At 37.2% G+C, this 72,089-nt stretch overlaps 1 protein-coding gene across 2 annotated transcripts; it reads left to right on the top strand.

Moving 5' to 3' along the window:
* Positions 1-12,576: 12,576 nt before the first annotated feature.
* On the top strand, positions 12,577-67,201 carry COG6 (component of oligomeric golgi complex 6). Of its 2 annotated transcripts, XM_019971362.2 has the most exons (19): positions 12,577-12,811; positions 15,082-15,225; positions 17,441-17,512; positions 18,815-18,873; positions 22,386-22,497; positions 24,331-24,413; positions 24,777-24,847; positions 27,847-27,940; positions 33,011-33,139; positions 33,217-33,308; positions 34,769-34,833; positions 35,902-35,993; positions 37,424-37,541; positions 47,273-47,404; positions 47,734-47,901; positions 50,790-50,897; positions 51,977-52,030; positions 53,444-53,523; positions 65,773-67,201. In XM_019971362.2, the coding sequence occupies exons 1-19, from the start codon at positions 12,659-12,661 to the stop codon at positions 65,918-65,920; spliced, it is 1,974 nt and encodes a 657-aa protein (XP_019826921.2). In that variant the 5' UTR covers positions 12,577-12,658; the 3' UTR covers positions 65,921-67,201. The 2 variants fall into 2 exon arrangements, with proteins under 2 accessions (XP_019826921.2, XP_070656263.1); XM_070800162.1 differs by lacking the exon at positions 51,977-52,030.
* The last annotated feature ends 4,888 nt before the right edge of the window (positions 67,202-72,089 follow it).

The following is a 72,089-nucleotide window of genomic DNA, read 5'->3' as shown; positions in this document are numbered from 1 at the left end:
GCAGCAACTTTGCTTGCTGTATCACAAAGTATTAACCACAGTTTTTAAAAATATGAAAAGTGAAAGTCTTAGTAGCTCAGTCATGTCTGACTCTTTGCCACCCTATGGACTGTAGCCTGCCAGGCTCCTCTGTCCATAGAATTCTCTCAGCAAGAATATTGGAGTGGGTTGCTATTCCCTTCTCCAGGGGATCTTCCTAATCTAGGGACTGAACCCAAGTCTCTTGTATTGCAGGTGAATTCTTTACCATCTGAGCCACCAGAGAAGCTACCAAAATATGAAGTAAATATATGTATACATAAATATGAATACATATAGAACATTTCAATATAAAACAACTAAGCAGATAAAATACTTCTAAATTTTATGCCTTTGTAAGTCAACATGTATGATCTATGAATAATAAAAATGTAGGGATTTTAAAAGTTCTCTGAAAATTAATAAAAATTATTCAAAATACTTAATTTTCTCTTTATCTCAACCTTTTACCTTTTGTGCCTATTTAAGAATGAAGCATATGCCTGTTCATATCGCTAACATTATTACAGTCATAACTTAAATATATAACTATAAATATGTGTGTATCTGTACTCCACATATTCTCAAAATATTTTAGCTGTGAGGAAGTGATAATTTTGAAGTTTCACATTTTGGAATAAAGATGCATCAAAGGTTTGGGGCCAGGAAGTTGTATATCGATATTTCAAGATATATCAAGAGCTGTATTTAAGAAAAAAATCTGATGCCAAGGTACCTCAAGAGACTATTTTATGGACTATAAGAGACTATTTTATAATGAACTGTAAAAGGGAAAGAAGGGAAGGGAGGGCTAATAAATTGTTGAGATAATTCATGTCTTGAATAAGGGAAGAAGGGTTGGGACTAAGAAGGGGAAGATGGAAGCGGTAGACACGGGATTTCAGTGAAGGCAGGAACAACAGGACTTTAGGCAGAATAAGGGGAGTAGAGCACAAAAAGCAGCAGTAACCATGACTTTCTCTTCTGGGCAAAGAATGAACGGTGAAGATATTACTAATAACAGCATGCCGTGTTTTTAGTTTGGCTTGGAATAGAATATATTTTCTATAATTTGGGTCATTGTTAACTCAAATAAATCAGCCTATTCATTTACTCATAAAATTTTTCAATTTATTCAACAAATACAAATTCCAACTACATTTCAGAAACTGCATGATATATCAAGTAGTCAGAGCTGTATGAGATGGTCTCTAGACTCAGGAAGCTCACAGGTTGCTGCTGCTAAGTCACTTCAGTCATGTCCGACTCTGTGCGACCCCACAGATGGCAGCCCACCAGGCTCCCCCATCCCTGGGATTCTCCAGGCCAGAATACTAGAGTGGGTTGCCATTTCCTTCTCCAATGCATGAAAGTGAAAAGTCAAAGTGAAGTCGCTCAGTCATGTCCAACTCTTAGCGACCTCATGGACTGCAGCCTACCAGGATCCTCCATCCATGGGATTCTCCAGGCAAGAGTACTGGAGTGGGGTGCCATTGCCTTCTCTGAGCTCACAGGTTTGCGGGAATTATAAAAACATGTCGATGATGACTTGAGGTGTGAGAGGGGCCACAAGAGAACCACCTGGAGAGTGATTTGGTAGCACAGGGAAGGGACAGCTGGCCTGTCTCAGGACAGTTTTGGAAAAGACGTCTTCTGAGAGTCTAAAAAAAGTGCTTGAAGGGAAGAAGAAAGAAAATTGAGTCCCAGGAGGAGGGATATGATGGCCAAGGCAAAGCATAGTGTGGGGGAAACTGAAGCAGGAAAGAGTTCAACAGGCATCAGATTCCGCGTGACAGGAGGACTGCTTATCTGCTAAGAGGCCATGGTCTCAACTATTCTGAAAACAAAATCAATACCAATCAATGAAAAGCCAAAAGCTGCCAGATCTATGCAGAACAGTGACAACTGGAGGCCAAATAAAAAAGAAGCGGAAATAGATCCTTCATATGTTAAAGCTGCAGTATGGAAACTGAGCAATGAAAACATTAACTGTGGCTATTTAAATTAGAGACATTACTATCTGGTGAGTAAATGTGGCATGTGTTAAATAAGAGAGGCCAGCGGGCAACCTTGTAGACAGGGACCCCAAGAATGAAAAAGTAGACACAATTGGAAGTTTGTTTCAGGAGATTATATGCACCCACACAAGGAAAGAGGGAAGGGTCAGAGCTATGGAAAGTACAGAGATGTTTACACCTTGGTATTTAAACCACGTGGAGCTTCCTAGGTGGCTCAGTGGTAAAGCATATGCCTGCCAATGCAGGAGACACAGGTTCTATCCCTGGGTCAGGAAGATCCTCTGGAGGAGGCAATGGCAACCCACTCCAGTATTCTTGCCTGGAGAATCCCATGGACAGAAGAGCCTGGTGGGCTACAGTCCAAGGGGTCACAAAGAGTTGCTGTATGCGTACATGTGTGTGCTAGATGAAACTTGAAGCTGAAAGGGGATAGGAAATGTGTGAAAAGTATGTATACTTTATTTATCTGAGAATGTAGAACTGTTACATGAGACTTGGCAGGAATGGAGGATTACTGTATAGTTCCACTGATGGTGTGTGAAGTAGCCTGGGTAAATGTGACAAGTATGTATTATGGATTGATTACTTAGTACATCTTGCATCCACCTTATTTCATCTAGTCCTCATTATTCAATAACTCCACTAGTGTTACAGCATTTTGCAGATGAGGAGACCAAGAACTACAGGCAAAATGTGAGTTGTCCAAGGACTTATGGTGGTAGAGTTGAGATTTAAATCAGGCTTTCTGACTTCAAAACCAGGGCACCAACCACTTTACCAGTGGTTTCAACATATCAGTAGCTTTTTGGAGAATTATCATTTGATGACTGAGGGTTCTTTACAAATGTATAGACGGCTTTTATGTATAGAAAGGAGTTTTTCCATGCACATTCATTTTCACCAGTAGTGTATACATTACAATTTTGATTGTAAGATACAACTTAAATATTAAGTAAATCTACTATGCCAAAGTCTTTGACTGTGTGGATCACAATAAACTGTGGAAAATTCTGAAAGCGATGGGAATACCAGACCACCTGACATGCCTCTTGAGAAATCTGTATGCAGGTCAGGAAGCAACAGTTAGAACTGGACATGGAACAACAGACTGGTTCCAAATAGGAAAAGGAGTACGTCAAGGCTGTATATTGTCAGCCTGCTTATTTAACTTCTATGCAGAGTACATCATGAGAAACACTGGGCTGGAGGAAGCACAAGCTGGAACCAAGACTGTTGGGAGAAACATCAATAACCTCAGATATGCAGATGACACCACCCTTATGGCAGAAAGCTAAGAACTAAAGAGCCTCTTGATGAAAATGAAAGAGGAGAGTGAAAAAGTTGGCTTAAAACTCAACATTCAGAAAACTAAGATCATAGCATCCAGTCCCATCACTTCATGGCAAATAGATGGGGAAACAGTGGCAGACTTCATTTTTGGGGGCTCCAAAATCACTGCAGATGGTGACTGCAGCCATGAAATTAAAAGACACTTGCTCTTTGGAAGAAAAGTTATGACCAACCTAGACAGCGTATTAAAAAGCAGAGACATTACTTTGCCAACAAAGGTCCATCTAGTCAAAGCTATGGTTTTTCCAGTAGTCATGTATGGATGTCAGAGTTGGACTATAAAGAAAGCTGAGCGCCAAAGAATGGATACTTTTGAACTGTGGTGTTGGAGAAAACTCTTGAGCATCCCTTGGACTGCAAGGAGATCCAACCAGTCCAATCTTAAAGGAAATCAGTTCTGAATATTCATTGGAAGGACTGATGTTGAAGCTGAAACTCCAATACTTTTGCCACCTAATGTGAAGAATTGACTCATTTGAAAAGACCCTGATGCTGGGAAAGGTTGAAGGTGGGAGAAGGGGATGATAGAGGATGAGATGGTTGGATAGCATCACCAACCCAATGGACATGAGTTTGAGTAAGCTCTGGGAGTTGGTGATGGACAGGAAGGCCTGGCATGCTGCAGTTCATGGGGTCACAGAGAGTTGGACATGACTGAGCAACTAAACTGAACTGAACTTACAAATCTAGTGGTTGTTAATTAATAGTCAACTTTAAATTTAGGATATTTAATTTCCCCAAGCATTTAAGTACAACTCATAAGTTTTATTCATGTATTATTTCAAATATTTTGTATTAAAGTCATGCTAGTTATATTCTCCTAAATATTTAAATTTTTGTGATTGATTTAATTATCTAAAACTTTTCAACTTAAAATGGTTTATATATCTGTTTTTCTAGTGTACTTCAAATAGACAAGCAGGTAAAATTACAAATCTAAAACACAAAATATTCTTAAGTACTTAAATGATACTTAAAAGCCTAATATTAAAGATCTGATGATTTGGATTTATTTAAACTTGTAAATGCTGTTAAAACTTATTAAATACTATTATATCTTTTAAAATTAAAATCACACAGACACAATCTTCAGGTTGAAAGTACAAGTTTAAGATGTCAGGTTTAAACCCAAGATAGCCTGTATTTTTCAGATAATTATACACTGTTCAAATTTTCTATTTTCTTTTTCATTTATTCTCTGCAGTTGGGGTCACCTGGATTTGCCCTTAACATCCCAAATTGGTACAAAAATAATGATTCCAAGGATTTGATTTTATCATTATTTTCCCTATACTTATTTTTATATCTTCCTGCAGTTGCTAAGTCATTTATCATCTCTTGACTCAAAGAATTTCAGGCTGTGGTTAGAGATTCTAGACAGAGACCTTGAACCTAGTGGCAATTTCCAAAATAATTCTACCTAAGCTGCCTGTTAATATGTCAATCCTGTTCAGAAAGTTTCATCTGGCTACTTATTAGCCATTTTATTTTTACTATAATTTCTGACAGAACTTGTATTATAACCCCATCATAAATATAATTGTCTCATTTGAGTGTACAACATCTCATACCCACCTCACCAAGTCACAACTAATCTGTCTGCTCAAAGCGAATTAAAATTTGTATGACAGCCCCTTCTACCCCATGTGCTGGGGTTGAAATTAAACTTTTTACTATCTTGTTGAAATTTGTACCTTTTTAATACAGATTATTTCCTAATGTATCCCACAGACCACAAATTTACAGTTATTGTATTGACCAGAATTACCTCTCCAATACTGTGTGCTCCTGGGTTTGAAACCAAGCAAGATCCTGTTGGGTCCAGGAGACAGACACCCTCAAGTCCCCTGCCTCTTCTTTGTAAAAAGCTTTAGCCTCCTAGGCCTTCCCAGAGTTCCAAAGAGCAAATTTAATCAGAGAAGTGAAAAAAAAAAAAAAAAAGGCAAAAACCAAGGAAAACAGTTAAACAAGACAAAATCATAACAGTCTAGCCATAAACAAACTCAAGAACCTTCGGTTCTTTCTCAAGGGCTATAGATAATATCCTGAGCCATGACCTTGAGTTGTTTTACAGATATTAATACTAAAATACTAACACCCCCACCAGGTAGAAGATGTTAATCGCGTGCTGACCACCAGCACATAGACCCCAGACCAGTTGGAAGGTTGATGACTAAGATTCCTGAAACATCACTCTGTTACCTCACCATCAACCAATCAGAGAATTCTGTACAAGCTGAACACACGTCCTGGGACTCTCTCCCTTAGGCTTTAAAAACCTTTCCTTGAAAGCCATGGGGAGTTCGGGTCTTTTGAGCATGCACTGCATGTTTTCCATGCTTCACCCCACATTTGGCCCCTTGCAGTAATAAATGCAGCACTTTTGTTCACTGCGACCTGGGGTTGGTAAATTGGCTTTGCTGCTCTTTGGTCAAGCAGACCAAGTCTGGATCAGTAACACATCAGAATCATAAATCATGGTGTCCTGACCAATGGATGGGCATATGGTCAAGGTGGACTCACTTTAGGACTTTGAATGTTGAGCAAAGGCAGAAAAAAGGATTAGTGGCAGTGCCCTACAAACTGGCCAGTGTTTCCAACTACTGGGATCCCGAGTTGTTGCTGGTTCCCAGCTGGGTCTTCAGTCTTCCCGTCAGTTCTCTGAGCTGCCTGCTCAGCTGGTAAAGAATCCGCCTGCAGTGTGGGAGACCTGGGTTTGATTCCTGGGTTGGGAGGATCCCCTGGAGAAGGAACCGGCTACCCACTCCAGTATTCTGACCTAAAGAATTCCATGGACTGTATAGTCCAAGGGGTCGCAAAGAGTCGGACACCACTGAGCAACTTTCACTTTCCCTTTCCCACCCTTCCAGTAAATTACTGTTTCTTTGCAAACCCAAACTCCAACTGGTACAGGCAGCCAAGGGAGGCTACACATATGACAGACACACACACACAGAAGTGTACCTCGCAAAGAAACTAGAGAAGGAAATGGCAACCACTCCAGTATTCTTGCCTGGAAAATTCCATGGACAGAAGAGCTTGACAGGCTACGGTCCATGGGGTCACATAGAGTCGGATGCAACTTGAGTGAATTCACTTTCTTTCTTTCTTTATCAAAGAAAAGGCTTTAGGCCTTATCCAGGCTCCAGTCAGACCAGCCATACTGTTATTCGTTCTGCAGATTTCATTTGAAGAAAATATGAAATCGTTTTATCACTAAAAAGGTCTGAAATCATCACATTCATGACTGTGAAGGTTTCAGTCATGAAACCTTTAAATTGGATAATTTTAAGGACAAACTGAAGGATGAGGACTATGGCAGAAAATGTCTGAAATAAAAAAAAAAAGAAAATGAAAAATTGGAAACAGCTTCAAAATTCATAAGGTTTCAGAGGAAAGAGAGATAACAGGAATTATTTTCATGTGAAGACCCTCAATGCCTAAAAACTGAGTTCTAGGTAGTACAGCAAAGAACAGAACATCCAAAGAAAAGGCTCAGGGAGCTGTGATTATAGACAGGTAAGAAACGTGGGATCCATGCTTCAAAGTCCTTGAGAGAAATACACAGGAGAGACAGCACGTTACAAGGACTTTTGCAGAGAAACTGAAATAACTGAAAATGAAAGCTAAAATTCGTATTCCATTTCTCAGCTTTTCTAGAAACTAGAGCGTGGACATGTATTTTAGGTTCAATTAACTGGACATATAAATGTAGAAACACCATCTGTGGATACAAAGAAACTGGCACTTCAGGGAATCAAGAGAAAGTGACACAAAAAGCATACACAGGGAGAACTCTTCAGGAGGTGACAGCAGTTTAAACAAGTCTCCAGAGACAGAGCTGTGCTGTGGAGGCACCTGCAGTCGAGGGTCAGTTGGTCAAGTGACCCGTCAATCCAGGCTTCAGCAGTAATACCCATGTGGTCCCACTGCTAATGTCTGAGGGTTCCCTTTTTTCCACATCCTCTCCAGCATTTAATGACTGTAGAATTTTCAAAGATGGCCATTCTGACCTATGTGAGGTAATACCTCCTGGTAGTTTTGATTTACATTTTTAAAATAATTAGTGCTGATCACCTTTTCAAGTGCCTGTTGTCCATCTGTATGTCTTCTTTGGAGAAATGTCTCTTTAGGTCTTCTGCCCATTTTCTGCTTGGGGTGTTCATGTTTTCGTTTTTTATACTAGGCTGTATGAGTTGTTGGTATACTTTGGGTATTAAGCCCTTGTAGATTGCACCGTTTGCAAATATTTTCTCCCATTCTGTAGGTTGTCTTTTCATTTTGTTCATGGTTTCCTTTGCTGTGCCAGAGTTTATAAATTTGACTAAGCCTCATTTGTTTATTTTTGCTTTTATTTGTCTTGGGAGACTAATCTAAGAAAACATTGCTATGATTTATGTTAGAGCATTTTTGCCTATATTCTCTTCTATGAGTTTTACAGTTTCATGTCCTATATTTTCAGTCATTGTGAGTTTATTTTCGTATGATCCAACAATCCCACTCCTGGGCATATATCTAGATAAGACGAAAACTCTAATTTGAAAAGATGCATGTATCCCAACATTCACAGCAGCACTATTTGCAATAGACAAAACATAGAAGCAACCTAAATGTCCATCAACAGATGAATAGAGAAAGACGTGGTCTATTTATACAATGGAATATTCAGTTCAGTTCAGTCGCTCAGTCGTGTTTGACTCTTTGCGACCCCGTGGATCGCAGCACACCAGGCCTCCCTGTCCGTCACCAACTCTCGGGAGTTCACCCAAACTCATGTCCATCGAGTCGGTGATGCCATCCAGTCATCTCATCCTCTGTTGTCCCCTTCTCCTCCTGCCCCCAATCCCTCCCACCATCAGGGTCTTTTCCGGTGAGTCAACTCTTCGCATGAGGTGGCCAGAGTATTGGAGTTTCAGCTTCAGCATCAGTCCTTCCAATGAACACCCAGGACTGATCTCCTTTAGGATGGACTGGTTGGATCTCCTTGCAGTCCAAGGGACTCTCAAGAGTCTTCTCCAACACCACAGTTCAAAAGCATTACTCAGCCATAAAAAATATTGAAATAATGCCATTTGCAGCAACATGGATGGACCTAGAGAATATCATACTAAGCGAAGTAAGTCAGCCAGAGAAAGACAAATATCATATAATATCACTTATATATGGAAACTTAAAAAGGATACAAACTAACTTATTTATAAAACAGAAACAGACTTGCAGACGTAGAAAACATGATAAAATCCATGTTATCCAAGGGGGAAGGGGGAGGAATAAATTAGTATCTGGGATTAACAGGTACATACTGCTATATTCAAAATAGATAAACAACAAGGTCCTCCTGTATAGCACCCCTGGAGAAGGAAATGGCAGCCCACTTCAGTATTCTTGCTTGGTAAATCTCATGGTCAGAAGAGCCTAGTGGGCTACAGTTCATGGGGTTGCAAGAGTCGGATATGATTTAATGACTAAACCACCATTGTATAACACAAGGAACTATATTCAATATCTTGCAATAACCTATAATGGAACAGAATGTGAGAAAAATTTATATTATACACACACACACACACACACTCTGCTGTACAGCAGAAACTAACACAACACTGTAAATCAACCATGTGCATGCATGCTGTGTTCTTCAGTAGTGTCTGACTCTTTGCGACCCTGTGCACTGTAGCCCTCCAGGCTCCTCTGTCCATGGGATTCTCCAGGCAAGAATACTGAAGTAGCCACGTCCTCCTTCAGGGGATCTTCCCAATCCAGGGACTGAATGCTTGGTTCTATGTCTCCTGCTTTGGCAGGTGGGTTCTTTACCACCAGCACCACCTGGGATTTCACTAAAAAAAAAAAAAAAAAGAACTCTATCACTTATAAAACCATAAAACTTCAATACTTTTCACTCAATAAGCCTCTAATAAGCACATATACTGTGTAAGATACTATGCTGAAGATCTAGGAAGGCAAAGATTCCCATCATCCAAGTACTTAAGAGTCTAGTGGAGGAACAACAAACACTTAAATTTAAAAATAATCAAATGACAGAAGTTAGAGATGCCGTATATTATCTACTATGGAATTTGCATGACACATCAATTAACTCTGCCCAAGGACAGATGGGGAGCTATGTGAAGGTACAGAGAAGTGATATTTGAGTGAGTCGGAAGGACAAAGAGGATTTCACCAGTTTCACAGGAGCAGACATTTCTGGGAGAGTGACTTGTATGTGCCAAGGTATGGAGACTTAGAAATTTGCGATGTGTTTGTGGGTCAGAAAACACAGGTGTTTTGAGCATGGTAACCATAAGCAAGTGCCTAGAAATAAAATAAGAGGGATACTCTGAAATCTCATTATGAAGGTGCATGTACACCATCTTCTCTGGTGGCTCAGAAGTTAAAGCGTCTGCCTCCAATGTGGGAGACCCAGGTTCAATCCCTGGGTCGGGAAGATCCCCTGGAGAAGGAAATGGTAACCCACTCCAGTATTCTTGCCTGGAGAATCTGGGGTCACAAAGAGTCGGACACGACTGAGGGACTTCACTAACTTACTTACTTACTTATGTACACCATACTAAAAAGTTACTTTATTCAATAATTGCCACTATGGTTTTTAAAGCCACAAAGTGATAGGACCAAATTTACTCTAGAAAAATAATCCTGGTGTCAGTGCAAGAGTAGTAAGAACAGGCAACACAAACACAGAACACACTTAAAAGTTTAGCTGCTAAAGTTTTTGCCTATATTCCAAGTGAGAGGTGTACATAACTCAAAACAAAAACCGAGGAAGCAGAAATAGAATTTGAAAACTATTGCTAACTTGGTAAGTAAGTACGTGGTGTGAGGTTAGCCTTATATCCTTGGGAAGGATTCCATGGCCTTGGATTACTTACTCATTTACTCATCATAAAATACTAACGACATGATAACATGGTAATGATTCTGATGTTGCAGAATACGCACAAAGAACAGTGCATTAAAAGGATCTAGCACTGAGCCTGATTCTCAATACATTTGGATGCTAAATAATAGAAGCTGTGGTTTTTTTATGGACTTTCCAGGTGGCTCAGGGGTAAAGGACCCATCTGCCAATGCAGGAGCCGCAGCAGACATGGGTTTTAACCCGAGGTCAGGAAGATCCCCTGGAGAAGAAAATGGCAACCCCCTCTAGTATTCTTGGTTGGGAAATCCCATGGACAGAGGAACCTGGAGGGCTACAGTCCTTAGGGTTGCAGAGAGTTGGACACAGATGAAAACGCACTCGTTGCTTTTAACAGAAGGAAGAATGTAGAGGATTGAATATTCTATTTTATTCTATGATACACCAGATATGGCTTTAATAAATGCCATATTATATTTTGATAAAGTCACAGTGAACAATATGGTGTGACTTCCACCTATTTCAGAAACTAAAGAGCCAGAAAGCTTTAAAAAAAAACCAAAGTGGGAGACAGGGAAATTGATGAGGCTTTTCTTTCAACTGCTACTTGGAAGGTAAGAATGTCCACATTTTACACTTCAGCATGGTTCTTCTGTGGTTATGTAAAAATGCTTTACTCTTTTATATATAAGTCTTTGTTCTCTCACTAAATTAAAATATTTAGGTCAGAGCCTGTCTCTAATTCTTTCAGTGTCTATTATCATAAGGCGTTTAGTATACATAAATACCTTTACATTTTCACTAAAATAAAACCTTTATTTTATCTTCAATAAAATTTTATCTTTATCTTCAATAAAATTGTTACATATAAATATTATACATACACATATTAAAATAAATACATATATAAAACCTACATCTCTGATGAGGCTTACCTGAATATTCGTTTTTAACTGCTGGAAAATATTGAACTGTTTAAAAGTATTGATTTCTAGCCCTTAACTTAAAATTTATAGTTAGCCTTATAAAAGAATAATAGGTGAATATTAAAAAGCATATAAATTGCTTTAAACATCCTTAAATTTTACAGTAATTTTCCTGTCTTCATCCTACTATATTTCTAATTTCCAAATTAGTTATGACCAACCTAGGTAGCACATTGAAAAGCAGAGACATTACTTTGCCAACAAAGGTCCGTCTAGTCAAGGCTATGGTTTTTCCAGTGGTCATGTATGGATGTGAGAGTTGGACTGTGAAGAAAGCTGAGCGCCGAAGATGCTTTTGAACTGTGCTGTTGGAGAAGACTCTTGAGAGTCCCTTAGACCGCAAGGAAATCCAACCAGTCCATTCTGAAGGAGATTAGCCCTGGGATTTCTTTGGAAGGAATGATGCTGAAGCTGAAACTCCAGTACTTTGGGCACCTCATGCGAAGAGTTGACTCATTGGAAAAGACTCTGATGCTGGGAGGGATTGGGGGCAGGAGGAGAAGGGACGACAGAGGATGAGATGGCTGGATGGCATCACTGACTCTATGGACGTGAGTCTGAGTGAACTCCGGGAGTTGGTGATGGACAGGGAGGCCTGGCGTGCTGCGATTCATGGGTCGGACACGACTGAGCGACTGAACTGAACTGAACTTTTATTACAATGGCAAATTCAGAGAAGTACAAATAAACACAGAAAAGTGGGCCCCCTACCTTAATGTACTCAGTTAATATATTCAGTAACACATGAGGGAGATTAGAAAATGTCAGTCTGTTTGGAAAGGTACAAAATGAAACGTGCAAATCTGTCTGCCAAAGGAATGCCATCCTAAAAAAGAAAAAAAAAAAAAAGCCCAAATTTACACGTACGGGTATTTCACACACACGGTGATCACACTACACACACTGTAACGCATCTTGCTTTTTTCACATACTGTATTTAGGAATTCTTTGCGCATCCACATTTAAATCTCCTTCATAGCGGAAAAATGGCTGCACAGTATTAAGTGAACTTAACTAGAATTAGCTTTAACTGAACATATTTGCCCAGGCACAGGTCTCAGTATGTGTAAGTCTAGCTCAGACTTTCACAGATTGAGGATTACGAAATCTCTTTAATCCCATAAATCGTAATACCCCAGCTCTACACCTGATTTGAATTTCAGTCCACTTTGCAAACGCAGTCTCACGTGAGTCTCCTCCTCCCAGCCTGAAGTCTTGCTCCGCCTCCCTCGATTTCTCCACCCGCCCCGACCAGCTTCCTAGGAGCCAGGCTGAACAGGAGGGGACGGGGCACAGGCGTCCGAGGGCGCATGCGCGGCCTAGGCAGCGCATGCGTGCTACGCGGCTACTGGCGCGTCCCTTTCCTGGGCTGAGGTGGCCGGCGCCTGTCCAGGGGCGGGACGCCAGGCGCTATGGCCGAGGGCAGCGGGGAAGTAGTCGTAGTGCCCGCGACTGGGGCTGCCAACGGCCTCAATAATGGGGCCGGCGGGACCTCGGCGCAGACCAGCAACCCGCTGTCGCGGAAACTGCGTAAGATCCTGGACACCCGGCTGGACAACGACAAGGTGAGCGGGGCTGGAGGGGCCGAGGGTCGCGCATCCCTGGGAGCCGGAGTCGGGGGGTGGTCGTCTGTCCGGCGACCTCGCGCTTGTCCCTTGTCTTCGCCTCGAGGTGGGCACCCAAGGCCCGCGGGACCCCTCAGGCTGCGTTGCCGACGTGGGGCAGGTGAGAAGGGGGAAGCCGAGGAGACCCAGGAAAAACGAAGTTTCCAGGGTGTACCTCTATTTATTTAAAACGGTTCCTCGAAGATTCTGGGTCTGGACGGCAAACGGTGGAAGAGGGGTTCTCCCTGACCCCGACAGGTGTTGATCGTGCCTTAACGGCATAAAGAAAAAAAATGTAGAAGTGAGAGTTTTATCGGTAAATGTGTAGACACCTGACAGTAAGGTATCGATAAGAATTTGTGTGTAAAAGATAACATTATACTATGATGAGTTAGAAAGATGGTCCACATTATACTATGACTAAGAAAGGTGGTCTTTAGGACCACCACTTATTAGATATAACCAGCAAACTGGTGCATTCTGGTTTAAGTCCCTTAACTTCTCTAAGCTGATGTTAAATCTCTTAATTGGGAATACCGCAAGTTACTTTCTCAGGGTTGTTGCGAGGGTTCAATGAGAGAAACCAGGTGAAATGGTCAGCACAGCGCTGCAGGAGTTGTTTCTTGTTAATTCTCAATAAATGTTAATTTTATACAGTTTATTAAGGGTTTAAAGTGTCTGTTATTGACATGAATCTTCTCTTTTAATACAGCTGCTCTGGTAAATTAACATTATTTCTTTTTTACTCATGAGAAAAATAAGGTATGGAGAGAGGGTCTCTGGGTTAAGACATATATCTAGTAACTGGCGAGCTGTCCTTTGCCCCCTAGTCTGTGCTACTTTGTTCATTTAGCGTTTACTGACCACTCATTTAGCCTCGACTCCAGGACGTATCAAGACTGTGTTCCAAAAAAAGAAATAGCTTTATTTTATCTATTTTTTGCCATAAATATTTATAGCTATTTTTTCTGTCTCTTAAATATTAAACTGAATTTAAATAGCCTTACAGTTTTTTTCATTCCAGCCATTTTAAAAAATTGAAGTATAGTTGATTTGCAATATAGTGTTAGTTTTAGGTGAGCAACCAAATGTGTTCAGTGTTTTTATGATAACGTAATCAAAACATGGAAAGTCCAGCCTGTTTGAACATGTATTAGTTCAGGTGTAGGAATTTCTGTCTGTAGGATTTAGGGTGTTATTGGACACAATGGGCTTGGTCCTCTGCCCTCTCTACCCATGTTCTCTCTGTTAAAGACCTCTTTTAGTCTCATAGCTTTTTAAATAGTAAAAAGCATGATGATGCTCTAATTTCTAACCCTGTTCCTGACATCTCTACCAAGCTCCAGTTGTCTACGTGACACCTCCAGTTGGCTACCTGATCCATATCACACAGATAGCATGGCCAGAATTCTTGATTTTCCTCCAAACTGGTTCTCTTCCCCTGTTAGTAAAGAACATCACCATTTACCCTTCATGCAAGAAGCATATAAGTGTTTTTTTTATTCCTGTTGTTTTCTTTTCCCGCACATCTCACATCCAATTCATTACAAATCCTATAGGCTCAATCTTGAAAAATATATTCTAATTTTTTTTGGAGTATCTCTTTTTTTATCTGCTTAAACCATCTTGGACTAAGCCACTGGCCACTGTCAAATCTTGCTTGAATTATTTTGGTTCAGAAGTCATCTCAGAGAGGCCTTCCTCTCTTAAGTCTAAGTTCGGCTCCCAGTTATTCAGTTCCCAGCCTAGAAACTACCGTTAGTTCTTATTTTTTAGATAAGCCTTCCAGAGTTGGTTTATGCAGGTGCCAGTAAATATGCATGTACTGTACATAGTCCTTTTTTTTTTTAACACTTGTTTTCACTTACTTATATCTTGAAGCTCACGCTATGTAAGTACATACAGAATTTCCACTTCTTTTCAATGGCTGCATCACAGTCTCTTTAACCAAGCCTTTTTAGATGAACATTAAGGTTCTTTCTAATCTTTGCAATTTCAAACAATCCTGCAATGAATAACCTTGTATATATGTCACGATGCACAAGTACATATGTCCTTACTGTGTTTCAGAAATAAGTTTGCTGTTCAGTACTGTGAAGGTCTTCCGGTATTTTTTGGATTGTGTAATGGAAATAAATTCTTGGGAAATGATTTCAGTAAGTTTTTGCTTAAGATTAGAAAAACATTTGAAAATTGGTCCCAATAATATTCTTTTATTATCAATTATGTAGGACATGTTGGAAGCTCTTAAGGCACTGTCAACCTTTTTTGTTGAAAACAGTTTGCGGACTCGAAGAAATTTACGTGGAGATATCGAACGCAGAAGTTTAGCCATCAATGAAGAGTTTGTAAGCATTTTCAAGGAAGTGAAAGAAGTATGTAAACTCTTTTCATTTAGCATTTATTGAGCGCTTACTGTATGCTTGGCTTTGTGCTAAGTTTTTTTATGAATAGAGTTGATACGCTTGCTATTTGTGTACCATGTTCAAATAAAAAATTTAACTATTAACAATTCCTTCAGCAGCATCATTCTTTGGATTGGTGTGATTTCTAAATCCATAACCTCCACAAATGCTGCGTCTTAGAATGTTGAAATATTTGGGAAATTCTTTTACAAATTTTAGCATTTTAAACAGAAACAAAAAACCATTTCTCTGAGTGATTTTCCAGTAGAAATAGTCTCTTGTTGAATACATCTCCCTTGGATAACTATTTTTCCACTGGAGATTAATAGGGACCGAGTAACCTTATTGCATCTTAAATTATGAAATTTTCAGATTAATTGCAATCAGTTACTTCAGCTAATAAATAATTATTCATTATATTTGAGTGAGCAGTCTATTCACCATAGGGTGAAAATGAATTTTGTTTATTATGTTATAAATTACATTAAATTAGAGTAATATTACATAGTTAATATTTCTATGGGAGTTGTATGGAAGTGTCATACATGGTACCAGTGAGTGCTTAATAAACACAAGGCTATTTTTTTTTTAAGATTTATTGTTTATTTGTTTGTGGCTGCCCTGGGTCTTCGTGGCTGCGCTGGGTCTTCATGCTTCACGTGGGCTTTCTCTAGTTGCGATGAGTAGGAGCTACTCTGCATTGCAGTGTACAGGTTCTAGGTGCTCAGGCTTCAGTAGTTGTGGTGCATGAGATTAGTTGTTCTGCTGCATGTGGGATCTTCCCAGACCAGGGATTGAACCCCGTTTCCCCTGCACTGGCAGGCAGATTCTTAACCATAGACCACCAGGCAAGTCCAATGTAGACTGTTTTTAACTGTGCAGTAGGATTTCATTGGCTGAAGTCTAATAATCTGAAAGGTTAAAAGGGAAGTTTGGTAGTGTTCATAAAACTAGGGAGAGATAGTAGTGATGAGCACATCTAAAGTGTACTCTTTAAACACCATTTCCCACTGAAAAGAAGTACCAAAGCGAGGAAGCCATAAAAGACCACTGGGAAGTGTGAAAAGGACTATGGAGCTAAGTTAAGGGGTTTCCACTGGTCAAAGATAGGATGATTTGAGGATCAGTAAAAATGACTGCAGTGGACTGAAGCTCGTCAAGCATATTTATGTCCATGAGGGATACTACATTATTTACAAGTCAGATTCATTCAGTGTACTGGAGTGCATGCTTCGTCCCTCAGTCGTGTCCAACTCTTTGCAGCCCATGGACTGTAGCCCGCCAGGCTCCTCTGTCCATGGGATTTTCCAAGCAAGAATACTGGAATGGGTTGCCATTTGTTAAAGTAAATATTAGAAATAAGTTTTTCTTGACCTAGTTGGCTAATAATATAGTGCTAGTCTCATTAGATTATACAGTGAGATTTAAGGAAATAGATTAGTTTGCCTATTTGTACCTGTTTGCTGTTGCTGATATTAATTGCTATTTTGAAATCATTCTTTTATTCACTTCAAAGCTGTTTAGGATAAACAGTAAAGGTCAGAAATAGAACTGTTACTTATGATTCTATTACACAAAAATAACCTGTCAGTATTTTATTGTGTGGCCCTTCAGGACTTTCCTGTGTTCTTCTGCACACATATATGTGTATTTTTTCTGAAACAAACAAACAAACATGGGGAGGTGTTGTATGTGTTTTATGAGCCCTTTTTTAGCCTTATATAGACATTTTTCCATAATCACACACACACAGATACTGTCATTGTTAATGGATGCACAGATTTCCGTTGTGTGGTTGGAAATGGTTCACACTTGCCATTTGTTTTAGGCAACTCTGTGTTGATCATCTCTTACATATATTGTTGCACGTTTATTTGATTAATTTCTTAGGATAAATTCTTAGTATGAGAATGTGAATAAACACGTATTCATATTCTTAAAAATTTTCCATTTTCCTATTGTCAGACCCTTTCTAAAAAGAAATATGCTAGTTTTTTAAAATATCTTTTCATATTCTAGACGTTATTCTTTTTAACCATTTTCAGTCTTAAATACAGAATCTTTTGTCATGCTTTGGCAAAAGAATATCATGGAACAAAAATAAAGATTTGGCTAAGATAAGAGAAATTGCTTTAACTATACCTAATGCTTTAACTATATCTAATGTTACTTTTTTCCTTTTCAGGAACTTGAAAGCATACATGAAGATGTTCAAGCAATGAGCAGCTGTTGTCAAGATATGACAAGTCGCCTACAGGTCCGGTATAATGACTGCATTGTAGCCTAGTTCCTGATAAGACAGTAAACTTTCAGAAATTGCTAGTTAAGTCCACAGAATGTGTGGATATCTGATACATCATGCCCTGTAGTAAGTTTGAATGTAAATTTTTAAAAATTATAACTCTCTTCGTGTTTCTTCAGTGATGGTTTGCTAATATTGTGTAGTTAACTCCAGAAACCTTTGTATTTTGATCTTGCCAGTATAGAGATAACTGTGTGAAGTTTTGATAAACTTTTGAATTCCATAATATTCCACAAATGCAGCACAAATAAATTCCTTAGTAGAAAGCCTTAGGAATACTTTCAGACTAAAGCTATGCCCAGTGAAGACCCAGCTTAATTATGATTTATACTCACTCTAAAAAATATCTCAGGAAAATGTCTCTAAGTGTAGGGCCGTTTATTAAAGCAGTCTAAACCCCTAGTTTGGCTGCAGAGTTAGCATTGATCTACATACTTCTGATTCACTTTATGCCTTTATGTCTCTACCTGTCTCCAACCACTGACTTGTTTCTCCTCTCGTTACTGACTGCCTTATTTTATAGGATTGCCCAGTTCAGGCCACTGAGAGAGAATCTCATTGGCTACACTTGTTGTTTGTTTCAGTTCACCTTATAAATGTTTTCCTAGTCTTTGAAATACCTTTTCATCAAGTTTTCATTCCTGATCCTTTCAGCTCTGGTTCAGGGGAGAGAGGATTGCTTAGTATGACTTAGTATGACTTGGTCAGGAACAGCACTCTGTCTTGTAGATGGGGCTATCTCTAATCTTCACCAGAACCCTCTATGAGGGGTATTTTTTGTATATTGAGTTATCATTGACTTAGCTTACAACTTCATTCAGAGATTCCCTGGTAGCTCAGCACAGCCATAAGTGAAGCCATGTTTTCCATCCTTCACTGGCCCTGCCAGTGCCTCTGTTTCACTAAAAAGCATCAGGAACTGTTAAATTCCATCATGGTGACACCTTTTTCTTTCTTGTAAGCCTTATGTATGTAGTATTATGTGTGTATTGAGAATTCTGAGTTCTTCTTTTTTAACATTTATTTATTTTTCTTTAGAGGATAATTACAATATTGTGTTGTTTTCTGCCTGAGTCAGTTCTTAAATGTAGTATGTGAGCCTTAAAACATCTGTTTCAATTTTTTGGGCCTTTTTTATATCTTTGTGTTCTGGAGTGTAATCTCATTTGCTGTTGAACTCCAGTAATTGGCAATGTTAGTTTTCTGAAGTATAATAGAATTGAAATGTGCTAATATTAGATATGTTTATAATTTTAGGCAGCAAAGGAACAGACTCAGGATTTAATAGTAAAAACCACTAAGCTTCAAGCTGAAAGGTAAGCTTTTCTTTATATAATCAATTCTTCATTAATTTGGAGATAATTCAAAAACTATAAATAACTTCAAAGCAGAGATAAAATAATCAAAAAAGTGATTCAAAAATGATACAAAATATGAGGTTTTAAGCTATTATCCAAGAGTAAAACAAATACAAACAGTGTTTAGGAACATTGATAGCTGGGACTGAGATTATACCTTTTTGGAAGTGATGATGTGTTGTTCGTTTGCTGTATAATTCAAAACAAGCAGTAGATTTTTAAATTTTTTAGTAATTGTATTATGTTTTTTCACAATTGCCTTTCATTTTTAACTTAATGATTATGTACGCTGCTGCTGTCAAGGTACAGAACTGCTCTGCCACCACACGTCTCTTTCCCATTGGTGCATGGACCATGATGAGGAAAATTGCACACTATGCTGAAGAGATGGTTGGGTTCACAGAGCAGTCAACTCTAAGGAAAAGCAGGTGTTGAATTTCTGTATTCAGAACTAAGCATGTGCCTTGAGCATCAGATTAGAATGTTTTTAGTATCACAACACATCTTTTGAAAGTTTCCTTGCAGTTAGAGACCCACCTGTGAATTTTTCTCTTATGTTTTTGTTGGCTGACGTGAGAACAAGTGTGGATTCAATTGAAAATTATGTCTAAAACCAAGAGAGAAACATCACCAATCCTGTATACAAAGTTTATTCAAACCCTTTCTGCTGCTGCTGCTAAGTCGCTTCAGTCGTGTCCCACTCTGTGCAACCCCATACATGGCAGCCCACCAGGCTCCCCGTCCCTGGGATTCTCCAGGCAAGAACACTGGAGTGGGTTGCCATTTCCTTTTCCAATGCATGAAAGTGAAAAGTGAAAGTGAAGTCGCTCAGTCGCGTCCGACTCTTTGCGACCCCATGGACTGCAGCCCACCCGGCTCCTCCGTCCATGGGATTTTCCAGGCAAGAGTACTGAAGTGGGGTGCCATTGCCTTCTCCTGGCCTGAGTTAAATCTTTGTCTTGCCATCTTTAGTATGTAGTACAATCTCCTGTAACTAATTGTTGGTTTGATTGAGTCTCTTATCTACAAAGCTGAGCTCCTTGAGAAGTGACAGCCTCTTATTCTCTTTTTATGTCTCAGTGCAAAACACATTGTAGATTCAGTAAGTGATTTTGAGTGAATAAATATGAACTTTGTTTTTTAATATTGGTGAAATCACTATTTATTATGTATTTTTTTGGTCTCTTGGAAAGGCCCATCAGCCAGATTTCTCTCTGGTGAATGTTAATGTTTTTCTTTGAGGTGTAGTATGTTATAGTGGAAAGGATGTAGACCTTGAAGAGCTGAATTCTAATCTAAATCTTAGGTAAGAGCTCATTAGATTTTTAATCTTATATGAGTTCTTTGTTAACTCCCTCAGGCTCAGTTATCACATGTGAAAAAAAGGAATAATAAGCTACATTGCAGGGTTGTTGTGATGAATAAGTGATTTATATTGATTGCTGAACACACTGCCTGACTTACCTCAAGGAGTACTACCCTCCATATCCCTCTCCGCTTTTTAGACAGAGATGTGTAGTCCATCTTGTTTCTTCATTGGCTTTGGCAACTAGAAACAGAAGCTATTCTGTACTTAATTAGATAGTTTTCCTCAGCTGTGTTGTTTATGTTCTCATTCTTTCTTATTTTTTAATAGGTTTTATTTTGATTGTGTTATTTGCTATAAACCTATATCTTAGGTTTTGATATTATAGCTTACATAAAAATATAAAAGCAATTTATTTTGTCAGAACATATGTGATACATATTCTTTTATTGCCCTATAAAAGGTTAGGAGAAGGCAAGAAAAAATCACTTTTTTCTGCTTCTCCTTTCATTTACATGTGTGAAACTTGAAGAAAATTACAGTTAGATTAACTTGAACACCTAGATACAGCTATTGTTAACAATGTGGTGTATTTTCTCTCAGTTAGTATGTGTGCATACTAAATTAACAGCTGACCCTTGAACAACACAGGTTTGAACTGCACAGGTCCACTTATATATGTGTTTTTTTTTTTTTTGTAGTCCTACACAGTCCACAGTGGGTTGGAGCTTCTACTCCAGAGGGCTGGATGTAATATATGCAGATTTTCCTCTGTACAGGGTAGGGTAGGAGTCCCCAACCCACACATTATTCAAGGGTCAACTGTGCTAGATTCAGTTAAAACATAATGAAAAAGTAAACTAAAGAGATTAATTTTCCTTTGTGCCTGGTAAATTGACTGTGAAGATAGATCCAAAAGAAACTCCCAAAAGATTTTCATTGAAATGGTTAATTTGTATAGTCTCAAGGAATTTTATGAGGTGTTATCATTAATTTAAATCCAGTATGATAATGATTTGAGCTTCTAAAAGTATAAAACAAAACATGTTAAGGTAACTTGTAGATATCAGTACTTAATAAGATAATTAAGGACATAGGTTTTTTAAATCTGTATAGATTTAAGTAGGTGATTTACATTGTCATTTGAGAAAAATAGAGCATTACTGCCACCTGGAGGACTTTTTCTTTTTAGCTCTTGTCATTCAGCAGGAGCAGTTGACATTGTGAACTTAAACCTGGAAACCCAAGAGTCCAAACAAAACAAAGATGACATGCGTTGTTCTGTCTGTTCAGATACTGTTTGTTCAGTTTCATTTGAATATTTTGAAATTGGAGAATATTACTTCCCTGTGAACACTATTAACGAAACACTTTAATTTTATTTGTATATCTTCAAATCTAAAATCTAGAAGGCAGGAATGTTGAATTTCTGCTCATGTGGTTTGTATTCCTGACTTGCCTTTCGATTGTGACGCAGCTCAGTCCTGCAGGTCCCTGCAGGTTGAATTGCAGACTCAAGTGTGCTTTTTCCTAATGGTCAGCTAGTCTAAGTTGGCTGCATTCAGGTAATATAATTTGAAAAGATGTTTTTTGTTTGTTATGATAGTGTGCAGAAAAAGTGGCTAAGACAAAAGAGAGGAGTGATTTTTTTTTTTTTTTGGATTAATGAAGAATTACAAGATGAGTTCTTGGCTTCAATTTCTAACCTAAAGTAAATAATAGGCTTGATTTTTGATTTGTTGTGTACTTCATGGACCAGCTTCAAAGGCTTAAAACTTTTTAGTGACTGAGAAGAAATTAATTGGCTTATGTCTCTCTCACAACTTTGTTACCATAAGGTGAACTATTCACATACATATAAGTGGCTAAGGATTTGTATTGCCTGTACCATTCATGAACTTATTTCCCCTTTTGCATAAAGGTTAGTTCATCATTTTACTGTGGCCTCTTACTGTGCCCTCTGCAGAGGTAGGACAATATCAGCTAATTGATCACCTACGTGCTTGATGAGCTGCTAGTATTTGAGGCAGAAATGAGGCTTCTGAAGATACTGAGACAGTTTCACGTCTTTGTCTTAAAAGTTATGAGAGAAGCAACTTGTTTTAAAGCTATGTAAAATGCATAATGTGCTTGATTTTCTGTTCCCTTTTTAAAAATATTACAGTCAAAGGTTAGAAATAAGAGCACAAGTGGCAGATGCCTTCTTATCCAAGTTCCAGCTGACTTCTGACGAAATGAGTCTTCTCCGAGGTACAAGGGAAGGACCCATCACTGAGGTATTTTTGCTTTCTGTTGAAATCACTTAAAGCATAGCAGTTACAGATGTTAAAGAGAAATCACTCTTTTCTAAGGCTTTATTTTACCACCTAAATTTTTTTTTTATTTAAAAATGTTTTTAAGCTTAGCAATTTAAGGTACAGATTTTAAATTATCTTATTTTTTTTTAAACAGTACGTGTACTTCTTTTTTGTTTTTTAGGAGTCAGAGTACAATAGGGCTTATAAGGAAAGCCTACATCTCCTCATCACGTATTCCACTCCTTTCCATCTCTAAGTCCTTTGGCAACCATTTTCAATCTTGTTAATTGCTTCTTTTGTAGATTCTATATTCTGGACCTTTGGTGAAAAGGAGTATGCTTTGGATATCCATGTTAACTATTTGCTATGGATGAGCTACCATGGACTAAGTAATTAGCCTCTCTCTCCACGGCTCCTTTCCCTCCACACATACATGTTCTCTTTTCTTCTGCCTCACAGTGCAGTTATATGGCATGTTCTGTTTACACTGCAGTGATGTTGCAGTGATTACATGTTCTTTCTCTCACAACTTTTGGTCTTTCCTGAGATTAGAAACTTCTTACCTTGTCATCTGATTCTTTTCTGAACCCATGCCATTCTTTCTAAAACTTCAAAATGCTAAACAACAAGGAAAAGTATCATTTCTCTTTTTTCCCTCTTGAAAATACTCAGTTTTTCTTGAGAAGAATCCTTCAGTGTCCTAACTGGGAGGAACTGCAAACCTGTGCCTGGGGTCTGAGGGCAGGAAGAGTTCCTGAGGGGGCCCAGGGAGGGGGGCTTACTGAGTGACTCTTGATAGATGTCACCGTTATCTTACTGCCTGGGCTGGGATGGAACCCATCCCTTGAGTGTAGGGTGTTAAGTAGGTGAGAGAATTGTAGGTGCCTTACCTATTGGTATTTATTGCCCTTATAGTTTGAGGAACTTGGCGCATTTTAAATATGTGACATCGCACCTTCCCTCCCCCCGCCTCAGCAGAAATAATCAACAGTATTAGGGATTTTAAAACATTAAAAAAGTTTTTTATTCATCAAAGAAAAATAACTCATCAACTGCTTTTCATGGTTGGAACACTATTGGTGGCTATCTGGAAACTAAGGCTCCAGTACCTTTTTCGAGAGGGAAGAAAAGCTGGGAGTTCAGCGTCAGTCAGCTCGTGTATGTTTATACATTCAGCTTTGCATTCTGCTCCTGGATGAGGGGCAAGAAAGGGTTATATGGTAGACACATAAACCATCATCTCCTGTGGTGATGAAGCCATGCTGGGCTTTCTGTGTCTTAGATACGTAATACATAGCATGTTTTCCTTTGTTATAATCTTCAGGTTTACATTACTCTTTCACAAACCTGTATACGTCTTGAAGACAGAGATTTTGTCTTTATAAACTTTTAATCTCCACATCTTAGTACACTGTTTGGCACATACGTTTTAAAATGTGAATAATGGGCTTCCCTGGTGGCTTAGCTCATAAAGAATTCACCTGCAATGTGGGAGACCTGGGTTCGATCCCTGGGTTGAGAAGATCCCCTGGAGAAAGGAAAGGCTACCCACTCCAGTATTCTGGCCTGGAGAATTTCATGGACTCTGTAGTCCATGAGGTCGCAAAGATTCTGGGGGATGCGACTGAGCAACTTTCACTTCACTAAATATCTATCATACATTTTACAAAAATTTAGAGAAAGTTGAGATCAGTATAAGAAGGCTTCATTAGAGTAGGTAGAATAATTTCTTTGTTATGATATTTCAATTTAGAGCAATATAGTTTTACCTGAAAACATGGAAACTTTAAAGTTACATTCTTAATTTTAAAGGATTTTTTCAAGGCACTGGGAAGAGTAAAACAGATTCATAATGATGTTAAAGTTCTCTTGCGTACAAACCAACAAACAGCGGGGTGAGTAGCCTTTTCAATTCATGACTGTATTGCCACTTGTGTTTCCAAAATTTTAAAGATTTTCTAGATTCTTAAAGTGTATGGCATTATGTGAAATAGAAGTTTAATCTTTATGTGTCTTTGGATAAACAGGAAGTTATACCCTGGTGTTTAGCATAAAACAGCAGTTGAGTATCTAAGTGATGGTATTAAAACTTGGCAAAGTTTATTTAATTATTAAAAAATTACTAAAAAAATTATTCCACAAAATGATAAAAAGTTAATAAGCTATAACCAAATCATTCTGTAATTAAAATAATTAGATTCTTAGATTTAGCTATTGGCTAAAACTTTTAAATAAATTATAATCGTTAATTTTTTTAGTTTAGAAATTATGGAGCAAATGGCCTTGCTTCAAGAAACATCTTACGAAAGACTTTACCGGTGGGCTCAAAGTAAGTGGTCTCTTTGATGCAGTCTAGATTCATGAATGCTTGATTTTATTTCACTTAGTATTTATTTGATAGCATATTTTGATTTTAGTAATAAAAAAATTTGAACATACTGTCTTTGTGTTTGCCTCATAAGTATCTACTATAATTCAGTACTATATATAATTAAGGATGGAAATGAAAAAATAATAAGGTCAGTATCTGTGCCCCAGATTATCTTAAGGTTGATTAGACATCCCTTGTTGTTAATGTAATCGTTAGGGTGAATTAAATTTTCTGTTGCTGCTGTAACAAATTTATTTCAATCTTAATGGCTTAAAACAAAAGTTTATCATTTTATAGTTCTGTAGTCAGAAGTCACCATGCTAAAATGAGAAGATGTGCATTCATTTCTGGAGGCTCTAGGGAATAATCTGTTGCCTTGCTCATTCACTTTTTTGGCATGACTTAGTTCTTTGAGTCGGAGGACTGAGCTGTGAGTTTCCTTGGCTACTATCACAGGGTTTTCCTGCTTCTAGAGGCCGCCTGCATTGGCTTGTGGCCCCTTGCTCCATCTTTGAAGCCAGCAATGGGTAGATGGAGTCGCTTTCTCACTTTGAATCTCTCCTGCCTCTTCTTCCATCTCATATCTCTGACTTTTCTGCTAGCCTCTTCCACTTTTAAGACATAGATGATTACCTTGGACCCACTTAATGATCTGGGAAAATGTCCCTATTTAAGGTCATCTCACATGCTAGTAAAGTAATGCTTAAAATTCTCCAAGCCAGGCTTCAGCAATATGTGAACCGTGAACTTCCAGATGTTCAAGCTGGTTTTAGAAAAGGCCGAGGAACCAGAGATCAAATTGCCAACATCTGCTGGATCATCGAAAAAGTAAGAGAGTTCCAGAAAAACATCTATTTCTGCTTTATTGACTATGCCAAAGCCTTTGTCTATGTGGATCACAATAAACTGTGGAAAATTCTGAAAGAGATGGGCATACCAGACCACCTGACCTGCCTCTTGAGAAACCTGTATGCAGGTCAGGAAGCAACAGTTAGAGCTGGACATGGAACAACAAACTGGTTCCAAATAGGAAAAGGAGTACGTCAAGGCTGTATATTGTCAGCCTGCTTATTTAACTACTATGCAGAGTACATCATGAGAAACGCTGGGCTGGAGGAAGCACAAGCTGGAATCAAGATTGCTGGGAGAAATATCAATAACCTCAGATATGCAGATGACACCACCCTTATGGCAGAAAGTGAAGAAGAACTAAAGAGCCTCTTGATGAAAGTGAAAGAGGAGAGTGAAAAAGTAGGCTTAAAGCTCAACATTCAGAAAATGAAGATCATGGCATCCAGTCCCATCACTTCATGGGAAATAGATGGGGAAACAGTGGACACAGTGGCTGACTTTATTTTTCTGGGCTCCAGAATCACTACAGATGGTGATTGCAGCCATGAAATTAAGACACTTACTTCTTGGAAGGAAAGTTATGACCAACCTAGATTCCATATTGAAAACCAGAGACATTACTTTGCCAACAAAGGTCTGTCTAGTCAAGACTATGGTTTTTCCAGTGGTCATGTATGGATGTGAGAGTTGGACTATAAAGAAAGCTGAGCACCTAAGAATTGATGCTTTTGAACTGTCGTGTTAGAGAAGACTTGAGAGTCCCTTGGACTGCAAGGAAATCCAATCAGTCCATCCTAAAGGAGATCAGTCCTGGGTGTTCATTGGAGGGACTGATGTTGAAGCTGAAACTCCAATACTTTGCCCACCTGATGTGAAGAGCTGACTCATTTGAAAAGACCCCGATGCTGGGAAAGATTGAGGGCAGGATGAGAAGGGGATGACAGAGGATGAGATGGTTGGATGGCATCACCGACTCAATGGACATGGGTTTGGATGGACTCCGGGAGTTGGTGATGGACAGGGAGGCCTGGCGTGCTGCGGTTTATGGGGTCACAAAGAGACATGACTGAGCGACTGAACTGAACTGAAAGTCCATCCCCTTAATTCCATCTTCAAAGTCCCTTTTGCTTCATAAAATAGCATATTCACAGGTTTCAGTGATTAGGGCTCTTGGGAAGACTATTATTTCGCCTACCACAAGTGGTTTATGTATTTAGTTTTAAAATGTTTCAATAGTGTGTTAGTAGAATTACCTGTTAAAAACAAAGGAACATGAGGTCTTCACCTAGCAAAGGTTGGGAATTTCTGAACATGTCCTGTTTTTTGAACAGAGTAGACATTTAATCAGTATTTTGTAGACAGAATAATCAATATAATTTTACTAGTATGTATTAGTTACCCATATAAACATTCTAGCAAACTGCTTGAAGATTGCCGCTGGGGTAAAGAACTGGTGATGAATAGTTAGTATTCCCTTCCCTTCTTGACATTGCTGTGTGTATAGCAGTTATTCGGAGAAGGCAATGACACCCCACTCCAGTACTCTTGCCTGGAAAATCCCATGAATGGAGGAGCCTGGTGGGCTGCAGTCCATGGAGTCGCTAAGAGTAGGACATGACTGAGCGACTTCACTTTCACTTTTCACTTTCATGCATTGGAGAAGGCAATGGCAACCCACTCCAGTGTTCTTGCCTGGAGAATCCCAGGGACGGCAGAGCTTGGTGGCTGCCGTCTATGGGGGTCGCACAGAGTTGGACACGACTGAAGCGACTTAGCAGCAGCAGCAGCAGCAGCAGCAGCAGCAGCAACAGCAACATAGCTGTTATTTAGTGCATATTTGTTCATTGATTGGTTTCTTCAGAACTCTGGTTTCTTATAATAATAAAATATGTTGTATACCTCATAGCAGATGTGGTATATTGAAGTTAAATAGATATTTAAGCTTGAATGTTTAGTTTAGCAGCATTAACTAGTTTTTTATTGGTATGTTCTCTAGGCTTTTCCAAGCATTTTTTAAATGTGGTATTTAGACTCTGGTTGTACAATGGACATAATAAGGGCCTAATTGTATTTTAACCAGTGTTACAATGTTAACCCTTTTTCAGGTGAATGCAGAACACTGACACAAGAATCATGTGACATATCTCCAGTGCTAACTCAGGCAATGGAAGCCCTGCAGGACAGACCTGTCTTATATAAGTGAGTGACTTTTTCCTAATTAATAAAAAAGCAAATCTACTTTTTCTTTGGTAATTTATGTTGACTTTCAGTGTTAATCAAATTTATATACAATAGTTTGAGCAGTATAATAATGTACAGTGATATTTTTATCTCACCTGGGTACCACTGGAGCATCTGCCTAATTGCATATTCCATGCTATAGAATGCAACACAGATATGAAAACCAAGATGTCCCAATATCTAGACTGCCTCTTATTTATGCAGAGGTTAAGGTCTTTCCCGCATTCTGCCATCTCGTTAATTACCTTGGAATTGTATGTAACTAAAACTCCTGTATTAACACTGCCCTGAAAGGGTGGAGGTCAAATAGACTAATAAATAATAATTACCCAGAGATGAGAAAAGAAGATTTAAAATTAGAATTCCATTAGTAGGATTCCAGAAAAGAAAGAGTTCAGGTTTTTAATCCTGTAAGTTATGGCAGCCAGGTGCTATGTGATAATGCTTTGGATAAGAACTTCATGCATTATTTACTTATATTTTTTTTATTTTTCTGTGTTTTAGTTTTCTTTTACTTTTCAAGTCCTTTTTTTGTCTTCAGTCTTTAAACTTTTTAGTTTGTGTTGGGGTATAGCCAATTAACAATACTGTGTTAGTTTCAGGTGAACAGGAAAGGGACTCAGCCATACATACACATGTATCCATTCTCCCCTAGGCCTCCCTCTCATCCAGGTTTGCATGTAAAATTGAGTAGAGTTCCATGTGCTGTACAGTAGGTCCTTGTTGGTTATCCATTTTGAATATAGCAACGAGTATATGACCTTCTCAAACTCCCTAACTACCCCTTCCCCCTCATCAACCATAAGTTCATTTTCTAAGTCTGTGCCTCTTTCTGTTTTGTAAGTGAGTTCATCTGTTCTCATTTCTTTTTAGATTCCACATATAAAGGTTGTCACACGCTATTTCCCCTTCTCTGTCTGATTACGTCACTCATATGGCACTCTCTAGGTCCAGCCATGTTGCTGCAAATGGCGTGATTTCTTTCTTTTAATGGCTGAATAATAGTCCATTGTAGATATGTACCACATCTTTTTTATCCATTCCTTCAAATCCTTTTTCATTTTTAATGTCTGGAATAGTATGAAAATGGGAAGACCAAGTAGGGAGTTAAAATTTGGGAAACAGAAAGCCAGAGAACTCATGCATTCAGTCCTGCTCTGAGTCATGTCTTTTATCTGCTTCTATATTTTTAGAAGATTTCCTTCTTACTCTGTTTTCTGATTAGAACATTACTTGTCCTGTGATAAGATTTTAGAACACAAATGCTGGGACTTGACAGATACATAAAATAATCACACCCCAGTGTTACTTACTGAGTACTCACTATATGTTAAGCACAGTTCTAAGTGTGAAAGGCTTACCATCAATAAAACATCACCTTCAACTTGCTTTACTTTATGGAACCAGACGTAAACAAATCCACTTTAGCGTATACATTAAGTGCTTTTCTAAAAGTCAAGTCTCAAATGCTTTGTGGCTCAAGTAGTCTGTGGTGGGCAAAGGGGTGTACATTAGTGAAAGTTTCTTCCGGGAAGTAGGTATAAAATGAGTTCTGAAGGTTGATAAGCATTTTCCAAGATGAAAAGGGAGGAGAGAACATCCCAGATTTAGGGAACAGCAGGTGCTAGTGCATGGGTTGAGGAGGAACATGTACCTCTAGGGACTCGCAGAAGCTGGTTGCTGGGTTAGTAGCAGGAGCTGGATCACAATAGATCTGCATGTTATACGGTTTCCTGGGATAAGCTGATGCTCATTATTGACCATCGGCTCAGTGGATCTTAGCGTCTTTGAAATTTCTTTCCCAGTTTTTTCACTGTAAGGTATTGGTGTTTGGTTATGATTATAGTACCTGAAACATTTGGTGCTTGTTTAATAATGTGTAACAGTATCCACAGATTCATATTTGTTCACAAGGTTAATTGTTTTTTAAAAAGGCCTTCAGGTATTTTGGGCCTCTGAAAAGGTCAGCTGACTTCTACCATATAAATGTATTTTTTCTAAGTTTTGATTCTTGATCGACACTTGGAAAGGAGCAGTATTGCATAATAGTTTAAATGGTGGGCTCTGAGTTAGACTGGGTGTTTTTTTTTTTTTTAGATTTTTTGATGAACCCACATACCTTTATAGGCTTCGGTTTTCTTGAGCTGTGAAATGAGGATGAAAATAGTGCTTGTCGTGCTGGGTTGCTGTGAAGATTAAAATTGGAATGTTCCCATAAGGTGTTGAGCATCATGCTTCACTCATCACAAAGTACTGGCTATTATTTTTATTTTGAAAGCAGATAAAGTGGAAAATTTTCAGCTCAAGAGAAGTGTATTTAAGGCCTACCTGACAGCAAGGCAAAATGCTTGAGAGACAATAGAACTGAAATAGGCAAAGAAGATGTATCTTCACAGGAAACACAGGGGATGGGGGCCGTAGTGCAGTGTGGATGGTTAAACACTTGGATGTTGAGTGCAGAAGAAGGAAGCTTTTAGTGCCAGTTAAGTACCATAAGATGAACACTGAAAAAGAGAAATTTAGCCTTTCATCTTAAGTAATCACCTCTTTCAAAGTGGTGGTTTCTTAAAATTTAGGGAAAAACTTTATAATGTATTATGTTAACCACCAGATGGCACTATATGAACTTGATTTAAATAAAATAGAGAAGCTACCCAAACATTATTGGGTCTCAAATGTATAGGTATCACATTTAAGAAAATGTCAGTTATTGAAGTCTTTGGGGAAAATTGCCGTACTCAGATTTTGTTAGGTCTTATATAACTGGAATGCTAATGCATTATTAACTTTTAATACATCAATTACAGAAGTGTTTTCAAAAAGAAATTTATTCCAAGTAGAAATGGACAAATTGATGTTGTCTTCTTTACTGGTAAACCTTCAGCATGTCAGTTATTAAAGGATATAGTAATATATACAATGCTGATTTTTTTTTATTCTTTATTTGTTGTATTTCTTAGAAAGGCTTTTACGTTATTCTTCTATCTTTTAATTTTTTTGGACAAATTTTTTTCATTTTATTTGCTTTTTGACCAGAATTTTTCCTTTTCTACTATGGATAAACATAAAAACTGGGGATTTTGATTTTTTTTATTTTAACTAGAGGCATTTTAGAATATTTACATAATTTTGACATTCACTTTTATAAAGCTACATTTTCAGTTTTTGACCTTTGTTGGAAAAGAATCTCTTTTTGGTCAAGGAAATTTTCTTTTGTCTCTGGGAAAAGAGATTTCATGTCTTCGGATATCACTGAAGGTTCATTTTAGCTCATGCTCTTCTTGCTTCAAATTATATCTATTGCAGGAAAATTTAACATTAATGTTAATGTTTATTTATATTTTACAGTAAAAAGGTTAGATTCTGGTGTTTGTCAGACTTTTAAAATTGCCCCTCCCCGCATTTAAAATGCCAGTGGATTCAGTGGTTTCTGATATAACCTGTGGCCACAGTGAGTAGTCCTAGAAACAGAAGTTACATTGTTTCTGTTTATTATGCAGTCATTTGGGTCCCCAGGGGAAGATTAGGTTTACATATTTAAAAAGTTTGTGAATTTTGTGCTGTCATAAATCTGATCACAAGTCACTTCATAGAACTGATGGTCTTTAAAGGAAGGCATTCTGTACCCTAAGCATTTATATTTTTAAGAGCATGAGGGAAGAAATAGAAATAAGCACCTTGGTTCTAATTTGTTAAAAAAAAAACAGAGTGAATGTAAAGCAACTGTGCACTTTTGCAAAACTTAGCTTGATAACTGCATTTTCATCTTGACGTATTGCTGGTATGTCACTGCATGGAATTTCAAAACCATTTCCTTTTAACTAAAACCAAAAACCACACACAACCATGATCTGGTTACTGGTACATATGAATGCTCAGAGTCCTAACAATTTATTGCTATTGATTGCTTTACTACACTTTTATTTAAAAATATGCCCCCTTTCTAGCTTTCTTCTGTTAAAAAAAAAGTGGGTTTTTCATGAAATCAATAGCATATTAAAGAAAGCAGTGTAGCCTGAGAAATTCTTTTGAAAACTTTGGTGAAATTTTTGTAATTTTTCTTTATAGTAGGGTAATGAAATAATTCTCAACATTTAGTAGAGTACTGTTCAGAGATGTAGAAGTTCATGGATCTAGAATCTGCTGACATAGGACTACGAAAAAATAGTTTGTCTTCCTGTGTACCTTTAAAACAGAACTTTGAGTTGGGCGACAGTGGCGACAGAGAGAAACAAAGGCTGATTCTAGTCAAGGAAACAGGGACTCTTGGTACCTTTAAGCCATCCTATCATTTGACCCCAAATGGTCTGATCGTCCAGTTCAAAATCTTTTTTCCCTAAAAATTTCCTTAGCCTTGAAAGTCTTCTCTCCTGCCCCACCAACTGTAATTGATAACTTGTAAATATATGTAAAAGAAAGTATTTGCTCTTAAGGCATAGCTGGTCAGTAAATTCAAGTAGCATGTAATATGTTTAACATTGGAGTCAAAATAAGCTTTTAAATACGAATAGTATATTTTGGTGGTATTTGGTATAATTTGGACAAATTTTGTTGGTATTGTAGTAATATACATGAGAGTTTTTTTAGTGTAGCAGGAAAAGTCTTATATTTTGGATTACAGAGTTCTAACTGTAACCAGCCTCTGAGAACCATATACTAGGCCGCCTGTATGCAGTGGAGTGTCATGTTTTGGACGAGGGGTGGGACAGGACAACCTGTAGAGTTCAGGGTTTCCAGCTTGTCTCGAATTTTACTTTTACCAAATCCCCTGCTCTATCCTTTATTGCCACAACCTCTGTTACTGATTGTAAATCCCTGCATTCCTTCTTAGACATAAAAAGATGCACCTTAGGATTGGATTATCACTATGATAAATTTATTTATTAAATATTTTTTGTTTAAGCAGTATTGCTTGAGAGAATTGTGTAAAAAAAGGTGTTAGATAGCTTATCTGAGAAAGTGCATGAATAGTTTGATATAGCCATTAGGAAGAAAAACAATTGTTTGTTAATAACCTGTCTCTTCTAGGTATACCTTAGATGAGTTTGGAACAGCCAGAAGAAGTACAGTGGTTCGTGGATTCATTGATGCTCTTACAAGAGGGGGCCCAGGAGGTACCCCTAGACCCATTGAAATGCACTCCCATGACCCTTTGAGGTATAAGAGCAGACAGTATTGGGGTATTCAGTGTTTTTCTAAAGGAAATTTTCACCAACATTTAGTTTTTCCATTAGATACGTAGGAGATATGTTGGCTTGGCTCCATCAAGCTACTGCTTCTGAGAAAGAACACCTCGAAGCTCTTCTGAAGCATGTAACTGCACAAGGTGGGTCAGCCAGCGGCTCCTGCTCGTCTGAGAGGTAGCACATCACACAGGATGCCTCTGTTTCTGTTCTCGCTGCTGTTTTTTGTGGAGATAAACTCTTTACCCGAGGTGGTTCAGTAAGCGGCCTAATTAGTCTTCCTTTCTCTAGTTTCCCTTTTCCGGTGAATTCCTCTCCATCACTTTAACTGATAACATTTTTATACTGGACCTTTGGGGCCTTCCCTAGTGAGCCAGGACCCCTCTGCTCCGCTTTCAAGGTGCCTCTGGAGTGCCTGGTGTACGTTGTCTCAGATCTTGTACAGCACTATCCTCTAAAGGCAAAAGGGGATGTTGTCTCCGTGTTGTCTGCAAGCACACAGACTCAGTGACTATTCTTAAGGTCATGAAGCTCCTACTTCTTTCTTTTCTATTAATACTACTCAGCCCCTTTTTTCATTCTCATGCGACTGTTTCACAATTTTTTGAATAATTGCCTATGTACTGAATGTACTTAAAATTTTTGTCATAATTTCAAAGAAGAAAAATGATTATTTTTGAGTTGCTAACATCTGTTTGCAGAATTTCCAGTCTTTTTAGTTGTGACTATCTTGAGATGCCTGTGATAGACGGGGTTAGTGGATAATTAAGATGTTCTGGTTTTGATAAGAAGGGAAGGGACGTGTTGGGAGGGGTGTCACTTGCCTGTCTTGCATGGCGTGGCCCCACACCATGCTGGTTCATCAGGTCATCTTCCAGGAGAGGCCGGTGTGCAAAGGGGTGCAGGACTGAAGCTCCTCATTGATGCTGAGACTAGATTCAGCATCTGTGATAGACTGGCACACAGTCTGCACTGTTTAAAGTTGTTTTCTGTTATCCTCATAACCCAATTTAAAAGAATGTATTTCTTAAAAGCTGTTAGTAAAGTATACATGAGAGGCTGCCTTAAGAGGCAGGAGGAAAATAATTGGAGTTAGAAATAGGTTCTTCCGTGGGAATGGCATGAATTCTTCTAAACTTCAGTTTCTCCATCTGTGAAAATGAAGGTGGTTACAAGCTGTACATGTCCAAGTACACGGTACAGACCTTGGGAAGTGGTCAGTAGTTAGTAAATGTCAGTTTTTCCATTAAATTGTAAGGTGTGTTTTCCATCTTATACCTGCAGTTTGTGTGCTTAGTACATCTGCCTAGAATAAGGAGTTTGTGGAACAGATCCTAATACATCTACTCATCACCTCCTTCAGTTAATTAATTTCACAATCTTTTTTCATTAATCAGCAGTCAAATGAATTGATAAAGCTTTAGGTTCAGATATTAATATAGTTAGTAATATCCTAAAAGATATTGAACTTAATAAAATACCATTAATGATTATTTTAAATGTTTATCATTAATCACAGATATTAGTGTTTGTTGTTTTTTTTGTACTTCTGTGAAACAGTGCTATATGAAAAAAATTTCAGTTATGTTATAATTAACCGTAGGTGTTGAAGAAAATATTCAAGAAGTTGTTGGCCATATCACTGAGGGTGTGTGCAGACCTCTAAAGGTAAAATACTTTGATATATTATATAAAATATTTTATATATGTTATATGGTTAAATTATTGCCTTATTTGGAGTTTAAATAAATAGCCACTTGAGCTGTAATTTTGTCAAATTAACACATTAATGTCAGATAATAAAACATTTTAAAATAATCATTGCCAATTTTCTATGCAAGGTTTTTGTATACTATTACATGTATTTATAATGTAAAATATTTTAGCAGATCATGTTCATTGGTATTACGACATACTCCAAAATCTAAATGCTTTCAAAAGTGTTTATTGAACATCTCCTACATATGTATTATTCTTCTGAGTGCTGCAGAGATGTAAAGGGACTAGAAAATACAATATCTGTGTTTAGAATCTAATTAGAAAATAAGAAGATATAATGTTTTCTGCAGCTTAAGCATAGATGTAGTGTAATATGTAAGTAAGCACATTCAGTGTAGTTTAAATTGTATTTGTTAGTTAGGGAATGTGAAGTAAGGGAAAGATTAGTGAAGGATGGATTTTAATTAGAAAGATTCCCGGTAGTTAATCTTGAGCATTTCAAGTTAATTTTGAACTAGAGCTGAGATACTGCCCTGGTAGTAGTATAATTAGACAAATATGTTGGAGCCAACTCAAGATCCATCCGCTTTCCTGTTCTCTAATTAATATTAAAAGAAACTTGGTTTAGTTGTTTAAAGGTAAAACTTTTTTCATTTTTTTCCCCTTACTATTGGTTCATAGAGCAGTACCTTTTTACTGATAATTTTAGGCATGTAATTTTAGTTCAGTTTATTGCTGAACTAAATTCCATTATATGCTGGTTAGAAAAACCTCAAAATGATCTCATTGTATGGATTATTTCTGATAGCGTTGCCTTGAGCCAAATTCTGTAGGTAATGGATCATTTGTTCATAGAGTATACCTGTGTTAAATTTTTTGTGTTGTTACTTAAAGAAGTTTGTGATTTCTATAATCATGAAATTTAATCTCTTTAATGCTGTTCACACCACATGTGATTAATGAAGAAAAAGTTACACTTTTAAGAAATGTTTAATTTTTTGTCACATGTTTTAATAGGTTCGAATTGAACAAGTAATAGTTGCTGAACCTGGGGCAGTTTTATTATATAAAATTTCTAACCTCCTCAAATTTTACCACCACACAATCAGGTAAGTGGAATGGTTAAATGTGCTCATTAAATCCCATGTCGTACTTCATTTCCGTTGGAACACCGTGTAGTATTTGTGTGTGTGTGTGTGTTCTATTTGCTGACTAAGTGTAAACTAGTAGAACCTCCACACCATGTGAGTCAGTATTTGCATATTATACATGTTGTAGTTTGAGTCCGTTATTTCCTTTTTCCTTTCTTTTCCAGGTGTAACTGTACACACACACTCACAAACACACATTTGCACTCGCACAGCTTATGTAGCAGTATAAGTCTATAATAGAAGTATTTTTTGAGTCCTTCTGTATTCGAGATCCATGGCACTTAAAGCAACTCTATATTATACTCAGAACAGGGCATAATTAGTAAAATGTCCTATTCTGGATGTAAATAACATAAATTCTTCTTTAACATTTAGTTTTCCATTAGTGGTAAAACAGAATCATAGCTTTATCTTCTCTAAGTAATATTAATAGCTATCTTATCTTCTCTAAATTAAAGTGATTTTATCTGATTAGAAACCACTTACTTATCTAAAATACAATCTTTAACTCCAAAATTTGCATTCATTTCACGATGCATATATCTTTTGACAGCATATGTACACTTGAGCCCTATTGTAAATGTAAGACCATGTTATATGTGAGTTGTGGTAAAACAATGGTGTTCCAAGCTATATTTTTGATAGTCTATTAAAAAATCATTTTAGATGACTTTTTATAAGCATGCCAGTATCAGGAACAGAAGAATCACTTTCAGTACATGAATAGAATAAAATTGCAAATTGTTTTATATACATGGTTGTGTTACAGTCTGCAAAAAATGAGAAACCCCACTGGACAAGTCTAAGAAATATCCTTGTAGGAGAAAATTGAGAATTATAGGATGTATAGTAGTTATTTAAAAATGTTACCAAATTTTTCATGATTATTTTAAATATACTTTTTTGGCAGCTGTATAATCATAATACTTTATAATTTGAAGATGTGTTACTGATATGGCATAAGTTTTATTTAAAAAAGCTCAGTATTAATAATATTTTCTCTATAGAGCTACTGATAGAATGGCTTCCTTTAAATTAAAAGCAGATCTTCTTTTAATCTTCAGATAATCAAAACATGCATTTACTGTAATAGCGGAAAAATAGCCACATGGATTTTTGCATGCTATAAGGGTTTAGTCTAACCCACTGCTTTTCTAAGAGATCATGAGATATTGAAAACACTGTAGTTTGCTTTCATTTGTTCGTCACCTAACCTAAAAGAAAAAAAACTCATTTCTGTATGAAACTAGAGTAATTGTTTTAGTTCACAGGTTATATTCTATATAAAAACTTTTATTTAAATCTAGATCTTTTAAAAGAATTCTACCCAGTTATAGAGCTAAATTGTTTAGACCTGCTTTGCAACCAGAAATATTCTTTGCTTTTAGTGGCATTATTGGAAATAGCGCAACTACATTGTTGACTACCATTGAAGAAATGCATTTGCTGAGCAAAAAAATATTCTTCAACAGCTTAAGTCTTCATGCCAGTAAGTTAATGGACAAGGTATGTTTGAAAAATGCAATTCTTATACTGTGTGAGTCTTTCACATTTAAAAATGCTATTTTACTGTTTTTACATTGGGGACAGTTTTTTTTCCCATTTCATTTAGTGTTCTCTTGAGTTCTTCCTATGAACAAGAAAGTCCATTTCGGGATGGCTTACTGGATGTAGGCTTATAGTCTGTTTCTGGAACAGTATAACATCAAGTCATAGTTGGAAGTAGAATCTCAGAGCCCTAGTTTTACTACCATTTTCCAATAACCCACAATTTGTAATTAAAGCAGACTTTCTGTGTTTAATAGGTCAGAACTAAAATGACATACAGATTGAAAAACTGGGGCTTTTAATAAATACTTTTTCTAAACAGCTGGCATATATTTTTACACTGGTGGTCTAGCTTTTTCCTTATGGAATTTATGTTCCTTTGAGTTATATACTACAATTATGAAACAAGTAGGATAATAAAGAATTCCATAAAAGCAAAGAAAAAAAAAAGAAACAACAAACAAAAACCTGAAAGAGTTCTGTAAGAGCTAGTATTTTACACTGAGCATTGCGTTGTGCAAAAGTAAATTGGTGCGACCTTAGGGAATGGGTTTATAACAATCAAATCCTTCTTTGTTTTTGTTTCATTATTAACGACTCAGGTTTTGCAGGGATGTATCACAGTCACCATTTTTGTTTTAAATTATGCTGCTCTATCCAATTGCCTGGTTATATTAGACGCAGGTTTGTAGTATGGTGTTGAGCAGTCAGTAGCAATCCAGTTTAGAGGCCCTGGATTTTACATTCCTAAGCTGAGGGAAACTTTTAAGAGTCTACTGTCTGACCCTAACATAGGATTCAAATTTTCTGGAAAAGCAGCATGAATTTGTGGAGATGAAGTATTTCACTTATGTGTTTTCCTGTATCACCAGAAGTTTACTAACAGGTAGTCTGTTCTTGTTTTAGATACAGTTATATAAGTTATTATTTAGACACAATTTTTCTAAAATCATTCATCCATGATACAAAATGTTGCTTGCTAATGAGAGCACAAGGGCAAACAGTGAAGGTCTGTTGGTCTCAGATTGCTCTTCCATTCATGGAAAATAGTCTGATAAATCAGTGCTTACTGTAGAATCACGTGTTTTATGGAAGACATCCCCAATGTGTTATGTTGGCACGTGAGGGAAGGGTATTAGTTTAGCTCAGTCACTCAGTCATGTCCGACTCTTGGACTGTATGGACTGCAGCATGCCAGGCCTCCCTGTCCATCACCAACTCCCAGAACTTGCTCAAACTCACTTCCGTTGGGTCTTGATGCCATCCAACTATCTCATCCTCTGTCGTCCCCTTCTCCTCCTGCCTTCAATCTTTCCCAGCATCAGGGTCTTTTCCAATGAGTCAGTTCTTTGCATCAGGTGGCCAAAGTATTGGAGTTTCAGCTTCAGCATCAGTGCTTTCAATGAATATTCAGGACTGATTTCTTTCGAGATTGACTGGTTTGATCTCTTTGAGGTCCAAGGGACTCTGAAGAGTCTTTTGCAACAGCACAGTTTAAAAGCATCAGTTCTCCGGCACTCAGCTTTCTTTACACTCCAACTCTCACATCCATACATGACTACTGGAAAAACCAAAGCTTTGACTAGATGGACCTTTGTTGGCAAAGTAATGTCTCTGCTTTTTAATATACTGTCTAGGTTTATCATAGCTTTTCTATGATAGCTTTTAATTAAAAGGAGCAAGATCTTTTAATTTCATGACTGCATTCACCATCTGCAGTGATTTTGGAGCCTCCAAAAAATTAAAGTCTCTCGCTGTTTCCATTGTTTCCCCATCTATTTACTGTGAAGTGATGGGACTGGATGCCATGATCTTGGTTTTTTGAATGCTGAGTTTTAAGCCAACATTTTCACTCTCCTCTTTCACTTTTATCAAGAGACTCTTTAGTTCCTCTTTGCTTTCTGACATAAGAGTGGTGTCATCTGCGTACCTGAGTTTATTGATATTTCTCCCTGCAATTTTTATTCCAGCTTGTGCTTCATCCAGCCCAGCATTTCTCATGATGTACTCTGCATGTAAGTTAAATAAACAGGGTGACAATATACAGCCTTAATGTACTCTTTTCTGAATTTGGAACCAGTCTGTTGTTCCATGTCCAGTTCTAACTATTGCTTCTTGACCTGCATATAGATTTCTCAGGAGGCATTGTAAGGTGGTCTGGTATGCCCATCTCTTTCAGAATTTTTCAGTTTGTTGTGGTCCACACAGTCAAAGGCTTTGGCCTAGTCAGTAAAGCAGATGTAGATGTTTTTCTGAAATTCTCTTGCTTTTTTGATGATCAACGGATGTTGGCAATTTGATCTCTGATTCCTCTGCCATTTCTAAATCCGGCTTGAACATCTGGAATTTCACAGGTTATGTACTGTTGAAGCCTGGCTTGGAGAATTTTGAACGTCACTTTGCCAGCGTGTGAGATAAGTACAGTTGTACATTTGTTTGAACATTCTTTAGCTTCGTCTTTCTTTGAGATTGGAATGAAAACTGACTTTCTCCAGTCCTGTGGCCACTGCTGAGTTTCCCAAATTTATTGACATATTGAGTGCAGCACTTTCACAGCATCATCTTTTAGGATTTGAAAGAGCTCAACTGGAATTCCATCATTTCCACTATTTTTGTTCATAGTGGTGCTTGCTAAGGCCCATGTGACTTCGCATTCCAGATGTCTGGGTCTAGGTGAGTGATCACACCATCATGGTTATCTGGGTCATGAAGATCTTTTTTGTATGGTGGTTCTATGTATTCTTGCCATCTCTTTTTAATATCTTCTGCTTCTGTTATGTCCATACCACTTCTGTCCTTTATTGTGCGCATCTTTGCTTGAAATGTTCCCTTGGTATCTCTCATTTTCTTGAAGAGATCTCTAGTCTTTACCATTCTGTTGTTTTCCTCTATTTCTTTGCACTGATCGCTGAGGAAGGCTTTCTTACCTCTCCTTGCTAGTCTTTGGAACTCTGCATTCAAATGGGTATATCTTTCCTTTTCTCCTTTGCCTTTAGAGGAGGAGTATATGTGTCCATAATAATATACAAATACAGAGGGGTAGCTTTCCAGAGAGGGAGTTACAAGAATTGAACTTTGAAGAACATAGGGGATTAGATAGGTGAAAAGGTGGGTGAGTAGAGGTCATCCTAAGTAGAGGAAACAAAAAGAATATGTAACTCTTTGTTTAATGAGACAGGATGGAATGTAGACAGAGAGGTCAGGTTGCAGACAGGGTAGTGAAGGGATTATCATTGAAGTAGTTTTTATGAAAATACATACTCTAAGGGAAGAGCCATAAGGGGACAGATTCTTGAAGGGTAAAGGTAAGTCTTCAAAAGTTGGTGACTGATAGAATGTGGTTAAATCAGAGGAAAGAGTTCAAAAATAATTCCTAAGTTCCCAACCTGGGAATATTGATACTAATTGCAAGTATCTGGAATAAAGAGAAAGTGCAAAATCTAGGGGATAAGATGACGATATGGTCTAAATTAGACAAGACACACGTGGGATATCCTCCTATATAGTCAGTCTCATCCAGCAGGGAGCCGTGCATTTGGATTTACAGGGTTTTGTGTGTAAAGAATTGAATCCATGGGTTTGTATGAGGTCACTAGGAATCATGTTTAATGAGAGTAGGGCTTCTAGGACACAGTCTTGAGAAACAGTAGCATTTAAGAGAAGAAGGTAAGCCCAACAATGGTGGGATTCTGAAGAAGGTTGGAGAGGCAGGAGAGAAATGAGAAGAGGATTTTATCAGAAAAGCCAGGAGAATAGAGGGGAAAGCATGGTTGGTGGCACATACTGTAGGAAGAGTTCTGTTAAAAAAGAGGCAGCAGGTGTGTTATCTTTGTCAATATTAGGTGATCCATGACTTACTGAGGACAGTTTTATTCATGTGGTGGGGGCAAGAGCCAGATTGCAATATGGGAAAAGCACAGGAGAGTATTACCCAAAGCTTTACTAATTGGAAAACATAGGAACTAAAAAAAAAACTAAAAGCAAAATGTAGGAGGCATTCTTATCATGAAATCTGAAAAGAGAATAATAAAGCAGAATGGTAAAAGGCAAAATGGACGTACATTTCTACAGTCAATTAGAAAACAAAAACAAAATTGATTATTTGTTGAAAAGATCAACAAAATTGACAGCCTTCTAGCAATTCTTTAAGCAGTGACAAAATTTAAAATTATAATATCAGAATTGGAAATAATAACCAGAGAGGAGGACTAAAACTTATTAGATATTTAATCAAATTATTGAGGGAAAATATTAGTAAATGAGAAAGTAGAAGTACTTCCTTTACCATATAAAGATTAATAAAACTAACAGCCAATATCATGATTAACATAGAAGCACTATTACTATGTTTCTGTTTAAGTCAAGAAAGGACACAACAAGAATACTTGCCAAGAACTGTTTATTTAAATAACAGTCCAGATAAAGTAATGAGAGATACAAACATTTTAAAGGAAGAAATAGGGGATTATTTGTGATGCTCTGATTGTACTTCAAAAACTCAAGGAATACAATTGGTGACAAGATCAATATACAAGGATAAATAATTTTCGGGGAATTTGGCAATGTAGAAATCTGGCAACCAGGGAATTTGGGGAATTTGGCAACTAGGAATCTGTCTTTACACCTTAGACAACTGCATTAGCAGAATTTGTCCAATGTAACTATTTTGGGACTCTGGAGTCTACTGAAGAATTGCAAATTCTAGGGGAAGGCTTGAATTGTAAATTGCAGTCAGTTTTGGTCAACTTCAACTCTCAGCACACTTGCAACTACCCATCTCCCACCCGCAGGGCTGTGGGGCAGCTGTGCACTTGTTCTTGAGTGCCTTGCACACAGCTTGTAGAGCCAGGGTGGATAAAAAGGACCCTGTCTTCCGTACCTCTGGGATCTGCTCTCATCCCAGAGTTGTGAAGAGGAGGGTGGCCATTGTTTCTGCACCTCCGCGTTGTGACAGACTCCTCCTCCTAAATTGGTCAGTTGGCTAAATTGACTTCCTGGTGATTTCAAAGGTTAGTGCATTTTTTCTACCCGCTTAATGTTTTTTCTTTTTCCCATGATGGGAGTCAGACATTAAAAACATTCAAAAACAACTGTATATACAAGGAAAATTAAAAAGTAACCACATGTTCAGGGAAAGGAGCAGGCTCAGAAAGACCTGAGAACTTTAGTTTACACCTCAGCCTGATCGTTGGCACAGAGATAGCCTACTAGTTTAAAAAAAAAAAAAAAAAAAAGTAACAAGAAATGGCACCCCCTGGAGAAGGGAGAGAATTTATTTCCAGGGTTAACAAATAGTGTTTTCAGCAAAAAATCACAGGGCACACAAACAGGGAAATGTGGCCCATTCAAAGCAAATACCTTCCTGCAAAAGACTTGCTGGCACATCTACCAGCCAGAGTTGAGAACAGTTATGTTAAACACGAGTCAGGAGAACAGTGTGTGAACAAAATGGAAATACCTGCCAAGAGTTAGAGAATCTCAAAAAGAAATTCTGGAGTTGAAATTATAGCTAGCAAACCAAATGAAGTCCTCAGAAAAGATTATGCATCCTGACCAACTGGGATTTATTCCTGGATTGGAGGGATAGTTCAGCAAGTGAAAGTCAGTCAGTCATAATTACCACATGGATTGTTTTTTCAAGTCCTTTGCCATTTTCCTACTAAGTTGTATCTTATTCTTGTTATTTTCTGATATTGTTATACATTATGAATATTAAGTGTCATATATATTACAAATCTTTTCTCCATGTCATCATTTACCTTTTGATTTTGCCTGTAGTATATTCTGATACATCCCTTTTAATGTTTACACCATAAAAATCTAACATTTTTTTTTCTCTATTGTTTCTCCTTTGGGAACTTGCTATAAAACGTACTTCAAAAACTTTCCCACATCAATAAAATATATAGAGAATTTATTATATGCTAAAGCTAATATCTATTAGTGGGAAAGTGTTAGAGTATTTAATAAGCATGTTCTTAGGTTTTTCTGTAATTTCACTTTTATATTGAAATTTTTAATCTACATAAAGTTTATTTTTGTCCATGTGGGGAAAGAAGGATCACATTTATTTTTCTCAAATGGTTATCCATTTATTTTGTTCTATTTTCATTCAAAAAACCCACTAAGTTCTGTATTTCTCTTATAAAGTTAAAATGAAAGTTGCAGGAAAATACAATGGTTAATACAAATAAAATTTTAAGTGTGGTGTCTTCCAGCTAAATTCTAGAACAGAATAGGATAAAAACAGGGAAAGAAAGAATTGTAATTTGAACATCAGATCAGATCAGATCAGTCGCTCAGTCGTGTCCGACTCTTTGCGACCCCATGAATCACAGCACACCAGGCCTCCCTGTCCATCACCAACTCCCGGAGTTCACTCAGACTCACGTCCATCGAGTCAGTGATGCCATCCAGCCATCTCATCCTCTGTCGTCCCCTTCTCCTCCTGCCTCCAGTCCCTCCCAGCATCAGAGTCTTTTCCCATGACTCAACTCTTTGCATGAGGTGGCCAAAGTACTGGAGTTTCAGCTTTAGCATCATTCCTTCCAAAGAAATCCCAGGGCTGATCTCCTTCAGAATGGACTGGTTGGATCTCCTTGCAGTCCAAGGGACTCTCAAGAGTCTTCTCCAACACCACAGTTCAAAAGCATCAATTAAGTACCAATTAATACTGCAGCCTATGTGAGATTAGGTGAATGAAATTATTATTATTTATTGTTATCAATAATTATGCCCTGAAATGTTTTTCTTAGATATGAATTGGGTAATAGTTAGGCATATTTTAACATTACATTGAGATTGGAATATGATACTGTTTATAGCTCATGTGTTACTTATATGTACACAACCATTTCAGGTTTCTTTCAGAAAATCTTACTTTCTCCAAATTTTAATGTTCCATATTTTATGTTAAGTATACTATCATCTTATTCTGCCTCTTATAAACCATTCATCTCTTCCAAGAAGATATAGCCTTATGAGGAAAACATGTATTGCAGAATGGTCTTCACTACCAAAGCACCCAGTTTTTGTTAATAGAATTTTAGAGTGGATTATAAAATTGTTAGGAAGAATAGCTTTTATATAAAGATATAGCCAGAAACGAACTCTTTTATGATTCCTTCTTTGCTTTTAAAAAGACACATTTGGGAGCTAATTCTTTATCTGGTATGCTAAAGGAAAATTCAAGGACATTATTTAATTGAAAGATGTACCTTTTCCCTAACAAAGTGTTTGAAGCCCTTCAGTAGTCAAGTGTGTGTACTCCCTTGTTTATCAGGCTCTCCTGAAACATTCATAGCTGTGCATCTAGCAAAATCTAAAGGATCCCCTAAGAGATACAATGTCATATCAGTTTTAGCTAGAGAGGCATTTTCTGAAAAGTTCTTTTCACTATAGTAATTCAATACTAATTTAAAGGGTATATTTTATCATAAATGAAACCCATATCAAATTAATAGTAAGCAGGGTTGATTTGCCTAGCACTCTGAAAAGAAAATCTAAATGGTCCTTTAAATTTTGATTTAAATTCTTGGATATCACTCCTGTTTAGAATGTCTTATTACTGTTTAAATTGTAGTTCTTGGAGGAGTAGCTTGGGCATCATGTCGGAGTTTATTAGTTTAGCTGAGAAGAAGAACCTCAGGCACCTGAGATTAAGATTCAGACCTGCTGAATCAGAATGTGCATTTAACCAGATTCCCTGGTCATTCGTTTGCATCTTAAAGTTTGAAAAATGCTTTTTAAGAGGAATACTTCGAGATTTACATTATTCCTTACAGATTATTCTGCCAGGAAAAACAGACAAAAACAATGTTTTCAGCTAAAATGCTTTTGAAATTTTAAATAAAACTATGTGAAAAAGTTGTAATTTTTTTGACATTTCAAACATTAACTTGTACTCTTAAATTTCTTTTGAATAATTTTATTGACTTAAAATTGTAATTCCATAAATAAGTAAGGTAAGAGGAAGCTTTCAGAGGAAATGGTTGTGGTATAGAATGTGGTGATAGTTTCAGTGTGTGTTACCGAAAGGGGCCTCATGTGCCCACAGGGCTGGAAAGCCAAACTCTGACCGTGGGTGTTTGGACCGAAGTAAGGGTTTATGTCGTCTAGTCAAGGCTATGGTTTTTCCTGTGGTCATGTATGGATGTGAGAGTTGGACTGTGAAAAGGCTGAGTGCCGAAGACTTGATGCTTTTGAACTGTGGTGTTGGAGAAGACTCTTGAGAGTCCCTTGGACTGCAAGCAGATCCAACCAGTCCATTCTGAAGGAGATCAGCCCTGGGATTTCTTTGGAAGGAATGATGCTAAAGCTGAAACTCCAGTACTTTGGCCACCTCATGTGAAGAGTTGAGTCATTGGAAAAGACTCTGATGCTGGGAGGGACTGGAGGCAGGAGGAGAAGGGGACGACAGAGGATGAGATGGCTGGATGGCATCACTGACTCGATGGACGTGAGTCTGAGTGAACTCCGGGAGTTGGTGATGGACAGGGAGGCCTGGCGTGCTGTGATTCATGGGGTCGCAAAGAGTCGGACACGACTGAGCGACTGATCTGATTTGATCTGAAGGGTTTATTTGCAGAGTGCCAAGCAAGGAGAACAGGCAGCTAATGCTCAAAAGATGGGAATTCCTCGATGGCTTTCAGGCAGGGTTTTTAAAGACAGTGTTAGGGGAAAGGATCTTAGGATGCATGACCAGTTTGTGGACCTTCTGATTGGTTATTGGTTATTGATTACTTTATTGGTGATAAGGTAACAGGGTGATGTTCTGGGAATCTTAACCTGCTGGTTCCAGCAGGAGTCTGTGTGTTTGTGATCAGCATGTAGTCACCATTCTCTGCCCGGATGGGGGTCTTACTTTCTCCAGAACAACTTGGAGTATGCATTGGATTGTTATCTATATCTTTTCAGGAGGAACTAGGAGTCCTGTGAGTCTGTTGTAATCATTAACCATTTGCTTCTGCTCTTTGGAACTCAGGAAAGGCGTAGGAGACTAAAGCCTTTTGTTCCACAAACAGGAAATGGGGGACACGGAGGGGCTTTTGTACCTCGGAATGTCCTGTAGGGTCCTGCTTGGTTTCAGTCTCCCCTTTTCTTTGATACTCATCAGTCCTTAGGGGAACAAGGGCAGGACAAGAAAGGGAGTCTGGTTTTGGATAAGAGATTACTCATAAACTCAGTGAGGGAACTCAGTTGTAGGGGGACTTAGTTTCAAGTATATAGACCCTGAACCTTTACATATTGGGCCACAATATCTGAGACTGGGGCATGACAGGGAGTGGTGATTCTCAATTATAGTTGGGAAGTGCTGGTCTCTCTCTGAATTACTTTTTTCTTAAGACTAGGGCTGAACAGAATAGGCCATTTCAAATCCATATGAAAATATAATCCTAAATTCAAAGACTACTAAGTTTTTCCTCATAATTTTTTTTTTGTATTTTAAAAGTACAATTTCTACACTTCTGATATATTAATTCTGAGATAATCTAACAAAAACTTCTGTGTCACTTTCTGTGATTTTCATTAGTACAATAGAGAATAAACGATAGATGATAGATTTTGTAATGTGTCAGCCAGTGCTTTATGTCTTTCATATGAATGATTTTACTGTGAACTGGCATTTATTTAGACACTAAAATTTAGTAGAAAAATATAAGCAGTGTATAGGTCATCCTTTATTTTAGGTTGAACTCCCACCACCTGATCTTGGACCAAGTTCTGCCTTAAATCAGACGCTCGTGTTGCTGCGTGAAGTTCTAGCGTCTCATGATTCTTCAGTTGTGCCGTTAGATGCCCGTCAAGCTGATTTTGTGCAGGTGTGTTGTAAATTCACTCTTAATGACCATTGCTCCTCTAATGTAGATTCTGTTGGAATTCTGGCATTTCATAACCCATGTATCTTGACACCCCTTCTCAATGTTTTTTCCTTCAAATAGTAAACCATTTCCCATTAATTTAAAAAGTAATATATATTCAATGATGCTTAAGAGTTATAGTTTTTATGCCATTTAATCTCTTTCATATGTGCTTCTGTAAGTTGGTCCCTTCCTCTTTAGTTTGGCATTCACTGTGAAGTGCCGTTAACACAGACCTGTGTCACTGGTACGGAGATGAAGGGTCTGTTTAATTCTATTTCTCATTGTAGGTTTTATCGTGTGTCTTGGATCCTCTCCTCCAGATGTGTACTGTATCAGCCAGCCATTTGGGCACAGCTGATATGGCCACTTTCATGGTCAATTCACTATATATGATGAAGACGACATTAGCTCTGTTTGAATTCACTGACAGACGTCTGGAAATGCTGCAGTTCCAGGTTAATTTTGCCATAACATGACTGCTCACTGTGATAAAATCTTCTTTTTCCATACATGATCTCAGTTACTGGCTATAAGCTAACTTCAGTGACCTGATTTCTATGAATCCCTTGTTATAGTCTGATAATACCTCCCTTCCCCCCAGGCATATTCAGTATTTTAGTTTAGTTTGGGAGAAGCCAGGGTATGTAATGAGTAGGATATTTTATTCAAACCATAGTATGTGGTGGTAGACTGGAGCTTTTCTGACTAATTTGAACCATTACCCTGTATGCAGATTTCAGTTTCCGAACTGTGAATAACGTGCTATATTTTTCGAACTGCGGAACTTGTGCGGAAGGTGTTGCAAAGGACAGATACATTTTTATCTATGTGTAAATCAGTGTTAGGCACAACATTACAATTTGTTAAATCAACCATGCTGGTCCTTAAGCCAAATGGTCTCACTTAAGAGTCACAACAAAGCCATTTATAAAATTTACCAGACACTTGACTTCTGAGTTTGAAATAGTGATTTGGTAGATAAAATGTTTTAGAAAAACACAAAACTCTGAATCTTCTTTATTATCACAAGAATATAAACAGTTGGCAGTGGCTGCAGTAAAAATATATTGTTTTTGGTTTTTCCAAGGAATGAGTTTTGAGACCTCTAAATTCATGATATTTCCTGCTCTTTCTTTCTTTTCTTTTTTTTTTTTTTTTACAAAATATGAGGTATGATTAATTTTTCTTTCTTCCATAATTGTTTATGTATAATTAGTAAAAATCTTTTAAAAAAATTCATTGGTTTTTAATGTATTTATCACTAATTCAACCCCAAACTGCCATTTGTCTAAATCTGTTCCTGAAATGTGCAGATATATATCAGTTGTCCAACAATCTGTTTTATCATTAGTTATCCTTGTTTCTTAAATATCCCAAAGTTATTTTTTGCATCCCAAGAGGACACACCCTACCATGTGAGTGCTTATTAGGTCTGCATCATGCTTGCTGTTAGGCGGTGGCCAGTGCTGGTCTCATGGGCCAGACCAGAATCAGTGTGGAAGGACTGGGCAGTGGTGTGGCTGCTTGCTGGGAGGCATGCCCCTGCAGTAATGGTTTTCCCTGTTTAGTAAAAGAGTCTTGATTTTCAGATCTTTTCTATCAATAGCCTGGTAATTTTCTTCCATTCTTAAACACTTCTTCCAGTGTTCTGAGAAATCCAGGCTAGTCTGATTCTCTTTAGTTTTGCAATAAACCTGTTTTATTCATGTGGAAGCTTATAAGGATTTTCCTTTGAGTTCAAATATTTCCTCGGGATATTTTTTAGTATGTCTCTTTTTTTGTTACTTCCATTTTGGACTTTGCAGAGCCATTTCAGTCTGAAGATTCAACCTTTTTTTTTTTTTTTTTGCTCAAGGAAGTTTTCTGTTATCTTTAATTAATTATCACTTCTCCATCTGTTACTTTTTATATTCTGAATATAAAAAGCTTCTGTCCTTAGTTGGCTTTATCTCCTGAACTTGTCTTTTAATTTGTGTTTAAACCTCTTCACTTTAATATATTTCTTTGATATTTATTCTGTATTACTTATTATTCTTCATTTTTCTTTCAGACACTAATTTGATTCTTAGTGGTAACTCTTTCATTAAATATTTATATTTGCAATCTTATTTTTCTTGGATTTTCAAAGAGACTAGTAAGTAAAGGTTCTAATTGTACTTTCTTGGGCATTCACTTGAAAAAAATTAAAGTGCCCTGTGTCTTTCAATCTACATGTGTTAGTTGCTCAGTCATGTGACTTTGCAACTCCATGGGCTGTATCCCACCAGGCCCCTCTGTCCATGGAATTTTCCAGGCAAGAATACTGGAGTGGGTTGCCATGCCCTTCTCCAGATCTTCCCAACCCAAGGATCGAAGCTGGGTCTCCCACATTGCAGGCGGATTGTTTGCTGTCTTAGCTACCTGTGTTACCTCAAGAAAAGACACTTGTTTTCGTTACTCTGGTGGCTTTCCTCTTAGAACGTATCACCTTTTTTAAACCAGTTTTAAGTTTTTTAAAGGGAGGGCCTCAGCTTCTGTAGAGGCTTGGACAATGGCAAGCATTCAGGTGGGAACATCATCTGTTAATAGTGAACTGTGTCATTGGTAAACAGGTTGATAACAGTGAGGGAGGAACAGCAGGAAGAGCTCCAGGCTTTCAGGCCTGTACTGGTAAAGAGGAGGGAATTCCCTTCCTGGGAATTTGTCATCCCAGAAAGGCAGTCTCCGCCTGTGACTTCTGCCCCCATTAGCCGTAGGTAGCTTCCCCAAGAACAGCAAAAGCAGGTAAGCGCATACAACTCCCACCTGCCAGCATAGTCTCTGTAGGCAGCCCCTGACTCTGACGCCTCTGACTAGTCTTCTGCTGGGTCCTCAGCCATCCCCTGGTTGTCCCAGATCTGCTTTCTTCAGGAGAACTTACAGCTTCAGCCCCTGTGGGATTTCCTCCGGGGCTCTCCAGATGGCATATCTGATTGGCTGAGTCAGTCCAGTAAGTGGGGAGCATGAGGCCGTGTGGATGTGAGGAACAGCGAGTCCTCATCCTCCCAGAATTCTTCCTAAGTATTTTATTTTACATTGTTGTTGTTGATGAGTAGTTTTTGTTTGTTTGCTTCATACTAGCTTTTAAAAGAGCTAAGAAGCAACTCAGTTTTTTTTGACTAGTCCCGGAATCCTCAAAGAAGACTTTCTTTCCATTTGTGAGAGGACTTCCTCTTTGAGGAAGGAAAAATCTTTATATAAGAGCAGTCCCTGTGCCTCAGCAAGGAACACGATGAAGAGCTGAGAGTCCAGGCTAGTCTACTTCTACTCTCATCAGTCCTATTCTTCTTTTAAAATGTTTTCTTTTAATTGTATTTTATTTTAGATTGAAGCACATTTGGACACACTTATAAATGAGCAAGCTTCTTATGTTTTAACCAGAGCAGGCTTGAGTTATATTTATAACACGGTACAGCAACATAAAGTTGAACAGGTAAGTACGTGGCTGTTTCTAACTAGAGAGAAATACCGATTTAGACTGTGTCTTCTAGAGCTAGACTCATTAGAATCTTGGCTTTGCCACTTAAAAGCAGTTTTTCACTGGGAAAGTGACCTGTCTCTGTTTCCTCATTTGTAAATTGAGGGTACTAATATCTGTAACATAGGGTTATTCTGAAGATTAAGTGAGATAATGCCTGTGTAGTGCTCAGATGACTACCTGAAATATAGTAGAGTGTCCCCAAATGTTAACTGTCCTTTTTACCATAGATAGTTTGGGTTAAAAGTAATGAAAATATACAAAAATTAGTATAGAAAAATGTATAAATTAATACAGTGGTAAATTTTTCAGAGTCCTTCATCACCATCAACTAATTGAATGCTTAGATTACTATATATAAATATCAGTCATTCCCCACTTTAATTTAGCAGATCATGGTCTATTATTTGGAAAGGTAAATACTTCTGGGGCATATGATCTTGTTCAGTTACAGAACTCCAGTAGAATTAGAACACGGAGTGGGAGAGAAGCCTAGGAAACCATGTAAGCATTTTTCTTTAAAAAGCAAAAAACTCTTTTAAATAACATTAAGATGAAGAATATTTTATAGCCCAGGAACTCTTAAGTGACACTCTCAAAGATCACAGGTTTTGAATTTTTTCTTTTGATAAGGTAATACGTTTCCACCAGAAGGAGCTGATTCTGCTACCTTTTTTATACTATCTAAAATTGTCAAAATGAGACTCTTAGAGTCCCTGTTTCTCACTGCCGTTTCTCAGTACTTAACTGCCCTTTTTTCTTGCTTATGATTTAATCTGAAGTATCCTGCCGTTTCATTGTTCATAAACGTATGTGCTCCTCACTCCAACACCTATTATTGAGGACCTTCATGCTAGTTATACAAAAATTAACAGGTCATAGTCCCTCTTTTAATTGAGGTTGAAGATGGGACCTTCTTTGGAAATAAACTAAATTTTCAAATTTTGAAAGTCTGCTAATGGACTGTATTTCATAAGTGAACTGTAACATATAGCACCTGTTTTCATCTTGTTTTTGGCCTTTTGTTCCCTAAGGGCCCTTTAGCTAATTTGCCCAACCTAGATTCTGTGGCACTGAAGGCTGCAATGGTAAGTACACAGTAAAGCATGTCAGTATACGTTTCCTTACGGAATGTTATTCTTACTCCTTCTCATGTGATAATTTGCTGTATTCACAACTGGTTCTGGGCATAATGATTGCACATGTATTCCTTTAAAGAGGTCTGATCAAGACAGACATTAGTAGTAATATCTCACTGTGCCCCAATAGTCGTATTATTCCTGTTTAAGTTTTCTTCAGTTTCAGAATTTTACTCCTAACCTAATGAAGAAACAGGAATGACAACATGAAGAAGTTAGGCTATATATCATTAGAGAAAACCACCAATAAGAGCTGCATTTATCATGCAACTAAATAAATGTATAAAGAATACAGTTGTGAATTGTGATAATGCTGTGAATTAAATTATGCAGGTCCAAAATCTCAGAGTCAACCCCTTCATCCCATTTACTAGTAACCAAATCGTGATGATTTTGCTCTCTAATTTTCTCAGATCTCTTCTCTTCTTTCCACTCCTGTTGCCCTTGTCTGAGATGCTGCAGGAGCTACCCGTTTGTTGCCCTTGCATCTGCTATGTACGACCTCCCCTTTGATTCTTTTTGCTGTGGCCAGAGTTAGCATCTTAAATTCAAATCAGATGATTTCCCCCCTTTCATTATTTCCCTCCTTTAATGGTTTTCATGATGCTTTTACAGTAGAAATTAGAATCTGTTAGAAAATCTTTCAAGTCCTACATGGACTGAGCTCTAGTAGCCATTCTTTCTCACCTAAGCCTTCATCCACTGTCCCCACTACGCACACACTTAACCTAATGTCAGTTCATCTTCACGATTTCACTTAAAATGTCCTTTGCTCAGAGATGCTTTTGCCAAACACAAAGATTAGATCTGTGTCATCCTGATGGATGCTTTTGTAGTATTGGTACCTTGGTTTTTCCTTTATTTACATTTGTTTACTACCTCTCTCACTAGACCATGAGCTCTGTGAAGCTAGGGATTGTCTTTTTTTGCTCACCATTATATTTACATTACGTTATAAGGTACCTTACCAATAACAGGTACTCGATGAATATTAATAATGAATAGATGAGCGAATGATTAACAGATACTCTGGATTTTAAAAAGTAAGGCAGACTTGAAATCTGATGACTTAACATCTTATTAATATTATTACCCAGAAGTTTGGTGAGGGAGATCAAAATGAATGGCTTGGATTTAAAATTTTAAAAGTAGATATTGCTGATACTGAGTACCTTAAAGAGTTGACACTTGCAGTCAATTTAGTTGGAATATATAAGAAATAACTCATTTTGATCACAAAGACCTCGTTATTTGGAATATGGGGTTTTTCCAAGGATTTAATCCTTAAAAAGGAATGATTACTAGGGAGGTCTGTTAGCAGATATGTGCACTTTGTGTTTTGAATTTCTCTGTTTCATTTAGGTTCAGTTTGATCGCTATCTGTCAGCTCCTGACAACCTGTTAATGCCACAGCTGAACTTTCTTCTAAGTGCCACAGTGAAGTAAGTATTTATTGGTCCCAATTATTAATAGTTGGTAAAGATTCACATACATTTCTTAGAAAAAAATTGTTTTTTTAAAAAAGGAGATTTAATCATTGAGGATTTATAGTTCTCAACCTCTCAGCACCCCTAAGAGATCTGACCTTACCCTGTTCATACTTGTTCCTTACATGTTTGTAGTTTGAAAGTGTCTGTTTAGTGAATGCTTTTTTTAAAAATAATGGGACTTATATAATTGAAGCTACAATGTGATAATATGAAGTTCCATTGTATTAATATAATGTCAAAATTGCACTGAATATGTGATGAAAAATTAGTAATATGTTCATTATGCAACATAGATGTCCTGTTTAGATCATTTTGGACTCTGGAAGTTTCTATAAATATATTATAAAATTGTTCGATATCATGTATTAGAAATGTGTTCAAGATGAAGGACTATACATTAAAATATAAGGATATTACAATTAGAAGAAAGAGAAATTATACTGGGTGACTTTTCTTGATTTTAGCAAAAATATTGACAAAATTTTGTACAAGTAGGAAATCAGACATCTGTACTTTTTTTTCTTTCCATTCAGCTAGTGTATTAAGTGCCCTGTGTACTGGGCACTGCAGAGTAAGATTTAAAAGCCAGTTTCACTATCTTAATAGAGATTATAGTCTGACATGTCAATTACACACTTGAACAAATATTTACGTTCAGTTCAGTTCAGTCACTCAGTCGTGTCCGACTCTTTGCGACCCCATGAATCACAGCACGCCAGGCCTCCCTGTCCATCACCAACTCCCAGAGTTCACTCAGACTCACGTCCATCGAGTCAGTGATGCCATCCAGCCATCTCATCCTCTGTCGTCCCCTTCTCCTCCTGCCCCCAGTCCCTCCCAGCATCAGAGTCTTTTCCCATGACTCAACTCTTCGCATGAGGTGGCCAAAGTACTGGAGTTTCAGCTTTAGCATCATTCCTTCCAAAGAAATCCCAGGGCTGATCTCCTTCAGAATGGACTGGTTGGATCTCCTTGCAGTCCAAGGGACTCTCAAGAGTCTTCTCCAACACCACAGTTCAAAAGCATCAATTCTTTGGTGCTCAGCCTTCTTCACAGACCAACTCTCACATCCATACATGACCACTGGAAAAACCATAGCCTTGACTAGACAAAGTACAATAAAGAAAGAACTATGCAACTTGAAAAAAAATGCTTTAAATATCTGAAAGGATGTCATGGTACAGAGGTGGTCCACTTGCCTTCTGTTGTTCTGAGGAGCAATATGTAGAGCAAGGAGGCAGCTTTGGGCTCAGCATGACGAAGAATTTGGTGTCAATAAGAATTGGCTGGAAATGGATTCTCTCAGACATAGAGTTAGGGTTCTAACTATAACTAACCTAATGAAGAAATTGGAATGACAATGAAGAGGTTAGATTATGTATCATTAGAGACTTCCCATCTGTCAATCATCCTTGGCTTATAGTTCTTGACTTCTGAAATGGATTCCAGTCTTAATATATTACTTTTGAGTGTGACACTCACCAACCTCTACTCTGTTACCTTCTTAGGGAGTTCCCACATTAGTTGTGGTCAGTGTAATTGATTTTTTTTTTTTTTTTTTACTTTTATTTTTTTTTATCTTAAAAGATCTCATACTATCAACATAACCAAAATTCTAAAGAACTGGGAGACTATAAAACAAATTCCTTTATGCCATAATTCAGATTGTTTGTTTTCCTTAAGTTATTTACTTTGTTTAATCAAATACCTGTAACTTTTTTATATTTAACCACTTGTTTTAGTACTTAGTACTATATAGGCATGATATGCATTTGATCTTACTTATAAGGCATTTGAAATATTAGGAGGTAACTTTTATTCACTTAAATTTTGAACCTTTTCAAAATGGTAATCTGTTTTTAAATAATTTAAAATAATTTCTGTCTAAAATAATTTCATATCCATATCAATTTCTATTCATAGTCTATTTAAAATATCAGTTGTTTCTTTGAAATAGAGCTTTGCAGTGTAAAACTTTCTTTATTCCTGTCTTGTTCTGTTAATGTTCTGTTTTTTGCAGTGTAAAACTCTCTTTATTCCTGTCTTGTTTTGTTAATGTTCTGTTCTCTATAACTTTGCTTGTCTCTGTGGTTGTAGTACCTTGGGGACCCCTGTCACTCTTCTCTTCTTTTTTCTTGTCTTGTGTTGACTGCCTCTCAAAGTGGGTTTTGATTGAATACTTCAGCCTTGGAATAAACTATGGAATGAATTTAAGTATCCAGGAAATGAGCTTGTATTAAAAATTAAAAAGTAGAAAATTAAAGCATTTTTAAAGAATCCTTCCTTCCTTGTGATGAATTGGAAGGGCCTTGATCTTTTTTCAGTGCCAGACTCCAGCATTTATCTTTTAATAGCATAAAAATAGAGGTTGGACTATAGAAACCACAGTCATGCATATTTATAAAATATTCTGTGTCTTCTCTTATTGATTTAGAGTTCTTTGTATGAATAATTTAAGAAATAGAGACTATAGATGCTTCTTAAAGTGAGTGAGTAGAAAAGTGGATATGATTTGAGAATTCTTTGATTCAGGAATCTTCATCTGTTGCATATGGTATAAACAAAGCAAATTTCTTTAAAAGTAATGACTTTGGTTTTTTTGTTTGTTTGTTTTTTGAGGTAAATGGAATACTTTTCTTCTCTTTCACTGCCTCCTTTTAAGCATCCAGGGGATTCTCCAGGCAAGAATACCCGAGTGGGTTGCCATTCCCTTCCCCAGGGGATCTTTCCAACCCAGAGATCATACCTGGGTCTCCTGCATTATAGGCAGATTCTTTATACTAGTGCCCCTCAGGAAGCCCTCCTTTTTAAGCCACTATCTTTAACTATCAGGAATACCAGTATAAACACAAAATAAGGCAGATTTGGTAATAGGGGCAAGGGTGAGCCTACCAAAGAAATAGTGGCTACTGGAAATGTGCAAACTGATAAATGGCTGGGACTCAAACTGTGCTTAAGAGACCTGGGAAAGTCTAAGCCTTAAAAGTGAGGCTAATCTGTCCTACAGTATAGGCTACTTAAGACTCATAAAGAAAAGACAAACCTCTAAAAGATCATGTGGATCTTTACTGAATTAACTGCCTTCCAGAACAAAACTTAACACTCCTAAATATGGCAAAATACAATCAACAGTGTAACATTTATGGTGCTGGACATGCAATAAAAACTATTTGGGTATAGTACTAGGAAAGTATGAACCAAAACTAGAACCAAATCTGTCAACAGAAACAGACTCACCGACACAGGTTACAGAATTAGCAGGTAAGATCTTTAAAACAGCTATTTCAGATGTGTTCAGGGACTAAGAGGAAAACTCACTGGGTAGAAATAATCACCAGTTGGACATTCTAGAGGGAAGGATCAATCAGCTTGCAGAGAGAACAGTAGTAATTGCCCAGACTGAAGCTCAGGTAGGAAAAAATTAAAAGCTGTAGAAAGATGAAGAATCGTAGGTGGTGAATTGTGAGACGATAACAAGCATTGGAATATAAGTGAAGTGTCATAGTGAGATTAAGGCAAAAAAAATTGAAGGCATAAAAGAATTTTTTTCAAATGTGATGGAAAACATGAACCCACAGATTCAGGAAGCTAAATAAATCACAAGGAAAATTATACTAAGGTACACCATAATCAGATTATTGCAAACCAGTGATAGAGAAAAAAAATCTTAAAAAGCAAGATTTTAAGGGGAACAATGATATTATTTGTGGGAGCAATGATAAGGCTACTACTGACTTCTTGTTAGAACAGTTCAAACCAGAAGACAGTAAATCACATCTTTTAAAAAGCTGAATGATAAAACAGTTTCAACTTTGTGTATTCGTCAAAAGTATCTTTCAAACTGAAAGCAAAAAAATACATTTTGAGATAAGATAAACAAAAGTAGAGAGCATTTATCACCAGTATACTTCACTGCAAGAAATGATAAGGAAAGTTCTTCAGGCTGAAGAAAAATGATACTACAGGAAAACTCATGTCTACACCAGGAATGACAAGCGCAGGAAATGCTAAATATAAAAGATAGTGGACCTTTAAAATAAAAATACTGACAGTGAATGTGGGATTCTTAACACTGAGAAATAGAGTTTATGGCTACAAAAAGCATAAAGGATGAAGTGGGAAGGGAGTAGAAGTACACTGTGGAGATGCTGAAGGTTGCTCATGAAGTGCTTAATATTGTGTGAAGATAAATTGTAAACCCTACAGCGAGCACTAGAATCAATAATATGCCAGTGGATAAAACGGAATGTTAAAAGGACAATTAGATTAAAAGGAAAAGAGAAAAAAAGAACAGGTGGTGTAAATATAAAATGAATAATAGGATGATAAACCTAAACTCAGCCCCAAATGTAAATATATTAAATGTAAAAGGGCTACACACTCCAGTTAAAAGGCCGAAAGTATTAGATTGGGTGTAAAAACCTGGCCCAACTGTCTGCAGTCTATAAGAAATCCACTTTAGGGCACGTTTAAAAGATCATATTGTACCATGCAAATAAAAATTATAATAAAGCTGAAGTAACTATATTCTGATGTTAACATCAGAAAAATTAGGCTGATGGGAAAATGATGCTACCAAAGATAAAGAGGGATATTTCACAATAATAGGATCAATTCATGAAGAAGATATAATAGTAAATATGTACAACTAATAGAGCTTCAAAAAACATGACATATAAGCTTATAAACATGACATATAAGCTTATTCTTACATAAGAAGAATAGATAAATTGGCATTCATTTTGATATTTCAACCCTCCTCTCTCAATAATTAATAGAAAAAGTAGAAAACTACTTGTTTGGTGTAAAGGAACTGAACAGTGTCACTAATCAGCTCAACCTAATAGAAAATATCACACACAACTACAGAAAATAACATTCTTTTAAAGTGCATATGAAACATTCACTCAGCTAACATAAGAGCAAATAGATGTAAGAAAGCCACTAGTGAGTATTCCTGTCTATGAGCATAGTATACCTACCTGTTTATCCAGATCTTTTTTTAGAATTTTCAGTAAAGACTTAGTTTCTTCATATAGTTTTCCATGTATATTGTTGGGTTTATTCCTAGGAAACAGTTTTGTGACTCCTTTGATAAGGTCTTTTATTTTCCATTGCATATTCTCATTAGATGTTGCTGGTAAATAGGGAAAAATACTAAATTTTGTACATTAATTTTGAATCTGACCAGGTAATTAAACTCTTAGTTCTATTAGTTTATCAATTGTTTGCCTTGATTTGTTTTGTTTGTTTGTTTTTGGTACAGACATCTGAAGTTAATGAGTCATTAATTTTTTTCAGTATTTATGATTAAACTTACTATATTGACTAGGTGCTCCAAGTAAATAGATGTAATGGTGAGTGTACATATTTTATTTTGAACTTTACTGAGAATGCTTCTGATATTTCATCACTTAAGTGTGATGTTTGCTGTAGATTTCCAGTGTGCCAATGTGGGCACACGATATTCTTCTCTAACTAGGTATGTAATGTAGTAGTCTGTAAATTCTCAATGTAGTTCCAATCAAAATGCCATGGAACCAATTTATTAAATATTTACCTAGAAAGAAATGTATGAGAGCAGACTCCAGTCACTTTTGACTATCTCCACAGTTACCCCTCTGGTCCAAGGTAATATCATCTGTGCCTGGATTATCACATTAGCCTTGAAACTATTCTGCTTTGACCCTTGCCCTCTCTACCATTCCCACACCAGCCTCTACAATCTAAGTTTAGCATCTCAGCTAGAGTGATCCTTGAATGAATTGCTTTACTTAACCCTCTCGGTAAGTCTGTACATTAGTATCTCCATTTTACAGAAAAGGACATTTTTTTTGGAAAGGTTAAATAATTGAAACAAGGTCAAACAGTTAGCAAGAAGCAGAGTCAAGATTTTCAAATCCAGTATTCCAGAGCCTGTTCTCTTTAGCTTGTACTATATTTTTATTAACTCTTTCTCTGCTGAGATTATATTGTTTTACTGTTTTAAAAGGAAAGTTGAAAATGTTAGGCATATGTGATAGGCTGTATGAGACATATGTGAGATCTGTGCCTTGGTCTCACCTCAGATATGCTTTAATTTTTACTGTGAATGACAGAAAGCTGACCCGCTGTGGCATCTTTGGTATTTATATTGTGATAAAGAGAAATCAAAATGTTCTTTTTTTTTTTAATGTTCATTTTTAAACCAATCTATTATACATAAGTATATTTTTTCCCCTTAGTTTTTCAGGAATAGTTAAACTGTTAACACCTTTTCTCCTATGGCATGTTTGATTGCTTCTTAACTGTGGTGCTGTAATAAAGCTTAATTTTAGTGATCACAGAACCTGAATGTTGAAATAAGTTATTTTTAGAAGTGCTGGGTTTATGGTAATGTTGAAAGTTTTATCATGTTGTTATGGCAACCAAAATCTTAAAGTACTGATTAATGACAAGCTCACTGATTCTGGAAGTTAGCAGTTCATTTCTTATCATGGCTCAGTACTTCAAATAATTATTTAAATTGTACGTAAGGTAATTTCAGTGAACATGTTTTAAAACGAGAATGGTATCTCTATTTAGTTATATAATAATGTTTATTAGCATTTTCAGAATTTATAACTGTAGTTTTATGCTACTGTTGACATTTATAACTGGACAAAAATAATTTCTTAATGTCTGGTATTCTCACGGATAGATAACTAAAATTCTTTGCACTTCTGTAAAATTGTGTAACAAGCTCATCTCCTTTATTTTTTCTCATAGCACATTAGCTACATGATTATTATCTTTGATATTGATATACTAGAATAGCAAACTATATGGGGTGGGGGTGGGGGTGGGGAGGGGAGGGAAACAGCAACTATACTTTGCAAAAGTAAGAAGACTTTCCAGACCATGGAAATAAGGTGTGTAGGGTCTGGGAGACCAGCATGTCTTTTTCATGTCATATTGAAACATTGTTAACAGACCCATCAAAAATTATTTAGGGGAGTGTACCCTTGTTTGATTTTCTGTTTACTATTGATTAAAAGGTTCCAAGATGAAACTTCCCTGCTCTATGAGATGTTAGTTCATTTTATATGTAACCTGATTTATTCTAATCTTCCTTTTCAAATGCCTGTAAATGACCAATTCCTCAAAATGTTTTGTGAATCAACTTTACCATCTTAATAATTTCCTATATTAATGAATTACTTGTATGAGTCATGTTTTAAATTTTTTGAAATTACAGTGAGAATGTCATGTAAAGACATGTAAAGAGACCAAGAAAGTTAATGATCTAACTTTATAGATGAATCTTGGCTTACGTTCAAAAGCTTTTCCCTTTTAACTGGCCTTTTGCATATCTGCAAAAAGCATATCTGTGAAAAGCGGGATTTATCTTTGGAATTTTAACATAGAGAAACAGTTCTAAAAGTATTACATCCATCAGGTGTGTGATTGGCTGTGATTGATCAAAATACAGAAATTAAAATCTGAGGTGGGTACCCATACTAGAAAATAGCATACAGGACTGGAAAAAAAAAAAAGTACTGCTTTTCTTTACATGTACTTGAAAAGATCAGTAGATAAAGGATATTCCACGTTTTCAGAAGCAAATGACTAGACTGAGATGATTTGCTGGTCATTTTGTATTTATACAGTTCTTGAATTTTTCTACTTTGGACACTGATTTTATTTTTCACTATAATGATTCATCATTATTTGACCTTCATATTTCACACATAATATTAGTGAATAATTTGGACCAAGACACCAGGCAGGCAGAAGGCAGACAGATAAGATATATATGATAACTTTTTAACATAAGGGGTGAACTTACATAGTAATTAGCATTAAAAATAAAAAGGAGGAGATAGTAAAATGGCAAGAAAATTGCTTTATTACTTTAGAAACACTACCCATTTATGTAGAAGTCACTGATACGTTTCATTACTCAGGGAACCCAGTTCCACAAAGTGATGTATGTGGATGCATATATGTGTGTAAGTGTATGAATAAGCATATATAGGTTTTTTAACAGCAGTTCATTAAAAACTCTTAGCTTAATGAAATGATGCAGTTTTAAAGCTGAAAGTATCTAGTAAAGGTTGTCAAGGTCAGTATTTTGTTTTATGACATTGGAATTAGCCTTGGAAAGGTTAAATTACTTGTTCAAGGCAGCGGTAAGTAGCAGGACTTGAGCTAGAGTCAAGATCTTCTGACAGTAATGGCCTTCCCTGTACCGTTTTACCTCTGCCATGTATCACTCATTAGGAGAACATTAATGAGTATGAGCATATGGACCTGTACCTGGCTTGGGTAGTAATAAGTGAACTTCTAACGTTTGTCCAGAAATATGGAATCACTATCAGTTTCAGTTCTTGCTCTTTACAGTTTGGATTTGACTCGGATTCACTTGGAGAATCTCCATTTCCGTTGCATTTCTGTCCTATTGACTTTAGAGGACCACTTCTGTTCCCTTCCCTTTTTTCTTTCCACTCTGTGAAAGCCTTTTTTGTCCACAGGCTTTTGTATCTCTCATCTTGTTCAGTGCAGCCATGTTCATTTTTTGATCCCTACCTTGTCTTGGTGGCTTCTTAAACTGGGGAGTGGAATGAAGAAGCCCTATACCATCAAATACAAACATTTAAAGTGAATTACAAACTCTTACTTGGTCTTATTGGCTTGGTTTTATTTAATTATTTATCTTAGCAGTATTGCTTTATTCTGGTTTTCTGTGTTGCAGATTTATAATGATTTTCAGCTGTCTTGTGAGTTGTGGCTTATAAGTGGAAATGTGCCCTGAGTTACAACTAAGCTTTAGTAATGTTAAAAGTTTTCACTGCATGGATTTGAAATTAAAATTTTAAATTGATTATTTCAGAATTTTCAGTAATTTATTCTGCATTTACCAGTTATTAACTCTGGATTTTTAAAAAATGTGTTTAATATTCATTTTTGTACCTTATTCTGATTTTAAACTTATTGTAAGAAGGAATAGCCTTGTTTGTATGTTTCACATGTAGCTTAAGTACACACTGTGTTCAGACTGAGTACAGATTTTAGAGTATGAGGTGTGAGTAATGTTTTATAAACCTCCAAATATCTTACTGCTTTCAGTAGGGGAGGGAGAGGGATGCATTGGGAATTCGGAGTTAATTGATGCAAGCTGTTTCATTTAGAATGGATAAACAAGGTCCTACTGTATAGCACAGGGAACTCTCTCCAGTCCCCTGGGATAGACCATGATGGAAAAGAATATTAAAAAAGAATGTATGTATGTGTAAAACTGAGTCACTCTGCTGTACAGCAGAGATTTGTACAACATTGTAAATCAACTGTACTCCAATAAAGTATTAAAACAATTCAAATAAAAAATTTTACTGATTTTAGTACAGAACTAGAAGTGCTATATCTAAAATTCATTACTTGTTGCAAATGAGTATCAAATATTAAAATTAACAGATTTTTTAAATGCTAATTATAATATTTTTCAGCTATGTCACTTATCAAAAATGATTGTTGTATCATTTTGATGCATCTATTGTTATGCTCAGTTAATTATAGGAGTGATCACTAATCAGCAGATGAAAAAAAAAGTCTCCAAGCCTCATCTGGTAAAGTAGATTACCAAATCAGTTTCTACCATCCTCCCTTCCAACAAAAAGGTAGTACAGCCAATAGCCTTACTCCACTCTGCTCAGAAAAGTTGCTCAACGTATCTGCCTTCTACCCAATCTCATTCTGGAAGCTTTAGGGAAATGTCCGGTTGTTTTAACAAATCACGGTTGCTCAAATCGAGAGTTTGGAGACCCCATCGGAACAGTGTGCGATGACCCAAGACCATAAGTGGACTCCCTTCCTCATTCCATTCAACCAGTTTTATTCTTCTTTAGACCACTGATCCCCATATTTCCACAGATAATCTTACAGAGGTATAATTTTGGTCATGGATGTTCTAAGAACTGGTTATTTCTAGCACTGAAGGACAGGGAAGTCTTCGTGGATGAGGGAGTCCATTTTTCCTGAGAATTAAGAGCATTGAAAGGTGGATGAGAGACATTGCAGGCTAATGAAGGTATGTGAGGGAGCAAAGGGCCTGAGGTCAGGAAGAGCAGGGCAGATAGGCCAGTCAGGGGTTGAGCTGGACTACAGAATTAGAGTAATGATGCAGATGGTATTATAGAAGATTTTGAGTGAAAGGGTAAGAAGTTCTGACTTCTCTGCAATTGGAAGAAGACATTGAATCGCCTTGAAGGGTCCTGGGTAAGGGGGAGACATGATAAAAGTTACACCTTAGAAAGATTAATCTAACAGTGCTTCAGTTGCTCAGTCATGTCTGACTCTTTGCGACCCCATGAATCGCAGCATACCAGGCCTCCTTGTCCATCACCAACTCCTGGAGTTCACCCAAACTCATGTCCATAGAGTCGGTGATGCCATCCAGCCATCTCATCCACTGTCATCCCCTTCTCCTGCCCCCAATCCCTCCCAGCATCAGGGTCTTTTCCAGTGAGTCAATTCTTTGGGTGAGGTGGCCAAAGTACTGGAGTTTCAGCTTTAGCATCAGTCCTTCCAATGAACACCCAGGACTGGTCTCCTTTAGGATGGACTGGTTGGATCTCCTTGCAGTCCGAGGGACTCTCAAGAGTCTTCTCCAACACCACAGTTCAAAAGCATCAATTCTTCGGCACTCAGCTTTCTTCACAGTCCAACCCTCACATCCATACATGACCACAGTAAAAACCATAGCCTTGACTAGACATACCTTTGTTGGCAAAGTAATATCTCTGCTTTTTAATATGCTATCTAGGTTGTTCATAACTTTCCTTCCAAGAAGTAAGCGTCTTTTAATGCAGTCACCATCTGCAGTGATTTTGGAGCCCAAAAAATAAAGTCTGACACTGTTTCCCCATCTATTTCCCATGAAGTGATGGGACCAGATGCCATGATCTTCGTTTTCTGAATGTTGAGCTTTAAGCCAACTTTTTCACTCTCCTTTTTCACTTTCATCAAGAGGCTTTTTAGTTTCTCTTCACTCTCTGCCATAAGGGTGGTGTCATCTGCTTAAGCTACACTAAATGTGGAGGAGACTGGCTGGAGAAAGACCAATGGGATTTCGCTTTCTCCTCCCAGCAGGAGTTAGTTACGGTCTGAACTGAAGTGATGGCACATAAATATGACACTGACAGAGACAGGAAACAGAAGTAGGTTTGGGAGTAAAACTTTAAAGACACGTTTTTAATTTAGTTACTGTGAACATCAGAAAAGTGTTTTCATCAGTGCTTGTGTGCTCAGTTGTGTCTGACTCTTTTTTTTGCCTCATGGACTGTAGCCTGCCTGGCTCCTCTGTCCATGGAATTCTCTAGGCAAGAATACTGGAGTGGGTTGCCATTTCCTCCTCCAGGGAACCTGCCCATCCCAGGGATCTGGGATGTCCTGTGTCTCCCACATCTCTGGCCTTGGCAGGTGGTTTATTTACCACTGAGCCCCCTGGGAAGCCTGTGTTCATCAATAGGTATAGTGATATAGGAGTAGAAATAGTTGGAGTTGATGAACTAAATGTCATGAAAACTATTCAACAATTAATGCAGATTTGAAGAACCCAATGCTGTTTTTTTCTAAAGACATTTACTTCAGTTTATTTAAAATTATTTATCTTCTTTTATGTGCTTATATAGGAATGTGTGTTTGTAAAAATGCTGTGATTTGTTGCAGACAAGTGTCACCTTTGTGGGAGAGATGAAAAATTGAGGAGATGTGATTATTAGTATAGGAGCTGTAGGTGAAAGGACTGTATATTGTAAGTTATTCTGAGATTTGAAGGACTGATACATTTGAATGGTTATAAGCCTCTTTACAGTTAATGTGTTGTCAGTTGCATTTGCAAAATCAGTGCATTGATAGTGGGTTGCAGTTTCTATTTCTTGTTTAGTAATTCACAATGGTATTAGGCAATGTTCCATCCTAAACATCACAGTTCTACAGAGTGAGCAAAACACTGCCCCTGCCCTTCTGCAGCCTACATACTAATGGAGAAGATTTCATAAAGAAATAATAAATATAAAAAAACTTTTTATCCCCAAACTAAGATAACTTGTGTAGTTGTACAATGATTTTTAATAAGATGTGATAATTATGAAATACTTTGGTTCAAGTATGGAGCTTTCTTGGAATGCTTAGTCTTTCGTTTTCAGATTATATGTTAACACAAATCTGTTTGTCTGTCAATAGAGAGCAGATCATAAAACAGTCTACAGAATTAGTCTGCAGAGCCTATGGGGAAGTGTATGCAGCTGTGATGAATCCGGTCAATGAGTACAAAGATCCTGGGAGCATTCTACACCGATCGCCACAGCAAGTGCAGACACTTCTCTCCTGATCATCGTCTTTGAGTGTGGTAGCAGAATACTGCGTTCCTAAAACCCTGAAGGTTTTCTTGGTTTTTAGTCTGTTCATCTTTACTTTGAAATCTGATGGTTGCAATTTTCTTTGTATCATAAGAATTTGAATCCCAGTAATTGCTCTGGTCACAGTAATGTGTAAGTAGCATGTTGACCTGGGTTATTAGCAGTTGCTCTGTATCTGCTCTCCACACAGGACGCTCTTCTTTGCTAACCCTGTCTCTAGCTCTGCCATTTTGCCTCAATTCTGGAATACACATATGTGGAAAAAGTAGAATGAGAGGTTTCAGGGATTTTTGTTTTTAAACAAGATTAGTTCTAAATTTAACTGTACATTAAAAATTATCTAAACTTAAGAGTTAGTTTGAAGATATGACCTAATATTAATAAACATCTCTTTACTTAAAGATTCATTTGCTTCCTTATTAGATATTGTGAGTAGGTATGCTTAAACGGAGGAGCAGAAATATACATTCAGCAAAAACAGAGAGCAGTCATTTAAAGGTGGCTTTCACTCTGTGTCTGCCCTGGACTGAATTCAAGGTGAAATTCAGCGTCAGCTAGGATGTAGGTGTGAGGTGTGTAGACATCCTGTGCTGCATGTCAGTCTGGTGCTTAAAGGAATGTGTTTGTTGTACCATGTGGACTCTAAATTCAACTGTCTGTTCATTTTGTCTGGTGTTTAAATCAACGAAAAACTGATGTATTCTATCACTGGAGGGAAAATGCCAAAGTAGCAAACTTCTAATTGATGACATATCTCTTCATATGATGCCCCTTGCAAAGAATTGTTTGGGCTCTGACTTTGAAACTTGACCAGAAATGAGATTCAAAATCAGTTGTTTTTTTTTTTTAAACAAATCTAAATGTATTTGATGTGACTTGACTTTGTTGGTAAGATGTTGAGGACAGTTCTTATTAGCAAAATCTTAATTTCTGGTAGATCTATAAAAAGAGCTATGTCCCCAAATTACAAATGAGAGAATGAGATATAAGGAAAACCTTGGTTAGGTTAAAATGTTTTGAAAAGTAGTAAGATAATATTTATTTGGCAAATACAGAATATATAACAAATTAGTATTATCAGAATGGGGCTGTTCTATCTGAAATTTACAATTGTATTAATATGATTTTTTTGGATCAAGAATAATTGGTTACATATCATCTCTTTTGGTGTTTGATATGTATTTTAATCTTTTTCCTTCAATAAATGTGATATATTAAAGAAAATAAAGTATGATGTAAGGCAAGAGCTTAAATTTTATATAATTTATATCTATTGTGAGAAAAGATTGCTTGCTTATCATTAGTGAATTCCTTTGTTTTCTAGGGGAAATAAAAATATATTTATCTTTTTACCTAAGTTTTTCAAATAAAATACTAAAGTGTTTTTAGAACAGCGATCATCGCAGTATTTTTGTACATCTTATCAGTGTGTTTTTAGAAAACAGGCTAATGGGAAGGAAAGTACAATACAGGGCCAAATTGATAAAACCAATGGAAGGTGGGCGAGCACAATGTGGTGTCAGTGTGATCTTGAGAACTTAGTTAAAATAAAAGACTGCAAGCGTTAGTTGAGTAGCTTAACACTGTATTTGCTGTTTACTTCATAGTTTACATCTTGAGCTGTTAAGTATAACCTTAGGTGATGCGGGTAAGCCTTCCCTTTAGAGAGAGACGTTACTTGCCTTACCAAAGCCTTCTCTGGTGGAATGTTTCCAATTCTTTTTCTGTGCTTGTACTCAGACCAGTGAATGTTACCTGAGAAAAACCACGCCCAGTAGACTGACTGACTTTTTAAATTCATGAGCACAGTTTCAAATGATACTCGGTGTTGCTTGGTGTTGCTTTTCTGTCTCAGGTGAACTCAGCTCCCTACTTTTCAGGACGACCTTCACCCTCACTTGGTTAATGACCTTCATGATTCATCGAGATGGAAGCTGTCAGATTTATCTCCCTCGTTTTTCTTCTACCGTCCTAGTTTATTCATCGTCTTCGTCTTTCCTCCTTTTGTGTTGGAGACGGCGTCCTCCTCCTGTGACAGGCAGTTCCCTTCCTCTGGACTCCAGGTTCCATTCTCTCCCCTTCTCAGAGACACTTGTCTCGAGTTAACCCTTTATTTTGCTTCAGCAACTTGTGACTTCTCTGTAGGATTATTCTTGACAGCATACACAGTGCTCTAATGTTGATAACATTTTTTAAAACTTGCCACCTCCCGGATCCTAATACCTCCATTTCTCTGCTGCGTTTTATGGTTGTTTATGCATGTAGTCTTAACATTTCTGCTGCCATTGTGTCCTAAATTACCCCTGTATGGCTGGCTTCAGCATCCCCACACCACTGCAACACAGCCAGTCGTGATGAGATCCCCATAGCATTGTGTGTTGTCAGATCCAGTGGATTCTTCTCATTCCTTCCTTTATTAAACTTTCAATAGCATTCCACACATTTCTATCTGAAATACTGTACTTTCCAGGCTTTCACAGCACAACTTTCTGCTAGTTTTCCATTTACTTCACTCACCAAACCTTCCCTGATTCTCTTCTTTGTGACCTTTAAGAGTTGGCATACTCTAGGGCTTGATCTTCAGTTTTTCCCCCCCTCAGGAGTATTTTTTATTATCTCAGCACAGCTCAACTTTCTCTGACTACTATTAGCTCACATTCTTAGATCCATCCATTCAGTGGAATACTCTACAGTAGTGAAAAATGAAACAATTTCCAAATACATAATGTTGAGCAGAACAATCACAGAATAGTATGAGTCCATTTATAGAATTTTTAAATAAAAGATAAGGCAAATTTGCACATCATTCATGGATATGTATGTGGTAAAGCTGTAAGGAAATACGGGAAAGGGTTAATGCAGACTTCAAGATTACCTCATAGGATCCTTAGAAGTTACTAATGTTCTGTTCTTATGCTTGATTGTTAGTATATGTGTGTTCATTTTTTTATTTTCTAAAATATGAACTCTTTATATATTTCACAATTTTTTAAAAAAAGGTTAAAAGAAATTGTTTAGCACAGGGCCTAGAGTAAAGTTAGAATTCAGTAGAATTTATATCTTACCAAATAGAGAATATCCAGAAAGAGGAAGAAATTTCCAAAAGGAGGTTTATAATTATAAAAATGATAAAGTTATAATTTGATAAAAATTATTTAAAAATTCTGGAGTTGAAAAGTATAATAACTGAAATTAAAATTTCACTATAAGAGTTCATCAAATTTGACCAGATAGAAGATAGGTCAACTGAAATTATTTAGTCTGAGGAACAGACAGAAAAGAATGAAATGAAAGAAACTCAGAGATTTTGAATATTGTCAACAATATTCAGACAATGGGAATCTCAGAAAAAAAGGCAGGGGGAGGCCGAAAGAATATTTGAATAAATATTGGCAGGAGACTTCACACATTTGATGAAAAGTTTAATATACACACTCAAGAAATTCACCAGATTCTATGTAGGATAAATTCAAAGAAATACACACAAAAGTACATCATGCAATCAAATTATCAAAAAAAAAAAAAAAAGCCTAGGACCAAGAGGGAATCTAATACATGAGTGCGTGTATAGATGTGTTTGAGCACATATGTAAAAGGGACGTTTCAAAAGTTATTTCTTAACACAGTGTGTTGAAACTATATCTGAGACTGGCTGACTTGTGTAATGCATGCAGACAGGTGTTTAAAGACATGTAAGAAGAGGTTTCCAAGAGTGCTCCCTGCTCATTATGTTAAGAAGAAGAATGTTATTTCAGTTATTGGGTGTACTGACCATTCAGCATCATGTGTAGAGAGGTGTTTATGTATGTAAAACTACAAAATGCAAGTGCGAAAAGTTGGTTCTTTGAAAAGACAAAAAAATTGACTACCCTTTAGCTGGATCAAGGAGAAAAAAAAGATACAGGTTACTAAAACCAGGTACAAAAAAAGGGACATTACTGCTTTACAGAAATAAAAATGATAAACTACAAATAAATATGTCAACAGATAATATAGATGAAGTGGAAAAATATCTAGAAAAACTGATTCAAGGGGAAAAAGAAAATCTGAATAGACCTTTAGCAAAGAGACTTAGCAGTACAACACTTCTAGTTTTAAAAAAGTCTAGGGCCAGATATCTTCACTGATGAATTGTATCAAGTGTTTGAAGGAGTAACAGTAATTGTTAATCAAATTCTTCCCAAAAAATAGAAGAGGAGGGAGCACACCCTAACATATTCTGTGAGGCCAGCATTTGTTTTTAGTATAAGCAAAGCCAGAAAAGGCACCACAAGAAAACTACAGACCAATATCCTTTGTGAATACTGACACAAGTCCTTAACAAAAGACTAGCAAATGGAATCTAGCAACACATTAAACAATTATATACTACGATTAAGGGGATTAGTTCCGGGTGCAAGGTCAGTGAGACATGGAAGTCAATGCACTATGCAGTGTTAACAGTATAAGTAAAGGAAGAAAAATGCATGGTCACTTCAATAGATGTAGGAGAGTCCAACAAACATCCTTTCATGCTAAAAAAAAAGAAAATGGGAATAGAAGAGAATTTCTTCAACTGAACAAACATGAAAAACAAGCTAGCGTTACTTAATGCTGAAAAGTTGAAGGCTACCATCATTAAAATTATGAACAAGGTTAAGGATGGACTCTTGCCACTTCTTTTCCACAGCATACCAGAAATTCTAGCAGAGCAATTAGGCAAGAAAAAATTAAAAGGCACACCAACTAGAAAGGAAGAAGCAACACTGTCTGTTTGCGAATTGATTATGGCCATATATAAGCTTCTGATAGTTCAGCTGGTGAAGAATCTGCCTGCAGTGCAGGAGACTCCGGTTTGATTCCTGATTCAAGAAGATCCCCTGGAGAAGGGATGGTCTACCCACTCCAGTATTCTTGGGCTTCCCTGGTGGCTCAGATGGTAAAAAAAATCTGCCTGCAATGCAGGAGACCTGGGTTCGATCCCTGGGTTGGGAAGATCCCCTAGAAGAGAGCATGGCAACCCACTCCAGTATTCTTGCCTGGAGAATTCCCATGGACAGAGGTCCCTGACGGATTACAGTCCATGCAGTCGCAAAGAGTTGGACAGGACTGAGTGACTAAGTACTGCACGGCACACAGTTACATATGAGTTTCCCAGATGGCGCTAGTGATACAGAACTCACCTGACAGTGCAGGAGACACAAGAGACGTGGGTTCAGTCCCTGGGTCGGGAAGATTTCCCTGGAGGAGGGCATGGCAACCCACTCCAGCATTCTTGCCTGGAGAATCCCATGGACAGAGAAGCTTGGCAGGCTATGTTCCATAGGGTTGCAAAGAGACACGACTGAAGTGACTTAGCACAGCACATGGTTATATATATATATGTAATGTGTGTATATATATATATATATATATATATATATATATATATATAAATACTGAAGAATAAAAATATTAGAATCAATAGTGTAGCAATGTTGCAGTATACAAGATCCGTATGCAAAAGTCTGTTGTGTTTCTAAACATTAGCAATGAGCAATCTGAAAATTAAAATAATTCCATTTATAGTAACACTGCAAATAATAAAATTCTTAGGAGTAGATTTAACCAAGGGAATGATTCTCTGTGGAAAACCACAAAACCCTGTTGAAAGATGTTAAAGATGCCTAAATAAATGGAAAGACATTTCATATTCATGGATTGGAAGACAATATTGTCAAGATGGCAGTAGTCCCAAAATTGATCTATAGATTCAGTGCAACCTCTGTCAAATTCCACCTACCTTTTTGTGTCCCAGAAATAGACAAGCTAATCCTAAAATTCATATGGGCATACAGCAGACTTTATGAATAGCCAAAACAGTCAAAGTGAAGTGAAAGTCACTCAGTCGTGTCTGATTCTTTGCGACCCCAGGGACTATACAGTCCATGGAATTCTCCAGGCCAGAATACTGGAGTGGGTAGCCTTTGCCTTCTCCAGGGGATCTTCCCAACCCAGGAATCGAACCAGGATCTCCTGCACTGCAGGCGGATTCTTTACCAACTGAGCTATCTTGAATTTTCCCAATTTCAAATTTTATTACAATGCCACAGTAAGCAAAACAGTGTAATATTGATTGGCATAAGGATAGACATATAGTTCAATGGGACAGAATTTAGAGTT

Source organism: Bos indicus, chromosome 12 (assembly GCF_029378745.1).
Source record: "Bos indicus isolate NIAB-ARS_2022 breed Sahiwal x Tharparkar chromosome 12, NIAB-ARS_B.indTharparkar_mat_pri_1.0, whole genome shotgun sequence".
Lineage (NCBI taxonomy): Eukaryota > Metazoa > Chordata > Mammalia > Artiodactyla > Bovidae > Bos > Bos indicus.
This window is presented reverse-complemented; position numbering and strand designations above follow the sequence as displayed.

Excerpts from the sequence above, each read along its gene's own strand:
- COG6 (XM_019971362.2), top strand. The coding sequence starts at position 12,659 with ATGGCCGAGGGCAGCGGGGAAGTAGTCGTAGTGCCCGCGACTGGGGCT. Across the intron at positions 33,140-33,216 it reads CACTCCCATGACCCTTTGAG|ATACGTAGGAGATATGTTGG; the intron begins GTATAAGAGCAG and ends TTTTTCCATTAG. Across the intron at positions 35,994-37,423 it reads TTTTACCACCACACAATCAG|TGGCATTATTGGAAATAGCG; the intron begins GTAAGTGGAATG and ends CTTTGCTTTTAG.